We start from the raw sequence: 72089 nt of genomic DNA on the forward strand, positions 1-72089 counted from the left end.
TGTACGCTGGATCTTGTCGGGAAATGCCCAAACCTCGAGATCTTGAAGGTCAATGTCATCGGGCAGGAAGTGCTCCCGGAATGGAGTGGACTCTCCAACTCGGATCCACTTGAACAAGTTCCGCAGACTCTCGACACCGTCATCATCACGCTGAGCATGTCCGACTACATGTCCTTCCATCGGACTTTCCTACAGCGACTTTTCGCTGACAAGGTCGATGAATCAGGGGAAGGAGTGCTACATTTACGAGAAGGGTTGGCTAAACGGAGACCCCCCCCTTGACCCAACGAGTGCGCTCCAAGGAATCGCTCATATCTCTCTGAGCACCGAAGAAAACGTCGGAGAATCCCTGAGACGACAGTGGAACAACCCGCGGGAAGTTCGTCTCAATTTCTCGGGAAGCAGGTTGGAGGTGAAGCTTCTGCTCCAACAGATAACTCCGAAGCTGACGACCCTTATAGCGGTGGACCTGAACGACTTCCACCACGACGGTCTCCGGTACCCGGTGGAGCTCTTCACTTCCTGCAAGAGCATGAAGATTCTTGGGATCTCCGCCTGCCTGCTGCAGGTCGCGCGCTCTGACACGGAGTCAGGGCGCCTTCCGCAGATTCTCGGTGAGATGGGGCTCACCAAGCTCGTCGTCAGAGGGAACGTTCAAATCATCGGACCTCAGAGGCAGAGTTTCCGACCCTTCACCAACTGTCCGCAATGCGCGAAGAAGCTCTTCCGGGAAAATATCCCTGATCTCCGGCTTCATTCATTCATTCGCTTTATTATCAAGTCGTAATGATGATAACAAGGGTATCTACAGGGAAGGGTTACCAGAGACTCTCCAAGAAAATAGTTTGTTGATGGTCTCGGTCCTAGCAACACACTTCGGTTGAAGCTTCACCCCAGAGCGGAGGCGATTTGTGGAGAAGTTGAAAAAGCGACTGAGGGCACAACCAGAGATCAGGCGCCTGAGAGCGCGGGCGTCAGCCGCGGTGTGGAGTTCAGAGAGTGAGGGGACGCTGATGGCGGAACGATCAACGCCGCAGCGGTCGGCGACGCGTCTAACGAATCTCCGACGGATAGCCTCGAGTAGTTTCACATCACCGACGAGGCAGGGAGACCAGACGGGGGCGCAGTACAAGAGCAACGGAACGACAAGTGATCTGTAGAGGTTTTCGTAGTACTCGGGGCGCCGAATGGAGAAACAACATCCGAGCTCCGTACCGAGTACAGCGCAAGAAGAACTAGGTACTGCCTTGAGACGGTGATGGAGCAAGATGCGACCGACTCTTCCCGAAATTCTCCCGTAGAGGCTCCTTTTACCAACGCTCAACTCGGGAATGCCGCGCGCTGAGAATTCCTCCTGCGCAGGAGGCCCGCCTCGCTCGCAAGTGATCGGCAGGTTCGAGGATCGGTCGAAGTTTCGCAGGGAGCTTGCATGAACCAATACTAGCGTGTTGTGAAACCACCTATTTAGTTTCGCAAGCTCCCCTGAGTTGGAGTCCATTCAAACTCATTCTATTTCCTCGGGAGCTCTCCCACCACCGCACCGTGTGCTCGGCCCGAGTAAAACAGAGTTGAATTAATATTACGGAATCGCCGCGCCCCCAAGCTCAAATCAACACTTCGCTCGGGAAAGGAAGAGTCTGAGAGCGTTTGAGCATCACCTAACAGAATCGGATCGCGAATTTAGAGTATTTCGAGGTCAACAAAATATTCGGAATCCCGGTCGCGTCGGGGATTGTTGAGGTAGAAACGTCGACAAGCGAATGAGCGGAGCCCGAATATTTCAGGAAATCTGACGAGGGCGGGAGCAGGCTTACAAAAGTGGATTCGGGACTCCCCAGTACCTCCGAGCATGGTCTGTGGTCCCCATCCTACACGTAATTTGTTTCAAGGCGAAGTCCTGTCTCCGATTGTTCCTACGGCTCTCGAAGAGTTCCAGAACCTTCTTCTGCTAGGAACCCGTCATCCACATAAGGGATCGACGCTCACTATTCAAATGCAGGTGACCTGAGAGGCATATGAAGCTAGCGACGAGCGGGACGAACGCAGCCTCAACAGCTGAGACAGCACTTAGTCTGCTGCGATCGAATTGTACTACGCGTGGATAATAGTCTAGTAATGACGTCTAAGCAGGCGACTCCTAGGTATCCAGAGGAGCGAAAGCAAGCGCTAAGCATCCAGTACTGTTGAGCAGCACAATGACTTATTTCCCTGAGGAATCTTAATGACACGATCTGACTGCTGCCGCCGTTGCCGTCTCGGAATCCCTTCTTCCCACCCGGCACATGCTCTGGGACGGGGTGGACGAGCGGACTCTCGAGCTCCTCAGCAACCGGATCGCCGGACTTTCGGTCCCACAAAACGGGGCGAGACACAGATCGACAATGACGGGTGCAGGTCCGGATCGAATTTGTTCTCTCATTTTCTCATCGCGACTCAATTGCTCAATCATTCGGAGGCCGAGCATGGTAATGATGGTGATCACGTCTTCCTGGTTTCCTCGTTGCTAGGAGGCGGGCGTCAGCAGCAGGAGTCGGTGGATCCAGCCAACCGCGTGCTTCGAGTGGCACATCGCCATGCTGTGGAGTCGCGGCGGAGGGTATTCGTATTCGGGAGCGGGACAGGCGTAGTACAGTAGGTAGACAGCCGTCGAACGAACTCTCGATAGACTCGAGAAGAAAGCAGCATTGACAAACGAAAAGCTGGGAAGTGCGGAAGGAACGAAGAGGAGAAGTCAGTCGAGCGACCGACCGACCGGCGAACGAACCAGCCGGCCGGAGCTGAACTGGCGAGCATAACGAAGTCCTTAATGATGTCTCTCGGGGATGCAAACTCGTCTGCTCTCCCAAACGCTCTTGCACTCATCCACTCACTTTTCTCACGTAGACGCTTCTGGATAACAGGTGCACAATCGGAAAGCGAGACGAGAATAAATCCCGAAAAAAGTGAGACAGGAGAGATCAGAGCCGGGTTGAGAAATGAAAGTGTGAAAGCACGTCTCGGCTTGATCCCTCGGCTCAAGAGAAAGTCCCGATAGATTTTGAAGCTCCACTTTCCCGGTCGTCGTTCCTCTTCCTCCTCGAGTCTTGTTTGTCAGTCGTTCCAAGACGTCCCGAAAACTCGCGTCCGATTCCCGCCGAGAAACTCTCCATGAATTTGTCGCTTCCATTTCTGTGTGGAACAGCGGAAAATCAATCATTCAATCAGTCAATAGCTTCCTCCTGAATGAGGCGTGCGATAGTCTCTTGCATCATTTCCCATTGGATCGTGCGCGGCGAGGGCCCAGTGAGAGTATCGGCCGTGGCATGGCGTCCTGATGCGCGACCAGTGGGAGTCTGCTCGGGAACCCAAGTCTGGGGCCTCCGCATTCATCGGACATTGTACCTATATTTAAATCCGGAGAATAAGGTCCGGTTTCTCCATAGAGGATGACAAATACGGAGCTGCGAATGCAATGGCTGGATGGAAAAATCTCGACCCAAGAAAGTCGGTCTCCGCTTTCTAAGCGAATCGGCTCCCCACTTGCAATCGCGAAGTGCCCCCGAATCGGCATCCTGTTGCGTCCTATGTCGGCCTCGAAGATCATGATTTGCAGCGCCACGAATCCTCATCTGAGCTCCGTGAATTTTTCCAAAGCAAGGCTTTCTGCGACTTGATAGTAGAGTGTGCTAATGGAAACCTCCACCAGCTGGATGCGTGATTTGGAACTTCCGGGGAAATCTGGAGATTTTGTACTTCAGTTCCCATGTCATCGACGCTATGGATCGGAGGTGATTCACCTCTCGATGATGAGGATTCCTCATCGATCTCGGGGCCAGGACGAACAAAATGGACGAATTCCTCCTGAGTTGCAGGGACTATAGCTTGCTTATACGACCTTGCGGTATTGGAGAGTTTCCTCCGAGAATCGACGTCTGCGCAACCGGACAAAAGACAGCCGCAGCAGAAGATTCCGAGCGAGAGGCTCGGGGCGGAGTGTTCGCTTCGGGGAGAGGTCAAAAGGAGCAGTATAAATAAATCGAACTCAGAATACCGAGTCCCGCCTGCTCGGAGTAGATTCGACGAGAAGCCAACTTGAGGGAACGACTTGAGTATCAGCGGCATTGGCATTTGGAGCAGTGAAGGCAGGAATCGGGTAGCGGGCTTTAAAATCGGCTCGACACAATTCGACTGCGGAGAAATTGGATTGGAATCAATGCAGGAAAAAAACGCAATTCTGCAGCACGCTGACTTCTTCTGCCTTTCGCCTTCTCGCTCGCTTTCCCTCCCTCCTCTAAGCTCGCTTTCTTCCCCTTCGCCGTGCATTGTATGAGATCGATGACTCCGGCTTGAGTTCTCCTGTCTCCTTCACTCCTTGTTATCCTCATCCTCCTTATGCTTTCCGTCCTCATGTTCCTCCCTCGAATCCTGTTCCCTCCGGGGTCATGGCGAATTCAGGACGACCGGCTCAACCAACAAGCCTGTCGAGGGGCTAAGCGACGGCTCTCCGATCGTCCTCCCCTGTCTTTTCGGCGCACTGCGTCTTCCAAATCCCTCGGACAGATACAAGCGACGCGTGAGCTCTTCCGGTCTGTCCCTGCTCTCGTTTCCGACTGACTAAACTAATCACGAGGACAAGTGTTTTCTCAGACGGCCACGCGCAACCCAATGTTGCGCGGCTATGCCGGGCGGCCTCCTCATGATTTCATTCATGACGGGAATCAAATTATCGCAAGAGAGAGGCGCGTGAAAAATCCACAGCGAACGAGACAGAGGTCGGAATGGATCGTTGAAGTTCCCCTCTCGAGCTCGTGAAAACACGCTATAGCGAGCTGAACACCAGTCGCTGCCTTAATTATGCGCGCGGCCGCACCATCCAAATGGCTAGTCGCTACTCTACCGACCGGCCTGCCTGCGCGATCCGGCGAGAATCCTGCTCATTCCGTGGGCTAGCTACGAGGCTCAAACGCATCGCTGCGCAGCGGCTGAGGCACTAATTCCAGTTTTTTGGCGCCAGAGAATAGCATCGCTCCCGTGGAACGAACCTTCGAATATGCGAAACCGCTGACGGTAAGGAAGGCCTCGGACAACTATGGCGGAACTGTCTCTTCTGGACCGACGATTCTCGCCACCGAGGAAGCCTATCGATTGACCGAGACCCGAACTTGACAGGGACGCTGAGACTGTCCACCGGGCCCGGATGTTTTTGCTGCGTCCGCACACCAATTTCCGCTTCTACCCCACTACTGAGGCTCTAGTGGGAAGAATCGAAACCAAGATGAATTCTAGCAGATATCCATCGATTACCGACTCCGGCGCGTGGCCTGCGTATGCGCTGATATTGATGTTAATTCGTTCTCCAGGTACTTGTCATCAGTCATCAGTAATCAGTATGATTCCTGAATGACGAAATTTTTACGAATATCCTGATCTGTGAGCGGGATATTATATCTGTGACGGGATCACCCCCGTCGAGGCTCGAAACCTTCGCAAAACATCAGATTACGAACGAGTGATGTTCAAACCGGGTCAGAGATGAACCGGTACGCGGAACGCAGGCAGCCGGCGCCCCCTCGAACAATTCATTGAAGGAGGAATGCGATCCCCTTCTTGAATATCCGCGAGTGCCTAATGGAATGACGATTGAGACTTTTGCCTAGACCCTGGACTTTCCAATTTTCGAGTACTATCTGATCTCCTCCGTGCCGCATATTCTCTTGATTTACCTAGACAAATCAGCGGCGTCCCGACTTTGTATCTATCATTCCCTTGGAATGGATGCGGAGGAAGGATTCATGATGCTCATGATTCTAGATTTAGCGACAGGCTCTCTCAATTCCTTTAGCAACCGATCCGCGGAGATCCGAGCCATGTCTCGGGTATGAATGGTCGGTCAGACAGGAGACAGGACCCGAAGCAGCTATCCTTGAAGAGGCTACCTCGGAAGACCCGATTGGAAAAGTCAAAACAAACCGAGCGCTTTCTTATCGCGGAATTGCGTTTCCTCCATTGAATGGTTGATTGGTTCGTTCGTGGGTCTGTCCGTACGTCTAGGTACTAGTTGCTTCTTATCTCCGGCCATTAGGGGCATCGATTCGTCTTGTGAACTTAATTAGATTCCTCCGTCTGTCGTTGTTGATATAAGCGGTGAGCTCGAGTAGACAGACATTCTCTCTTTTCGCCGAGGTTATCCGCCTAATTCTTGGGGTGAGATCACTCTCGCCTCATATTCTACGTGGTCGGTACCGGAATTCCGACTAAGAATGACATGAGCAGACCAATTGGGCTCTTCTGTCTCACCTATATGCGCGTACAGGGCTACAAAACCATAGCGGAGACGTATACTGAGCAAATCGTCGGGCATATCCGTGAGGGGACAAGCGGATCTTGCAACTCTAGCGAGTGTTGCCAGCAAACCTCTGCAAAACACTTCCCCCCCCCAGGTTAGGTGCTGTTTTGACCTAGGGAGAGACTCCGTGAGTCAAGTCTGTGGGACGGCGCTGCGGGAAGGTCGTCGCGTAGGAGTCGCCTTTCCAGTCGGATTCCAGGCAGGGAAGTTCTAGAAACCCCGGAAGATCCTGGTATATAAGTCGGAGGGGCCTTGAGAATGCTCTCGTGCAAATCTCCTGCTTGGATCGGGCTCAACCCTGCTTCGTTTTCCGGAGCTCCGATCGGGTATCTCTCCAAGCCTTCTACCGTCGCGTTACATCATCGAGTCGAATGATTTCAACGGCCCCCGCACCTCCTCCTTGTGAGATGTGCTCTGGTGAAGCGAAGTTGTGATCGAGTCATCAGAATTTTCCGTGAAGGAAAAGGCATTCGCGGTACCCGCTCGAACGGGCAGACGGAAGCCCATACGATCAGGTGTATTCGAACCCTGAAGACGCAAGATGCCCCAACGCCAGCAACTCCCGATTTCGCTTTCGAGAGCGTGGATTGGGTTGCAGGCGGAGCACGAGACACCCGTTTCGCGGGATCATTTGAATAAACGGGAGCCACACGGCGGCGAATGGTGCAAGTAGGTAAATGAAGTATGGGAGGTATGAATGATAAAACGACGTCCGCATTTCATCATCGTTGGCATCATGTGCGCCGTTCTGTATATCGCCGCAGTAAGTGGTCTTGCCCAAAGAGGAGCGATTTCATATCGTGCCCGAGCAGTATGGGAGGCATAATGGGAAAAATATTCACCGGGAGATTCCTCCTCGTCGTCGTTCTCTTTCTCTCTCCCTCTCTCTCTCCTTCGCTTCCAGTTTGGTCCGAGTTATCCACGAGCTGCTCTCGAGGGATTTCGGCCGAAAACTGTCCCCGAAGTCGACGATGATGATAAGACCAATCTCTGGCCCGGGAGAGAAAGTCAACTCAAATCGAACGCTCTTCTCTGCCTCCGGCTCCTTTATCCTTCCTCCGGGCCGGATAAGCACCGATCTCCCTGAGTCTGTTTGTAAATAGCAGATCATCAATATCAACAACGAGCGACTTGCAAACAATTACTAATCCCGGAGGGGAGGAAGCGACGGGAGACACTCGATGAGGAGTAGACTACAGGAGAGGATATTCACTGGTTCGGAGGCTTGGCAGGAGCATACATAGTACCTACTACATACATATATGCTAGAGACTCGTAGACTAAGATTCACAAAGGCGCTTCTCGGGGAAGTGATTACGGTATGAGAAGCTTGTTGTCATCCACCGTAAAACCTGTGAGGCGAGCGGATCCGGGTTCGGTGTATGGTACAATGTTGCGACTCGGCATTCCGCTGAACCTAGCCCAGGGAAGAAAACTCTTCGATCAAACCAATACAGTTTCCTTTATTTCTCTCATCATCAGCAAGTATTCATGATATTTTCCTCATGATTACCTTCTCCTTGAATGATTCTTCCTTCTGTAGAAATCTAATGCACAATTCCGAATTCGTCTCGAGTCCCAATTAGCGTTTTTCGGATTGATTCCGTCACGGGAGGAAACTGTCGACAGCTCTGGGCGCCGAGATCCTCGGCTGACAACAGAGCGGGCTCTGAGACCACGAGTACCGGGTTCCGGCTCGCCGATAGAGATACTATATAAGTTAACGGAGCGTGATATAGATTCATATACATAATAATCGTCTGATGGCTCGGCGATGGCAGATGTGAACAGGTGAAGTTGGAGAGTTGGATGAGTTTACGGCAGGGTTGCTTTTGGTCGCTCCGATCAGCACTGGACATTGTACCACCAATCGCAGACACCTTTCTTCTGGCTGAAGATCGTTCCGGCAGCGCACAAGAAACTGTGGCGTGCCTTGGCGACCTTCGTCACACCCGTGCAAATGTGCCAGACCTATATTTGGGGAAAAAAAGTCCTTAGAGACAGTTTTTTGTTTGACAGCCTCAAAGACTTGGGGCAAATCATATCCTCGATAGGCATCCAATGACTCAGACTGGATGGACCTTCATAGAGGGACTCTTCTGAACCCGGACTCCACTATGGTTACTGCGAGAATATTTCCTGAGCAGACCAGAGGAAGAGGAAATTGGATACAAACAAAAATTGGGAGTACGAACCTGACATCCGGCTTCCTTATCAGCGTACGTTCCAGCGATATTTTTATTCTCGCAGGTGAAACTGGTTTCTGGTATCTGCACGTATACGGGGTAGTCGACGCCGGGGATGCCTGAACGTTCGCACAGTGTATGTAATGTTCGATATGCCGCAGGATTTTCAAATAATGATCCCAATATTCGATCCGGCTCCGAAATTTTTTTCGGGAGCCGAGCTATTTCTCCTGCCGAATCAATGATGGAGCGACCTCCCCCTTCTGTATCAAGTGAGCGCAGCTCTCGGTGGATGTTTGAGGGTTACCGTTTTCGGAATTTTAGAAAGCTCTATCATGTGCTGATAACGCATATACTGAAGCTTCGATTTTTCTCCGCGGCCTATTTTCAAATCGGGAATCGATAACTCGTGTGCGCCCTTCGATACTGAACCCCATTCTGCCACGAGAAGCCTCCGGATATATGTATAGTACCCAACTCCGTGGATAGTCTGTGGGGATCGAGCGGATCTGCTGGAGTATTGATGTCTTGATATAGTACGTCGCCAGCTAACGAGGCTTCGAACACAGACACGATCTGACGAATTATTATCCGCGAAAGCTACACGCGTGGTCCGAGTGCGATCTGCAGGTCTCGCAGGGATGTTAATGTATCGAGCTGCAGCTATCGATTCATCAAGAGAGCTTCAGCTTCTCATTGACCGCTTGAAACTCTGATCGCCGATCATTTCCAGCGAAGCTTGATGTAAGCGAGCCGATCGTCATTGCATTAATGCTTGTTTGGCGCTTGTATTTCTGGATCAATATAGGACGGCCTTCATAGGCCTATCGCTCCTTGAGAGATGACAAGAGTCTCATTTCTCATTGACGGCAGATATTTTCGTGAAGATTAGAGAATTCAGAGAGGAACGCGATGGAGTTCGGGACAGCGACTCACCTTTCTTAGATGATCTGCGGCGATTCGAGGCTGAGCCAGTTTTGAACTTCTTTTCCAGGAGTTCCTTCTTATACTTCTCTTTCTCCTTCTTGCCTTTAGGCTTCTTACCGCTTTTTTGCAGGAATGCTTCGCCCCAAACCGATTTCGGGTGGTATGAGAAACTCTGGAAAGAAGCAGGAGGTCACGAATACAGCATGGAGCCTGCCATATGGGGGTTTCGAGAACAAAACTCTAGGGAGCTCCCTGTCGCCAAGACGGAGAATCAGAGCAGAACGCTGGTGTTCCCCGAGGTAAGGGAAACTTAAGCTTTGAACTCCATTCATTCTCCCGAAACGATGACATGAGCACAATCTGTTATAGGAACAACTTCGAGGATACTGAACCTCATTTCATTCCCTCGTTCATCTCCCTCGGATGGGAGACCATCGAGAGGCGATCAAGCCGACTGCGGACGCGCAGCCGCCCGATTCTTGGCAGCGTCAAACGTCATTTTGACGGTGCAGCGAAAGCACTCTCTTGTCGCAGTTCTCCGCATTTCCGGGGACCGGCGAGAGAGTCGAAATGACCACATCGGAACGTCCGAGCCGTGGATGTTCGGTGGAACTCATGCCGCTTCTAATCTTTCCGTCTAATTGTAAATTGCAGCATCCGGTGTCATTGAATATTGGACCTTTCCGTGTTCTTTTTCGATTCGAAGATAGCCCGCATGGTGACGTGAGCTACAGGAATCGAATCGTGAGTCAGGTGTGCTGAAAAGGGCATTTATCGGCGGTTCATTGGGATTCGATCGATTCCGCCGAATTCATGAGTGGAAAGATATCTCAGGATCGCGGGAGAACAGCATAGCTTATAGACGTGTCTGTGGGAAGCCTTCGGAGTGCATCCCTTCGGACGATTGCGACGATGCCTACGCGTGGACATTCCTGCATCGGTCCTCCCTGCTGATTCCTCCGGCAGCAGCCGCGGGGTTGAAAAATCGAGTGCCATTGAGTGGAGTGGTAACCTTGCACACTTTAGGAAATCACATCGATCCCGCCGGAGATCGCAGTCTCCCATCGGCACAACCAAGAACTCAGTGCCGATGATTCTTTGAACAAGTTTCGAAGGTTTGGCGCTCTCTCGCCGAAATAGAACACATTTTGCGTGATTCCGCGCGTAACTGTGGAGAGGGACCGAGAGAGTCGTGAAGCTCCGCTGAAACTTCTACGCCGCTCTCCGTCCGGGAATGGTTTTGAAGAACATGACTTCTATGTATTTCAGTTAACTCCTTCTTTTCTCTCGGACTGATCAGAAGTGAAGGTACAGGACGTTGTAGATTTATCGTGGCCAAAGACCCGCACGAGTCGGAGACTCCCCCGGGACGTTCAGGACCTGAATTCGAAGAATCTACTCGCAGAGTCAAGACACGACCAGAGAAGAATTTTGATATTTAGTTATGAAGTGATTACGGAAATTCGGTAACCACAAGACCCATGAAGAGTCACGACGTCCCCATTAAGATTGTCTATGATTTGTTCCATGCCCTATCAGGGGGATCTATCTTGAATTTCCGTGATTGAGGATCAATCAGTCACCTCTTCGTGATTCCAATAGATTTGTGGATCCCTTGGAGCGGAGGAGACGATCGTGTGATGAGGTGTAATCAATATATTGCTTACTTCGATGCAAGACGACAAAGTACATGGCGTCGAATGCGCTCGGGAAGAGTTTCTTTGAAAAAAAGAGTTATAAACCGTGGTCCTCCTGCTTTTTGAGGAAGATATGGGCCACAATTTATTCTTCCGGAAGAACGATCCGACGCCTTTCCGGCCCACCTGGTCGAAAACTTGTCCCCTCCGCCTACGCGTTGGAGTTCGCATTCCCAAGCGCGAATCTACGGAGTCGCATGAGTTGTAACAGCCGATACCTAGCGGTGCTGACCACTCAGCCGCCAATCTATTGATTTTTCCTTTCCCTCGTGACTGAACCCAAGAATGCTCGTCATGGCGTCGGGAAGTGGATCATGCATCACGTCAGCCATGGACAACAAAATCGATCTGATAGCTCAAGTGGATTCATGAGTTTAAGAAATACAATAATCCCCATCCGTTCATTAAGTCGCCGCTCGACTTGCCCACGCATTTATCGAGGGTCGTCCTTCCCAATGCGCTATCGGTCCCTTGACCAATAATTCCGACCAACTAAAATCACAAGCTCCTTCACGTGTGCACAAAACTGTGACACAACTCAATAACGATCAAGCTTCCATGATTTATACGTTGTCATTAGGGCGCCGTCGACGAGGAACGTAGATATTTATTATCAGTATAAACATCCAATTCAACGACGTACGGTCAACGATGAGGTTTTTTCCTGTTCGAACTTTCGTGCCAAGCCTGATCAGAATCACTCCCGGCAAGCAACGTGATCTTTAGCACGAGTGGGGAATTGAGGAGCGCAGGATTAAATCCACGAAAGCTGAATCAAGTCACCACGTTTCATGCCGATTAGGGTATGTCGTAACCGTGTGAAAATGAGGATTTTTATGGCCCCTGATAATCACGAGAAGGCTAGGCATGCGTCCCGATTCTCGCTTTCACAGCCTTTCACACTTTTTTCAACCGCTCCGTCTCCGTAGCGCTCCCGAAACGAGCACTCCGATCCTGGGACTGATCTCGAAGCAAGTCGAGCTCCAAGACCTGTGTTTTCGAATTTCGCGGGATTGATCCCGCGATATTCCCCCCGGTATTCATATAAACGAAACGATATCTCACGACGGATACTCGCCATAACATGGAAGTCGCACCTTCACGTTAATTATGACGATCATTATCAGAGTCGCTCGACATGTAAGTTGAGCCTCTCGGCGACGGAAACTGTGTATGTTTGGATCAATTAAAGGGGAACACCGTGTGTGCAAGTTTAGAAAGTGACATCCAGAATATTCAAGCATATAGCTTTGCTGCGGCTGTATGCAGCAGCACTTTCGCCGCGCCGACCCAAGCATCAATGGGCGCGGAGGTCATCGAGCAGCGATACTTCCGACAGTCCCAACATTGGGACCTTGACAAGCCGATGGCAGCCAACCCTACGAGCTATGGACGGGTGAACCACTGTGAACGCTGCTCTTGAACGTCGTATGTCTGAGAGTCGATGAGGAAAAGACGGGGATCAGCCGCTCTCAACGTTGAAGTAACCAGAACACTTTCCAGCATTGCAGGAGTTAGTTCATAAGATCAATACCCGTTTTCTCGAATTTTGAGAGGCAGGGACCCTGGCTTGACCCACCTCGAGGAACATCTCTATCGAACTCGTCCGAGGCTGTTTCTGTGTTGATAAATCGCTCCCTCTCAAACTGACATTTAGGGAAAGGTGCCGGTTTCGGACCGCTTAACGAAACTTCATCGTCATTTCCTCGAATATCTGCACCGAAAGGCTCCGCTCTTCAGATCTTCTTTCCGGAGTTCATCGCTCGAGGATTATGTCATTCTCGGCCATGCGATTGAGCGAAAGCGGCGGAGATGCTTCACTGGAAGACGCTTCCACGAGTTTTTGTCTTGGATCGCCGGGAACACGATGAGAGGGCCTAAGTGGTTTTTATCGACCACGTAAATATTCAAGGATCCGTCCACATTCATCCCCTGCGCCACCGCCTTCCGGCGATGATCGCTTGATTTTGACGACTCAAGCTGGGAATACGGGACGATATCATTCACAAAACTCGATTGAATTTTGAGTTGAAAAATTTTCGGTTCAATCCAGAGTTGTAATATCATCGGCGAGAGTTCACCGAGGAAAAGTAGGAGCCGGGCTCACCGATACGATTAAAATATCGGAGACTGGTCTTTCGGATTCGCGCGAGATTTTTGGTCGTCGTGTGTCGAAGTCGTCGGAGGCAGCGCCGGCGGCGCTGGTGCTGGGAGTAAGGAGTCTTCTATCTTTGGAGAAGTTCGCTCATGTGGAAAACGATGTTTTTATCTATACTTTGCACTAGGGACGACACAGGCCCGAGAGATTAGCGCCGTCCAGTTTGGGTGCATCCGCGCGCGCCTGCCGCCCGCTCCCTTGGCGAGATATTGAGTGCGCAAGTGTCTGCATACCCATTCCAGCGCCACGGAGGCATTGGAGGATGTTTTGCGAATCTCTGGGCAGAGCAGAACAATTTGAATTTCAATGGAGCTCTGCGCACTACGAATTCGAGTTTGAGCTCTGACGGCACCGTCGTCGCGCTAGCAGTTGATCAAAGACTTCCGAGGACTCGAGACGCATCCAATTATCAGAAGTTCTATCGCGTTCGATCTCGTTTTCGACTTCAGCTCTCACGCCTCCTGGTTTTTATTCCCGCTTCCCTCATCTCATCCTTGTCCCCGTCATCACCGCGGTCGTGGTGTCTTTGAGATTGAAATGCTCGTCAAGTCATCCATCGGAGATTTCCGTTTGATGACCGCGAATTCAAATGATCAAGAGAAGTTCTACCACGGCTACTTGAGATTCTGGCGCGCGGCTTTCCGACGCTCCCGAGCGTGAAATGAATTAGAATCCATTCAGCGATCGGGCACGTATAGGTAGGCATTCTCGCGACTTCAGTAAGGCATATGTTCCTATTCCGGAATCCCAAGGTGTAAAACCTTTGTGGAAGAACGGGCTTTCTCGCCGAGCACGTCACGAGAAACTCCAATGATTTCTGGTCTCTGGGGAAACCTAGGGAGATTTGGACTCGAGCGAAATGGATCGTCGTCGATGCTTCAGGTTTCGGAGACGAACGTACGAATACTTTTGAGTAGTACTTTTGAGTCGAGCCCTCACCAGGTATCCATATATAATCATCATAATCGAGCCTTTCCGCAAGCTCTCCAGACGCTTCACAAAAGGATGCTTGATGGAGGAAATAATTTTCTGGGAAGCCATCGGCAACTTCGTTCGGGCGATGGCTGGCATAAATGAGCATGTTTCATAAACATCCGTGAACATCTTCGCCGACTTGATGACATCCGAGTAAAAAGTTTATTTGCCGCCGCAGCGTATGCTTTCGGTACTTCACCAGACGAGTCCATCCATCGCCCGCGACCGTTCCCGAGACGAATTCTTCCTCGAGCTTTCTGTAAGCAGCTTTTCAGCACAAGCGCTGTCGCAAATTTTCACAGAGATCGCTTCAATTGCTCGAAGGTCTTGAGCGACGCACAGGCTCCTCTGCCGCCCTACAAGGGTCTAACTGATCACGTTTCGGATCGCGTCTCCACGATCCTATCTTCGCCTCGCTGCCGCTACTTTCGCTTGTCCCAGCATCAAAAGAGCGTCAAGGAATCGTCGGCCGATTGTATCGAAGTGAGAAAAGGGACTTGGCTCCCGAAAATGACCGCCCCTTCAACAATCTCTCAAAGCGACAGCCATAAGCGAGCCAAGTGATTTGGAATACAAAGTCTCGCCTTGTCAATCAGCGAACAGTAGTTCAGGAGGGAGCTGACTGCTAGCGGATCTGGTGCCGCTGTCACCCCTTGTTCGCGATCATGGGCCTGACTCGCTGTAGATCGATCTTGAATCCCCGCTGACTGTTGTGAGATTGTCTGTCTCTTCAGGTGTGACATTAATTTTCACCGTCTCCGCGTCATCGAGCTAGATCGGCTTCCAGATCCCTCTCCATGGGAACTCCTTTTCAGAATGCCAGCTCTTCAGGCGCAGAGAATAATTTGATCGCGAAAATTCACCCTAGCTTTGAACGCTAATTTGCTCCGACGTAACACGTCCAGCCTTTGCACTTGGAGGGTGATTCAGAGCCTCGTCTCTATCCATTCGTCATCATTGAACCGCTCACTGGGGATTCGCCTAAGATACGGAAAAAAATCGAGCTTACGGGAAGCCCGTTCAGGGACCGAGATGCAGCGGTCGAATGTCATGTATACATTCTCGTATACACACGAAACAAAACGAGATTTTTTCGCTGCCGGGTTCGTTTTCGGCGACTGACAGCGTAACTGTCGACTCGCGCGTGGGTGGTGAGCTATCAATTAATTAATTTTTATTCAGTTGCAATCACGATACTAATTGCCACGCGCCAAAAAGAGCGGCAACGCTGCAGATGTTCGCTAACGTGCCAAGCTCGCTTTCGAGCCTCGCATCTTTGATAGTGGGCGTACTACTGCGACCGGGCAACATGTATCTTGATTTGAACATTCCGAGTTACGGCGTCCGACTCATCCACAACCAATCATAGATGGAGAGGAGGGGACCAACTCCGGCAGAACATCGTGGGAAAATTCGAAAAACAAGCAATCGGGGAAGCGGATCCGTCGTTCCACCACGACTGGGACCGTCAGCGTTTCGAGTGACGGGTGGGCAGCCTTTCCGCTCGCTTGACGGCTCGTTAGCCAGCGATCGTATCTCTCTGTTCTTAAGTCAGCTCCGCTTAAGTGCATTCCGGTCTGATCAACCGAGTTTTAATTTGCTCAAGTAGATACACTGACCTACGGAGCTTCGCCGACTCTCGGAGAAGACAGAGACCGCCAGTCTTCCCCGAAAAGAAGTAGAGCAAGCAATATATCTGGGACTCCCCGCCTTGCGCCGGCTGAGTTCCGAGCTCACCGATTCCCTCTCGATTTACAACATCGGCTCATCTGATACTGCTGCTTCGGATATCGATAGGGGGGGGCATCGTCGGAAAAGCCGTACTCTTCAAGAGAATCATATACCTATGTTTTCGGATCTGACTCTCTCGCGACTCCGAAGCCCAGAGTTGGCTCCTTTGGTCCCCCGACGCGCGTGGCTCCCGTGTCGCCGTGCATTTTCATCTGAGCGGACGGATGGCCATACTCTCATCGAAAATGTCCCACTCACCTTCTTCGGAGTCGTGACCAATCCAAGAGGCGGCTGGATGCTGATCTCTATGTTCGAGGGTTTGGGGACAAATCCATCCAGCGAGTAAGCTTGGGGTCGTGTGGGTCGGGGGCGCATGAGTTTCTCAGGGGGAGCCACAGTCGTTCCCGAGTCATGAATTCTGGAAATAAAACTTCGAATGAGCCAATGACGCTGCTGAACGATTCTCATGAAACAATGTTCTCGGAGCTTCCACGGCAGAGCGAAGGGCTTCGGTCCCAAACGAGTTTTCGGCAAGTTTGTCTTGCAAATCGCCTTAATACGATCTTGACTTTCACAGACAAGACCCGATCGATGGATTAATTCAGTGAGTGAGAGAGATGAGACTGCAGCGAGCTTGATTCAGAAACAACTTCACGCCGCGCCGCCGGGAAACCGGAGGATGCATGCCGATAGGAGACAATGAAAGGGAAACGAATCATCAGAGCATCGGAACAAGACCGCTAGCTGCAGAAAGTATCGGCATTGACGGCTCGATAAGAAGATTATGACGTGAGCAAGGTTCCATTTTTTCCAAGTGCCCTGATTGTCCTCCTTATTCCTTCATGGGTCGTTGTTTCTGTGTTCATTCGACGGCGACGACGCGACGTCGGCGAACGTCCCGCTTTGATCGAAGATTATTCCCGGGATAATAATACGAGTCCTAAAGGTCAGAACTAAGCTCTCTCGCAGGATATGCAACGAATGTTCCAAGTTGTTTCCCTCATATCCTGGACCCTGTTCTTTGTCCCTCCTGTCGCACTTGCTCCATCATTCGCTCTGCAGAAAACCCTTGGGCGATGCGATGCTTATCCACGAACTTTGAGCTCGATAAATGACTCTCTGTCCAGTACGAAGCAGTCGTAGACCACGTCGTGTTCATTTGCTCTGGCCTGGAAAAGGAGTGTTCTCGCATATCTACCGATTTGCGTCGTCGATAACGAGCTCTTGAAGTAGTCTGACAGAAGTTGCTCTGTACCAGAACTATAGCCGCCGTCCGCGCTTGGGCTATATTTGGAGCAGTCTCAAAGATCTGAAGAATGGGACACGAAACAGGATCTTTCCTGCATTCAAGATTTTCACTTTCCTCTTGCTTCGTTTTCTTCTTTCTTTTTTTTACTTTCCGTTCCAAGATGCCGCCCCGGGGCTCGGGGCTCATACGAGACTCGACGTTGTGAGCCATATTTGCCCCCAGGGTAGAAGTCTTTTTGGCGGTGTTTGATTTGTGGCACGATTTTCATTTCGTAAGCTATTTCATATTTACAGTTCTCGAGAGTAATTTCATCGCAACGAACGTCATCAACGACAACGGACCATTCTCTGACTGCGATGCTTGGATTTTTGTTGCCTCTCATTCGACGGGACACATCAGAGAAAAAAACGACACTCATTTCCAACAGACGCACTGTCGCGGAAAAGTTGTCAAGAGCCCAATCGTATTCATCCGACAATGATTCCGAATGTAAGTTGCTGTGAAGCGCGTCGACTGAGGCCGACGTCGGCAGACGGAGCGACTCCGCTGGAACCCTCGGGATTCATCCCGCGATCCAGAGCCATCGATCGTCTCCCTATGACCACCCTCTCTTATTCGACTGCTTATTCGGCTGGCTTATCAGGCGACCCGATCCAATTTCAATTATTGAAAAGCGCGGCATCGCATTGTTTCGGACGACTATCCAGCGACGATCTTCACGCGGCAACTGACGGCTGCCTCTGCTGTCGGTAGCGCACCAGCCTAGCGATAGACGGGTGAACAGACAAATAAACAAATAATTTAAGAAATTCAAAGATAGTCGCGGGACACGTTCCACCATCATGACGTGAATGTTTCCGAAACTGTTTTCCAGGACAGTCACATCAGACTGAATTCGGCTGCAATGTCTTTTTATTCTACTATGGCGCGCTTCACGAATACGGAGGCAACCAATTGAGATTGGTTACGGGCTAGAATCGATCCGTACGCTCCGGCAGGAAACCCCGCTCACTCTGCGGTTGAGTGCGCTCTACCACATGGATTCAAAATGGAGCTGCGTTGGAGTCGGAAGCGAAACGCCGAATCCTTCTTAGGGTTGCGGGGACGAAAACTCGTGAATTCGGCGATTGAATCAAACATCAGGAGAAGCTTAGTGAATGAAGGATGAAGCCGTGACGTATCAGGGCCCTTGCTCCGACCGCTGGCCAAAATTCAAAATGACAGTGTGCCATATTGGATGCGCGCAAGTCATTCTCGAGACGGCGATGACGAAAGGCCGCAAATGGTCCTGTCGTCGACGTCGTCGCAGTGAAGAACAGAAAACAAGAAGCGAGCGAGCCCTAGTAGTGAGTCAAGGTCCCGCGTACCCTAAACGCGTCGACGGGCGTCCGGGCGAGCTAACCCAGCAGGCGGGGAGAGCGAAGCGCGCGATAAAAATCGATATTTTTCAATCTTCCGACGATGCCGACACTTGTGATTCACATACGCACCGGTTCACAGCCCAATAAATGATCAGACACGCTAGCGGACAAGCACTCACGAAAAGCTACACCAGGAACACATACAGGGTCCGCGCATTATCTCCGGCGACGATTTGTATTTAGAGCTAATACCACCGCCGCTGCCGACGCAAACGCCGCGACTGAACACCGCGAAGCTCTATGGTATCGAGGCCTTCTGCGTTCTTTTCATCCGCATTATCTTCTGACTGTTGCGCATAATCGAGCACGGGTCAAAGATTCGGAGAAAAGAAAATAACATTGTTCGTTTCTCTGCTCAAATTCATCGTCGAAACAAGATGGTACGCGAAGGATCTTATGTTCAAATTAGAGCTGCCAGCTCGAATCAGATCAGATCGAATTCTGAGGCATTCGGAAACTTCGGTGCATTATCTCATGGTGTATTCGATCCGAATATTCACTGGGGCATGCGAACCGAGAAGCGCTCATGGATGGGATGGAGCTCAGTTAGAATCGAGCCTCTGTTGTACGGCGTGTATCTGGAAGAGAATGACATGGCGCTGGCCTGGATACTCCGATTCGTCGCGGCTCATACGATGGAGATGAATTTCGCCGTGTACCTAATCGAGAGCCTATTGAGAGAAATTAGGCATGGTCGCCTGAGGATCGAGGAAGAACGCGTGAGAGACCGAGGGAAACGCCACTCCACCACGCGATTCTGCGCGAGCTCTGGTCAATCACCGATTCCACCTGTCGGCGCAGAGTTCCTTCGTGAGCGCTCCGGAGCCTCGCACCAGGAAGGAGGAGAACTTCCCGTTTCTAGCGGATGACCGACGTGATTCCGGTGCGACTGAACCCAGGACTTCTCGTTGTCTCCACTTTTCAAAAATAATTACTTTTTTGATGCACGATTATTGATTACCGCCTGCTCGAAGGGCCATGAACTGGAGCTTCGCGACCACAGCCGATTGCTCAATTTCGCTAATGCGAAAATCACCGGACTGGTCATTGAGGTAATTGAAAACCATAGTTTCATAAAACGAAGCGCCTTCGAGACAACTCTGAATAGCTTCTCTCCGAATTGATGAATCCCAACCACAGATCATTAGGTCAAACTCCGAAAGATTTGAAACGTCTCGATTTGCACGACCGCATGGCTACGAGCTTTGATTGTTCCTGATTCTGGCTGTGGAGGTAGTACTACGGAAATCGGTTTGCGCGAGGAAAGGACCACCAGTCGAGTTGCCTTTGGAGTCAGACTGTACCAAACAAATGACCCACGGGTAATTCATGAGATATGACTCCAATCGGGCTGGATGAGTAAATATACGGCAATTATCCTCATTACACGAATCATTCCGCTTGAAAGGTGAATTCAAAAGCGCCTCCGGTCAGATTCGCGCGAGAGAGTCATCGGAAGGAACCGCGATCTCGAATGACAGACTTTCATAGTGTGTGCTATCACTGATAAGCATGCAATAGAAGAAACACTGCTAGATCGATCCATTCATGAACCATCCTCATTGAGCATCCCTCTCGATGGCAGTCAGGTTGCTGTTTTTCGCGGTATATCTGGGACGGATCCTCGCGTCGTAAACTTCGATGAACATCACCTCATCATGAGTCGAAATTCGGTCACAAATCGCTCTGACTTCTAATTCTGGCGGTTGAGTTTACTGATTGACAGAAGTGATGCTCTATGAATGTGAAATGGACAGATGACTCGAATTTTTCAATCAGATTTTAACTCGATGGATTCATCGAAACAACGATTCCATCGTTCTCTCCATCATGCCGGGTGCGAATCCTAAGGAAATAAGCGAATCGCTGATGATGACCATTGATGTATTTGTCCATTTCGCATCGAATATCTACTCGGAATAAAAGATTGACAGACGATCAAGTCGGATCCCCTGAGCAATTTACCGATAAACTCGATGCGGAAACCTCATTTCGAGCGCAAGCGCGTGAACTGAGCGAAGAAGAGCATCGGGAATCATTCGCGGATTGAAGCCGCTCCGGGTTGCTTTGCAGCAGTGAGCCGCCTCATTAAATCATATTGGTGAGATCAGAAGCCTAATGATTGACCTCTTCATTGACCGCGTACCCCGATTGTATTTCGTATGCTTTTCTTTCTCGCCCGTCTCAGCTTCGGGACGGCCCGAATCGGCGACCCCTTGTTTCTTCGGCTGTGAATCGCAATCGGATTTTCCAATTAGAGTAGTCAGAATCCCATTAGGACTTATCACGTCCCGGAGAAGGTTGCGCAGAAATTAAACTTTAGTCTGGCACTTGACAGTCGTCTACGGGAAAGAAAAGCCTGATCGAACGAATCTAGCATTGGATTCAATGTCTAATTGCGATCGCAGCCGCATCCAGCAGCAAGTCTATTGCTGTTTCACGGAGTCATAGAAATCGGCATGAAAGCCGGACCCATCGAGAGACTCAGGCTCCCTGCCAGTATGTCAGCATTGGATGACTTTATTCTTCGAACGCTGTTCCGAGCAGATATTTTACCGACTTGCTTTCAGAAGCAATCATGGGAATCGATCAGAGCTAATCTGACGGTGAGGAGAAAGTTATACGGGGGGACTCGTCAGACGAGACGATCAAGGCAGAGTCCTTAATTTCATGTCGAAATTCACTTTTTCATGTTGATCAAGGCCTGCTCTACGACCGTTTGATCCGGACGTCGATCTCATGATCGCGAAAAGTATCGACATACGTGCGTCATTATGTCGCGGTCTCGCCCCGTTTTTCGCCGGAAACGAAACCCCTGGGAAGCCTCCTGTCTAGGCGTGGTACACGGCCTCAGGCAGAACGGAACTGTTTGTCGCTGCCGAGATGTTGTTGTTCAATTTCTCGACTATCAATCTTCGCACTGGTATCGCGCTTTCTTCTGTGTTCACTATATATTAATCGTATATTGTTTGTTGCGCTATTATTTTTCTACGTGTGCTCTTCTGCCTTTCAGTTTCAGGGTCTCTATCTTTGCATTTTGTTCATCAGGGGCCTTATCTGGTTCGAGGTCACTTTTTCTTCGTTCCCTTCTGCACACAAGCGACGAGCTCGAGTGAAAAGAAAAGGGACCAGATCGAGGTAGATTCATCAGAAAATGAGATGTTTTCGGAGGGGTTCCCTGATGCTTGACACATTCATGATACCTAACGGTCAACATGCATACCTGAACACGAGGCTGTGAAGCGGTGAGGACCTTCCTCCGCACAGGTCGAAGTTCGGATATGTCGGATTACCAATCGCAGATTGAACCACGAATCGAATGTTTGCATACCAGTGCACGACTAAGCGTTGCATCTATCGCCGAGAGAGCGAGTGCTTCCGTAGAAAAGACTACCGAGCTCCAAGTGGGTTTTTCGACGAGTCTACCTTGAAACGCCAGTCAAGGGTCAATCAACCATTCCGAGTTGACAATCGTTCTAACCACAAACGGAATCAGCGTTTCGTTTTCCTTTATTTCACTTTCCTTCATTTCGGCCCCTTTGTCACCGCAAACTTTTGTCACTTTTCTGTTCAGAACTTCTACCTCGCTCCAAGTGTCGTTTACTACGTCGTTCAGAGAGTCGTCCAATCGGGCGTCCGATTCGGAGAGTGTCAACATCTTATTGTCGTACTTGACTCAACGATTCCCTTTGCTTTCATCGTAAACTTATTAGGGATCACTACCGTCGGCTTTCACCAGCTTTCGGTAGACTGGGGTAATTCTGGGCAGAAAAGCCGAAACGAGCAGAACAAGGGCGAACAAACGATAAGTTGACCGCGGAGGGGGAGGGCACTGGATAAAGATCAGGACACAGGAAATCTGGAAAATACCAGCGGACTAAGGCGAGCTCCACGAGATTCAGGCAGCCGGGTCCATTCCGTCTCAGAGCCTGTGCTTGCAACGATGGATTCGCTTATCGCCGTGCCGGTGCAGAGCCGAGATATCTTTGTTCACACCGAGAATCATCCGAGAGGTCACGATTTTCCGTGTCTCTGACGTCCCCTTCTATCCATATTGTATTCGGGCGTTGTTTTCGCTTCTCGGATTTAAGTGATTCTCCCTCCCCTGACGAAAACAGCTACGGATGATACCTCGATCGTATAGGATGTTTTCTGGCGAAATCCAATCAACGAATGTTCACCTCAGAAAATATCAATACAACATGCAAAACGCTAAGCCTGGCGGCTGCCGGATCCGGCGTTTCGGCTGATTGGCGCGGTGAGAAAAATGTGAATTTGCCATCGTAAGCAGCCCCTCACGCGCTCACTTGGGGATCGGGAAGCTTCGGTTTGGCAGAAGCCAATGTTTCCGGTGACCGTTCCCCGACCAGAATTCTCTAATTGTAGGAAGCAGCAGCTCCTAACTCAATCGTCCGAATAGATTATTCCACCACAATGCCTATTTCGCGCACTGTCGTCGGAACGAAACACGAATTGGGCCAAAAATCGCGGACACGATTTTCACCACCCAGAACTACGGCGTCAGTGAGTCAGGGGTGTTTTTTCTTGTCGAAACGATTCGCCATTGTTCCCAGTCGGATGCTCGATTGTTTCACTCTTCTGTAATTTTGGTGATCATCCTATCATGTAGTGGAAATTACCGCCGAATATGCCCATTCAATGAATCATTGTGGTAGATGATCGAAGCATGCTCGATTAATGAATTCTCTGCGGATGACCGTCCGATGAGAATTTCGGGAGAACAGAATAATTCTTGAAGGACGGATTTGACTCTGAAGGTTCGAGGTACAAGAATCACGGGATGCTCAGCACGAGACTCGTGAAAAGCGAGATAACTCCTTATATCCATTCGGAGTCATGAATTCGGGCAAGGCAGTCTCGAACGGTACCGGAGGATTCGGGAGAGCATCGTCAGCTCTTATCCCGTCGTTAAGATCGGGTTAATTTCCAGGTGGAAACTCAGAGCTCACCTGCTGAAGTGCTTGCGGGGAAGCTCCCAGAGGACGGAGGCTGGGCTGAGGTTTGTTGATGATGGATCGATGTCGTCTTTCTCAGCTCTTTTATCGTCATGATGTTTGTCTACCAGTCGAAGTCTTGGGGGGATTATCGGGAACTTCGAAGTGTAGGCCGTCCCCAATCGTCTCTGGAAGGCGGTTTGCGAAAACTTCTGCATCTCTTCTTCAGCCATGCGACGTTTGTAGAGACGCTGGAAAGAACAACAAGGGTAACGAATTACATCAATCGTCAAACAGCTAGTGTTATTTTGTAAGAGTCCGTAACATATTCTTTTGTTCCCGGCCCTTATCTGCAACTCCGGTACGATGTCGAGCCGACAAGTCAGCTGCTAAGTAAGGATTTCGTGGGAAGAATGCAATCCCGCTTCGGAAACAGAAGAGAAGGAATCGTTGGTAGATTTTCCCCGCCGGCTTCCCTCGACAAGACCTTTTCCAAATGGAAGAGTAAGCAACTCATCTTTCGGGAGAGGTGTTCTCATAATAATTTATCTTAGTGGATGCGAGTTACGAGTCGATTTCACTCCGGAGCCGGCAGGGAATCTCATCCTGCCGCCAGAGATCAAGGTGCAGTAGAAGCTTCTCAGGGGCGAGAAATCTTGCGAACCGTCCAACAGGTATTCGCGTCCGAATGTTCTCCTCGCGAGAATTGCTCCGTAATAACCGATCTGATTAGCATTGGAGTAGATAGGACGGGGGCAAGGAAATCAGTCTCTTCTATTCGGAAGTTCATTATTGGGCCGGCTATAGCCGAGCCACCTCAGATTGATGATTCCGAAGGCTGGTCCGGGACCGAGCAATCGGTCCCTTGTAAACGACTGTGCGTAGTATACGGGTCCGTCATATAGGGGTTCTACTGAAGATAGATCCTCGCTGGAGGACAGTGGATCGAGAAGCTCGATCAAGAGCGGGGGTAAGCCGGAGTCTTGGGGTATCGAGGGCTCTAGAGGGATTGCGGGCTGTGGGCATCGGTCCCGCGGTACTCATCGCCGTCACCGCCGTCGAGCGCAGCGATTCGAACATGTTATGTATGAGATGCCCTACATGCGATGTCTCTCGTCGCAGCGACTCGCGTACGCACTCTTCCTACGTACGCGCGGCGTAAGACCGCATAATCAATCTTTCGCATGGAATACAGGGAGAAATAGCGATCGATCAAGGAGGGCATATCACCGCACGCGTCGAACAAGGAAGGCATACAGGAAAGTACGGCGCATCAGGCTGTCGGAGCGAGCGGCGTGCACTGTTTTATTTTTCCAGACTCCTGATCCGACTGAGAGCTCACACTCCGTGGTCTTGCCCGTACTTCCTCAGGATCATCGATCAAGGTATATTTTAGAAATTCCTTTGGCGCTCCACCGATCGTCGGGCAAGCACCATCACAACGAGCCCGAGCAAACAAATTGCGGCCGACCCGCTAGCGGATGGAGAACATCTTGTGTCGGGAAAAGGATACGGGGTAGTGGATATGATGGGCGAGAGTCTTCGGTTCGGCCCCCGGTTCCTCTGGGACGAAACGCGAACCGAGTCGGCGATCGGTCGGAGAGCCGTCAGTCGGTCAGTTCCGTCAGCCGGCCTGTTCTGTGTGAAAGGTGCAAGAACAACACGCGAAGTGACAGCAACATATTGTATTGACACCCTGCTCCGATCCATCATCTACGGCTTTATCTACTTCCCCTCGCCGGATGCCGCCCGGCAGTTTCCATTCAACCATTTGTTCTTCCATTGATTCATAGCCGTCCGATTCTCTTGTTCTTTTCTCCTTCGCGCAGTCATCGTTAAGCTGCTGCCTCCGGTCAAGCAGTCACTACCAGCCAATATTGTCAATCGGACAGAGGCGGGCCAGGCGCCGTAGCTGCCGCCGTGACCGCGGGAACTTTCACCGCTCTGATCATTGCGGCCACTTATTTCCACCACTCATAGTGGGTAGTAATACCTCCCGCACTCCCACTAAAGCGCAATTACCCCGCTCGGTGAATTGTTCAATAAGCGCTAACAATGACCAGCCGCCAGATAATACCATCAGGAACCCGTATCGAGTCACTATAGACATGACAGACGTTGTTACATCATCGGAGCTTATTGTGTTCCTCGCCGGCTTCACTTCAATGTTTCCTCTGACCGGAAAGTCTCCCCCATAACTCGGATGACGCCGACTCATTCAAGGAATCTCGAAGAACCGGAGTAGAGGTCTCCGGATTTGTGGTCGTCCACTGATTTCCTCGAGCGCGCTACGCTGCCTTCTTCACCTCCTGAGGGGGAAGTATGCACGGATATGATTTTCTCGTAGGTCTTCTCCGCATCTGGGTGTCCATCGAACCCCAAATCAGAATTGGAGCTCAACTCCTTGATCTGGCGAAAGAAAATCAAGAACCCCAATCGATTCAACCTGCCATTGCCGAAAATGGCCCGGTACCTTGAAACCCGGTCTCTAGGGGACCCCATTACGACCCCTTCACGCCGATCCAATGATCGTAAGCTCTGACTGATGTGTGGTGACTTTCAAGTTCAGAGGGTTCTCAGCAGTCTTCGGACCATTCTAGCAGTGAACCTGTCATTGCCAGAATTCCGGAATCGGGCCGTAGCGCCGTGCTGCGGATGCATGGGCTGGGCTTTCCACTAAACCAGACTCAGAACCCCCGACATCCACAAGTGTCGGTCGATGGACCTCCGGCCGCGGTCGAATTCCCCAATCAGGGAATATCACGCACTAACGGTGTGGAAGAGAGGTGTCTCTCCACCGTCAGTTATCTGACCTTGAACGAGTGACCTTGTTTGCGTTTTTCTGATAACGATCCCCTCGTTTTCGATATTCTCTGAGTAGAGTTGTCGAAATCAATAAATGCCTTTCGAAGCGCGACCGACGGTAATTCTGCCGGCACGCGCATTCCCGATGACATCATTCGGTAATCCTGAATGAAACTCCGTCAATATCACGGATGGGATGTCGGTCGCGAACTGCTCGTTTCTAACTTGCAACTCAATCGTCGTGGAATCAACGCGGGAACGACGAGCACGACAAAAGCGGCGTGAGAACAAGCGGCGTCAAATTTGGATTGACGGCCCGAAACTATTCGCTGGTCGCTTGAATCGTTACGAAACGGCTTGGAATCGAGACGTGACCCGTACGTTGGTGGCGATGGTCAGACTTACAGAATGGTCGAACAACAGACTTTCCATACATGGTTCCCCGGGTCCTGGGTCCGTCCAACGTCGGCAAGAGTATATTAGGGAGGATCTTCCTTTAATATTCTCGATGAGGTCGACCTTAGGTCTTGCTCTTCGATTAACCGAGAGAGATTTGAGGAGAACCGAGAAGCCCAGAGATTCTGGACCCGGAAAGTTCAGAGTCGCGGATCTGTTCGGAGGACTTCATGAGTCGAGCCCGAGTCCGTGCTCAGGTGAGTCAGAAGTGAATTGCATGCATCCACAGCTCGATTTCGCATGTTCATTACAAGTGGTGAGCTGGCTCGGCACGTAGCCCATCACGACGAGTCACGTTCCCCATCCTTCCTCTTTCTGATGGCCGTGGGTTTTTCCGTTAGCTTTTTCTAAGGACTCTTCTGCCCGCTGTTACGTGTCATTCAGTTTTTATGAATCGGGGAGTTATTTTTGCCAGCAACCGCTGGAACAATGATCCCGACTGCGGCACCTGCGAAGCTCAGTTGGGGAAGCATCGTCAATGATGTAACAGAATTTCGGATGGGTTCTACCGAGTTTTTTCAAAGACGGAAGGAATAAACAGTGATAACCACAAATAGAAAAATCCCACGCGGTCATTTCAGACTCCGGGAGAAGACCATCCATCTTCGCTGGTCGCTTCGGCTTCACGCTGTCCGCGATCGGGCAGAGTTTTTTCCTCTAACGGGACATTCTTTTTTTCAAAAAATAGAACCACTGAACGTTTCCCGGAGATCTCCACCTCCGTGGGAAACCGGACGCGCATCCCATCGTGGTGAGTTTCGACGCTGGTATCTCCCAATACAGGGGACAGCTGGCCGGGTCATGGATTACCACAACAACGTCGACAGCATGTTTCTATAATGTCATACCGGCTAGTGGAATGCGAGACACCCGTGTCATCATATTCACGGCCAAGTTCTTGGAGCGTCTACAAGCCGTAATCCAATTTCGATCAGAGTTCGCAGCTAGCGCGAAGAAGTGTAGAGACACACAGTTCAAGACGAAGAACTTTTGTGACACTCCCATTATTCGAGAACAGAACCCACTATGGGAGGCATGTCCCTAAATTCCATTTTCGTTCCTTGAGCCGCAGAATCCGAGCTGCACTCATTATTGTGCCTATGAGCCGGATCGGTTCTACATCGTCTCCTCGTCCGTCAAAAACGAGCCAAATGAAGAGTCCATGGCGATGAACATGCCCAAAACTCGTACGCCTGATCCTTCCTCGGAGCATTTCAGAATCTGTTCGCGATTGAAACGCATCAAAAGCGATTGCAAGTCGTCGTCATTCAGAACTCCTCAAAGGTCTTTTGAATATTATGTATTCCCTTCCGTTGAATTGACGTGAGGGCCGACTTTGGAATTTCTCGCTGCATAGTTTGACTCTCGATAACGATTATAATATACACAGTAGCTGACAGCCGTCAAAATCCAGAGATATCTGTGTGATTTCTGTCGGTATCGAATGCCCCACGTAATGAATGAGGCGTGGCTGCTGAGTCGGACTGAATGACACGACCCTTAACACCCACGTGAAAGGACCCCGGTAGCGAGCCTCGGGCAAATGACTCGCCTCCTGTGTGCGAGTTCGATTCAAACAAAAAAAATTGATCCGCGAATGATCTGTCAATCGCTGGAATCGCCTTGGACTTTCGGCACTCAGAGACGAGAGAACGCGGGCGCTTTGATCCGGTCGCTTTTGAAGCGCTCAAATCGAATGAAGCAAAGAGCTCATACGTGATCCGAGTTACTATTATACTCCGGACGGTATCCTCTAGCCGAGAATTAAAATAAAGATGGATGGCTCGTCGTGAGGGTGGACGATGATCAATTATAGCGGTTGTCCGAAAGAGCAGCACGTGCCGTCGTCGCGTAATGATGTGAGGTCGTTCCCGAGGATTTCCGCCTCAGAACAGAAGCTGCTCAGAATAAGTGGTTGTTTGTGTTTGTTTGTGACTGAATGGGAATCCGCACGGATCATTCATCTACAGAAATTTTCGTTATCAAGGCCCTTCCCTCCCAAAGTTCGCTCCATCGCTGCACCTTCCTTGTTGTCTCATTCGCTGCCGTTTGCTCTAAATCACCGGGAAACAGTCCAGCAGCTCGGTGGGTACTTTGTCAATAGGTGTACCCAAAGGCTATCGAGATGGAATCCGGCGACCCCCAGCACCAATGGCTCACGGGTCATTCGAGACAAAGAATCTACCAGAACCCTTGGAAAGCTCCTAGATTCCAGAGAGAATATATGCCAAAATCGACGATTGTTTCGAGTAAGTTTTCCGAAGCTTTCGTCCGAGCCGGCACATGCCTGGGTACTCGCCGATGTGCGACGGCACAGAAATAACTCGCTCAAACGAATTGTTCCTTTTTTCTCTTGTTCATCTTATCACAACCGTTACTCTGAGCAGAGATAGTTATTGTGGTCGTTTTCTGCACGATCGACGCGACGATCCGACGAAGACTGGCCGCACGCCAAATCGATCGGTGACTGTTTCTGAATTGAAAAACCGAAGGAAACCGGAATAAACACATGACCGTAAAACGGAATTGAATTTGGAAAAAATAAACAGTCATCGAACCCCCATCAAGCACCGCTTTCTGAAGTAGCCGAGTGAATATTCATTGAGTGAGCGGAAAGCTTCGGATCGGAACCATTCGAAAACGTTCCGTCAAAATTCATCCGAAAACTGGAGAACGAGAAGCGAATTAGCCAAAACTTCGGGAATGCACAGAAGAAAAATCCTTGCCTCGGAATGGATCACTTCGAATGCGCATCATCGAAGACGGAATGGGCGAGGAAGTATCAAAAATTATTGTGGCTCCCTATCCGGAATAATAAATTTGATTTCAATTTCCCAAGGATTTCTCTGCCATTGAGTCCGGTCTCGTATCAGTCGTAAAACGCATCGGTGCAAACGATTGGAAACAGCAGAGCCGGGTCCTGAACGACGATTTCAGTTCCAGGTCTCGAAGACTTGCCGAATCTGAATCAGACGTGCGTTTTGCAGCTACGTGAGGACGCACGTCTGAGCGATCAGCGAAGAATGAGCAAATACTATAAGGGCTCACAGACGCACACAAAGCCTGCGAAATGTAACCACTTCCGCCTCTTATTCTCTCAGGCAGCCAGGGTTGACGCGCATTCCATCCAGCGTGATTCAATGTTGTTATTTGTTGTTGGGTCTTCACTCGATTTCATTATGAAGCTGATTGAGGATCCGATAAGCGCTGAGCGCTGAGATACTGCCTCCACCGCTCAGACACCCCTGGTACGACGAGCGATTCAGGGGTGTCTGAGCGGAAGAAGAAGCGGAAGAAGACCTCGCGAAAAATTCAGCGAAGACGCAAAAGTTGAGCCAGTCGACTCATAGAAAACCATTCGGATCTATCGGACGTCGAGGATCTCTCGAACTCGTTTCTTGCGCCCCCTCCCTCCTCTCGCGGATTTCGGGAGCAGATCCCGCGTTTTTCGTCGATAGATGAAAAAAACATTTGACGGCCATCGACTCCGCATCGGCTGCGTCCATATTCCATACATTCATACATTAGCATTGAATGAAAAGAGCATTATGTCGGGGAATTCGGAATCAAATGGGGTCCACACCGCAATCCTGTCGGCTGGAGGCTCAACCGCCCCCCTCCCATGGAACTCCAAGACAGGTCAGTGAGCAACTATTCCGTCTCTCCGACACATTCGAGTAGCGGCACTGCAAGGAAGCAATAAGTTCCCTCTCGATCAGCAAGTAGCCGAAGGCAGCTCCGGAAGACGGCAAACCCCACTAGCTCAACCTCCGCTCGAGTGGAGTGAGCGAGCAGCAGTACATAGACGCCGCTGCCAAGTGAACGCCGTCGAATCATCGAGGCGTCCAAGCAGCTGACTGCCTCCGTTAGGCAAACACCAAGGGACATGGATTGCACGGAGACGTCGACCATGAGCGAGTTTGTCACAGACACAAGGACGACGTCGGCGACGAGACAACGAGATAGTATTGCTCTCCACGACTCACTGAGGTAGCGGAGGCTTTGTGTGTTCGCGACAAGGGACGAAGACGTCGGCCTTCAGCCGTCGCTTCTGTTGTCGTCGTCGTCGCTGGCCTGAGGCGACAGGAATCAGATGTGAAACCATTGCGCCTGCCAACTAGCCATTTAGAAAGCCACCCATCAAGAACCGCTCAGCCTGGAAACGGGAGACTCGGTTTCGTAAAAAACAGACGAACACCTTGGCATCACAGTCCGTCATTCAGAGCGTCAAGTTTCGGAAGGTGACGGGCTTGGCTCCGAGCACCCGCCACGTCCCCGGAAGAGGCGTCGCCCGACTTGTTTGCGGCTGAGAGCGCGAATGAGCTGAACTCGGAGATCGAAGGCGACGATGATTGATTTTGAACGGATGTCAAAAATCAAGGTGGCGCCGAATTCCAAGGATCCCCCTCGAGCTTCTGATCAAGTCCTGCTCATTACCCTACTTCACACTCCTCTTTTCAATCGCTGGCCCCGCCAGACCGTCATGTCAGTGAGGCTATATGTACAGTCTACGGCGAGGGCAGTCTCGATGGGAGTCGAGGAGCCCAGACACCTAAGGATGAGGTCTTTCCGATCGGTCACTTCAGCGGTAATTTCGGAGTTCAGGGACGGTTCAGTTCCGGTATCGGGAGCCTCTGTCTTCTCAAAACCCAGAAGATAAGATCTAAACTGGACACCTTGGGTAGCAGGTGCCGATGGCATTGTGAGGTGCAGAACAGGAACAGATAAATTTTGACGCCGCGGTGGAAGGTGTGGATGCTTGTCAATGCAAGATCTCGGGACTGATTACGTCCTGAATGTGCGACTACCAGCTCCGCTTATTCGTACGCACCTCATTCGTAGCTCGCTCTCATGTCCGCTTGTTTTCCTTCCTTTGGGCAGGACGCATCGTCGATTCGAGAAGCCGGACAAGGATTCGGATTGGCACTGGCGATAATTTTGACTTTCCTCTACGATACTGGTGTCTTTTCAGCGACATCCTAACAGCCTCAGCTCCTGGCGAACCCAGTCCGGCGAAATGATCGTTGTTTCTGAGACTGTCCGATCGAGAAACTCTCTTTCGTCATCACATGACGCAGCATGCGTGAAGGAGCAAACGCGAAATCACAACAAGGCGATATTGGAGAAACTTTTCGTATCGATCATCGTCTCGACGGCTCAGTGTGTGCGCAGTGAGAGAACTTCGGAGCGCGATGAGAGTGGCGGTGGCTTGAATTAGTCCCGTGCACGAGTTTTTTTTTCGCATTCGGCGAAGCCTTCGGGGAAGATGACCTTGGTGCCGCGCAGTCTACGCGTCTCAACAGATTGTCGTCTGCGTCCTCAACCTGAATCACTACAGCGGACTCATTCTAGATTCAATACGAGGCAATGGACGGTGGTCATTCTGTCGAATCGGTATACGCGCGCCGTGCGGATGGAACATTATTAAGCGTTCCTTAGGAATAATGGAGCATACGTGGACGATCTACAGGGCTTCTCGCTGCCGCGCGGTATAGGAACTCCAGCGGAATCGAGACGAGCACGGGGAAGAGCTTTCCCGAATCTCTGATTGATCATCCCCAGTCTGGGCCTCCCCAGCAGACCACGCCTTCCTTGCTCCCCCCTCATCGGACCTAAGGAGTCCGTTTCATAGTCGCACATCCGGGAAGTGTAAACGTCGGCGTCGGAGATGAAGAACAGCCTGGAAACGGCTAATCCTTAATCCTGACTGATATAGTAAACATCGTTAAAAGTCCAGTCGTATTTCGTAGCTGACAAAATGTTTCAGCGTGGGAGAGCGACGGAAGCTTGATGTTCAGCATGAGAGTAGGAAATTTCAGATGACAGCGAGAGCCCTCATGAGCCGAACCGATGAAAACAGCCACGAGTGGAAATCGATGGAAGCAAGAAACCGGTGTCTGGAACGGTAGGTCGAGAACGGAGCGCTCAGTCATTCGGGATTAGAAAATCACGACGAAGAATTATCCAAATTCGGATTGTTCCGTAGCCACACGCGGAGCTCTTTGTGGAGCTGAATAGGAAGCTGTCTCGGATGTGTCAATGCAACAGCAGATGATTCGGCAGCTTATCGAGTTGTCGGTGATAGATATTCGATACTATCTGACTGCCGTCTCGGCAGCCGACTGGGAAGCGGCAAACGCGCTGTTTGTCCAATGCTTGGTCGTGGATGTCGTTGTCATCTACATAACCGAACGTTCCTTCGCTTGCGTACACTGCATGGACCTGTGGACAAGAATGGATACGAACGCGTCCGTACAATACAAACAGACGATAAGACAAAGTGGGGCGCTCGGTGAGATAAGTTCCATTAGTATTTTGACATTCAAAGTCGGACTTATCTTACAATCGTATGCTTTTTCACAATTTCCTTGAACAGAAGAAAACTTCTGAGCTCATTCGCTACCCCGCCGCGCTACGTACGTCTCAGCTTCTATCAAGCCTTGGGTTCTTTCTTCGGGTCAACAGATCTTTTCTTTGAAGACCCGAGCTGCGAAAAAGATCATCCCAAGTATGAGGTTGATCCCGCGGAGAGAAAAGAGCATTGAGATAAGAAGAGATCTTCGACATATCGATCATTTCATGGAGAATCAAATCTTTATTTAGGTTCTCAGATTTTCCCGCATCGATGCCAGAGGGAATTCCCTTGAGCCGAGAGATGAATTCCCCATCCGGAGGATCGAGGGACAGTGCAGGCGCGATTCGCGCCGCTCCCACCCGTGACGGATGAACTCATCTAGGCATTCGTCGATGTCGAGTTACAATGTACAGTTTATCAAGTCTACGGTCAGGCTATCCATCACCACCGGGGCAAATGATCGAGACCTTCATCAATCCAAAAGTCGATCGGTCGATGACTTCTCAAGGCGCATAATGGCAAAAACAATTGCTCGATCCTTCAGAAAAAGCTTGCGACACGGAGTCCGTTGTCCATTGTCACCGGTCGCAGTGGCATGTTAAGGGCCTGAAGCCCGTCTTAGCAGTCGTTCATCGACGACGGAGCATTTAGCCGCCGCGCCATCGACGCCGCCGACGCGACATCGCCGACGTTTCAAGTTGACGTCCCCGCAGTGAGTCGCCTTTTCCCGCTATTCGATCCTTCGGTCCCGTCCACCTAGGGCAATGTTCACTTTGACACGACGAAGGTCCCGCTTCGCTTCACTTTCATCAGAAGAGCTGCTTCTTCAACCATTATTGCGGTCGATTGGCTTTCTGTAAGCGGAGTCTCTCTTGTCTCCCCGTTAAATTCAGTTGATGAGTCTAGAGGAGGAGTGCGATCAGTGTTCGTGAGCCTGGAATCGATTAGTGGCGAGCCCACATGGGATATTATTCAAAACCAGTAATGAATGGATGGACGGATCGATGTATGAAGACTGTGTGGTGGATCTTGCGCATCCCCCGATGGAAGAAGTCACGCGTGATCTTCTCGAGGGTCATCAGCCGTCAAATATTTGATCGAATAATCAATGGCCGGGTCGTGGAAATGATGTACATCCATCAGCTGATGTGCTCGCCTAATTCATTCATTTGGTGTAAGTTTATCCACGGACCGAAGACCGCAGTCGAGTCGGTCAAAATTTGACGCATTGCTCGATTCCAATGATAGGAAATTTCGTTGAGCGTTCTTAGCAATCATGGGCCACCGGGCGACCATGCGCGAACCATCCGAATCGAATGATTTGCCTTTCGATCTGGTCAAACGAATCCCCGCATGTTTCGCGGCTAATTCGCGTTCAACGGCTGATACACATATTTGTGCGCAGCCGATTTCTGTCGGGCACTCGGTTTTCCGATCGGCGGGCCTTTGGTTTCCTTCTGTGATTTTCTGCGGTGCCCGATACTTTTTCGGATCTCTCTCTTTCTATCTCATCTGCCGACTCATGTATCACTGTTAGCTTATCGCTCATTTTGATCCCCGCATCAGTGAGCTCAATACAGAACATTTTCCGAGCAATCGTTTGATCACTACCGATTATTTGACGTATCGTACCATGCGAGGCGTACAGCTTACGTAAGTCGGATTCACAAGCGAGCTACGAGCTACCACAGAAGAAATAACGAGCCTTGAGGACAGCGCGCACCGCTGAAGGCTGGATATAATCGTTCCTATTCAACGTTGCGTTCTGCAGAACTTTCCTCCTCCCCACCCCATGTGAGACAATTTCTAATTGGGGATATCACTCTAGGCAGGTGCCAGAATAGAACCTGGAGTTTGACAGCGAGTCGAGAGATGAACTGAGGAATAGGGCGGAAGACATCAGAGAGTACGAATCGAAGAGGTTCTGTGACAGACCAAGGATAATGGAGACTTTCGAGATTACGGCGCGAAGCGGTGTCGACATATCCCCCGGTGGAGTGACGTGCTCTTTACTGCGCAGCGTGAAGCTCTCATCTGCATTCACATCGACATCCACGAATATTTTCTTCCATTCTCTGCTTCCTCTCTACGTATCTACTTTCTTTGTTCATATCCTCTTCGCTGAAGGTCAGACCTCCAGCAGACGTCAGAGAGAGGTTCCATCCGGCTTTCCTTGATTTCCGCGGGTAGACGGAATCTTCGGTTGGCCACCAAGATACAGAAACCAGAAGTTCTGGATCAGAGTCTCAACATAAGAGCCCCGAACGGTTCTCGATTCCTTGTCCTGAGTGCGGAGGTTCGACAGAACCTGGGTACACCGCGCTGATTTCGATCTTCCAGACGACAATCAGTCAAATCCGAATGCCTCATTATGTAGAGATAAATTCTCTCGGATATGAATGCAGAATCAATCACCAGGAGCCTGGAAAGCGCTCGGGGGCACACTTCATTGAGGCCATTCCCTTCGATCGGGCAGCATAGAAATGATCGGATTCGATCAACTCGATCGATTCGACGTGGAGAACAATAATTACATTAATGAAAACAGCCGTAATGATGACAGTAGCGGAAAAAATGTTCGCCATTATCATTGCTATCCGGGTCGATTGGCGGTCAACACTTTAGATTTTGCGTGAGTCAACTTGTAACGAGCCCGGCGAGAGAACTTTGAGCGCTGTTCCGGCAGGACCTGAGCAGAGCAGAGCCGAGTCTTTTGGTCATCCTGGTATATTGTTAGCTCATGATCTTTTCTTTTCTTCACATGGGTTGTGCTCGGGGATGTCGTATGAGAATATTAGCCTGGACGCATTCTGCCGGCCTATGTTGTCGAGCCTCCCGGGTTCAACTTTTTCGCTCTATTAATCGGTCTATTTGATCTTTTATTCATTGTTGACCGACCCGTGGTGTGAATTTATGCAGGCTAGGTCATCACTCGTTAACGGATCGCAATCATCACTGAGGAGTGAAAATCATGCCTTCGGAAATAAGTGTGCGTATGCATCGAACCCACCGCAGTGTTTAATCAGTGAAGGCCCGGCCATGCAAAATTACTTTTTGATTGCCACCCTCCCGCGGTCGAAATTGTGATCAAGCGCTCGGAGCACTTCAGGAATGATTTTCTTGAACCCAAAGCCGCATCTTCGTCCAGATGCAAGGCGCAACATCGCCGGCATGGAATCGGTCATATGACGTCTTATCGGGTCCGATATGATGTATGTTGAGTTTGCGCATGAATAAGCGCTTTTCCGCTTTCCCGTGAGTTTCAGATCGACCGACCGACCGACAAAGGCTGAGAGTACCTCGATGAGGAAATGCGACTGAGCTTTCGCTTCTCGAGTCCGGTGCTTCTCGGGAGTATCAAATCATTTTTCTCCTGCATTCATTCATCCAACCTCCCTCGGCGCGCGGGTGGTCGATCGCCATGGGATTGGTGTACGTTGAACGGTCTTTCGGGTGGATATTTAGCTGCTCCAATCATTTCTGGCGGGTTGCTGTTGCTTCGCTGCTCGACGGCATAGCCGCACACCTCTTCCAAATTGAATATGAAACAGCGCTCGGCTGCCATAGGGTGCAGTTTCCCCCGGGCGGAATCAGTGTTCGACGAGCACAACAGGGAGAAAAGACAACACTGACCGATCGTTCAACCTTTCCGTCCCTTACCTAGCAGTTATCCAGTGATCAGATTTCGTCAGGTCGAACTTCATGCAATTCACGCGAAATCCCGAGCTGGTATGATACATACTGTGATCGCTGATCACTGATCAGTGATCAGCGATCGATCGGGATGTTGGAAGATTAGCATGAATTCAGTCGAACGAAGGGATGTTGATCCGAGAGGTTCAGAAAGTGAGCATGATCGCTCATCAATTGATTCGTTTAAGATCGTTGTATTGATGATGAATCGGAAAACCATAATCGTGAGTACCACAGCAAGGATGCGGGTGAGAACCCCATCAGACCTTGAGTAATTGATTGGATTCTTTGTCACCCGTCGAGCATCTCTGTCGTGCGCAGCTTTCCCATTGAAAGCTTTCGAATTGTTCCGAAGAGTACATTCAGTCTTTGGGCGTCACTAGGGAACAAACGGAACGCATCGAGCGAATCACGAGTCAAGAGTTCCCACTTCCACGGTGACGATCGAGGGGAAATCAGTGGAACGGCGTGAAGGAGTCGAACAGAGATGGTAAATTCAATTGTATTTGACTCTTCCGTTGCTTCCGACCACGAAGTGGTCGTAATCGTAGGTGATCGTGTGAGCACGCGGTCTGAAGTTTCATTGCCAGGATGAGAAGAGCTTAATTACTCGACTTGACAGTCGCGGATGCTCTTCTTTCACTTTTGCCTTCCAGAAATCCACGTTCCTCCGGGACGACGATGATGACTTTGCTTTCTCCACACAGAAAAAGTTGCGCCCGCTATTCAGGTGTGCTCGACAATGCGCTCGCGCGAGCTTGGAATTCAGCAAATACTTGAAGTGTTTCTTACGAATATGAAAGTTTATGTGTTCCGTTGACATTGCTCGAAGTTTTCTTGGGAGCGTCCTCGGTCGAGCGAGCGCTCGCGTGACGATTCACCGTTTCAAAGAGAGCCCCCGATCGAGTGGGTTTATGAAAGGAGTGGATTCATATCGAAACACGCAATGCGTTCGAAACGAGCCATGATCCCTCGTTGACACCCTGGGCATTCGCTGCCTGGATTTATCCCCGTATCGGCATTTATTCCCGTATAGGTACTGTGAGAGGAATATACTCGAGAGTTGCCTCGGATGATCAATCTCTATAGAAAGCTTAACAATGGCGGGGAGGTGGGCAACGTGTCAATGCTCAAGGCGATGATGTGAATAAAAGCTTTCGGCGCATCGCATGGAAGCATCAATTGTTTGCGGCGGCGTGAAGCGAGAAATTCGATTCGATTCGATGATGTTTGCGGTTGTCAGTCGCCCGTAGCTTCGCTCTGTGGTTTGTTTTAGTGCGATTCGTCGACTAACTGTCCAAGAATTTGTCGTTGGTCTATCAATGATTTTATCTCTCAGCGCGGGTGAGAGCACTCCCATGACTGGCTAACATCCCGAATTTCCGTCTCTGTCTTTGCATTTCTCGTGACGAAACGTTGTCGCCCGGTCGGATCGTCGGAACGAAGACGACCATCCATTACGTTCGTTCGTGGCCGTCGCTCAAAGTGTGCGACTTGTGCAGTTGAATACAAAATCATGATTCCTGGTAGCAGTACAACAGCAGCGATTGTCAGCGGAGGACTAAATTTCACAATGAAAAAGCTGTCGCATAGATTCGCGGCTCCGAATAACGGTGGGGGGGGGGTCGTGAATCGTGAGTGAGATTCCTCGAGGAGCGTGAATGGACATCCCCGTTAGACAAACTGGGAGAAACTCAGTCGAAGACCCGATACACTTCCTGATCAAAGCGGTATCAACTTGCGGCACCGATGACATTCGAGGAAGGGGGTTGTCCCTGGCACTATCGCAGCGGAACGGGATGGATTCCGCACTGGGATCGCGCAGGAATGTGTGTCATTTCAACAAACGCCGGGAGTGGAGGGTCATCGCCCGTCATAATCTATCTGATTGAATCCTCGATTGCTAAAAGTGTTCGGCATTCGCAAATATGTGGCTTACGATCTCGAATCTCCCTGCACGTCTGCGTGTTGCAGTCAACCGACTCGCGTGCGGTCTGCATCGTCCGGGCGTAGGCTACCGTGTGCCTCGATTCCCGCTCGAGCGGATGTTGGTCTCTTTCCTCCATGGGGTTTCATCGGTGTCGCCTCGCGTGCGCTTGCTCGTTCGCTGTCTGTAGCCCTAGAACGGTCTAGTCCCCTGTAAGATACTCTTCGCTTGATAGCGCGTAGGACAGTCAGATCACCTTTCAGGTCTCGGCCTGTTGGAATGTATCGAGTTCAACCCCATCGACAGCGAGAACCCTCCGAGCCAGTTGTTTCTGACCGATATATTTCTCCGGCGAAGGGACAGCTTGAAAAACTGCGTCGGAGACTCCAATAATATCTGGAGAGTCGATCCTCGCTGAGATCCGTCCTCCTTTTGTGCTCGCCACACATGTCATTCATTGAACTTTTCAACTTTCTGCAGTCATTCGGAGGTCTATTGTCTCTCTGATATTTGATCAATCCGAATCAGCGATCTCATGAGTCCTATGCATGCCGATGGATGCGTGACATACTCTAAAATGTTCCATCGAAGGCGTGACCTTAGGACGACATCATTTCGGCGTCGCGACTAGCGAAGCATCAACGGACACCGAACGACTTTTTAGTGCAGAGTCGAGTCAAAGAAGTTCCCCTAACGTCTGGGCCAGTCACGCTCCGTCAGCCTTCAACGTGAAGTTAAGGGCGGAGTTGACTAGTCTTTTGGCCTTCCTTCCGGCGGATCTGGCGCGGCGGTGGCAGTACATTCGACTGGGCTAGGTGGTAGCTAAGCGAGGAATTCTGTCTTTGAGGATGTAAATTCTGAGTATAATTCTTACTGCACGCCCTCTGTTGATTCCGCCACGCTGCCGGAATTACCACCATTACGAGCACTTCTTTTTGATGACTTTCAAAAACGCACAATCACGCACTTCGGAACAGACACACAGGCAAGCGCACGTATAAACAAACGAAACAAAGCAAATCCCTATAAACAACACGACCGACAACCGGACGTGCTTACGGATGAGAAGTCTTCCGAAAAGAGGAAGACAGCTGCGCGCCGACAATTGATTCCATGTTTTTGTTTTCGAATCAATTATTCAATTCGTCGGCGCTTCAATCGATTCATTGTCCTGCTCATCATTCGATGCTTCCCTTCGCACTCCCACCGTCGCGTCGCTTCCGTACTTGCCTCCGAACTCATGCCGGAGCCTGATTCTGGAAGTACATACCTAGGCTGTAATATCTGTGGTCCGGGAGCGTCTGATTCCTATACAATGATTTTGGTGACATCAAGATGATGGAACCGAACTTTCCGCGTCCAGGGTTGGATATGTGATGACGATTCATCCTTTGGACTATGATTTCTTCCGCTCCGGATCGCTCGCTGTGAGGTCTCCCCCGATTTCCTCAATATTGTTATCGATGGAATTTCTAAACAAATATGCTTTTTTTCCCACGGATAGCCATGATTTTGTCGAACAGAGCGAAATTCTATCGGATAGCACAATATCTTCGAGAACAGATAATGCGTGAACAGCGGAAACGGCAGCCGATTTTTCGTCATGGGCATTCTCCGGAAAACACCGAAACAGAGGGATCGATGATAAGCATCTAAGTAGGAATCGCGCGATTCATGAATGAACGAGTCGGGGATAATGATGTTGACGGAAATCGGATAACAGATCGTATCTCGTCAAAAAACAATTAGCTATGAATATTATCGAAGCGAAATATTTGCTCAAAGGTCTCCGAGGTAATTCATTCGTTCATGTGAAGTGTACGGTGGCGTCGAATCATTAGGTACTGACACAAATGGTTCTTCAAGCATGGAAGAGGCTGTCTCGGATAGATGAATCGATCGTAGATTCGCAAAATCAATGACGGACATTGACAGCCTTGATGGAATTCACGAAAAGATCCAGCTGAGGTTTCGGGTGTCCTCGTGAGCGAACGGTTCAAAGTTCGGATATTAAACCACGGATTCGTCGAACGAGAAGTCGGGGAAGTCAAAAGGGTCGTCATAGTCATCGTGAGGCGTCTTATGGCGAAAGTTGAGTTTGAGAACAGCTTGCCTCACGAAGTCGTTCAGCAAAGACGAGAATTAGGTTAAGTGTCACGCGTCTATCTCTTCGATCTGCCTTGTTCACTCGTCTCACGTTTCTCCATCGCTCAGTGAGTTATTTCATCGATTCCTGAAGCGACCGGTCAATCCATTGGTCAAGCGCGCTACATAGGATGCCGTCGAGTCGGACTCCGTCAAGAATTTATTGTTTTCGAAGAGGGCTTTCTGCCCGACGGCAATCCTTCAATTCGGCGGACCAGCCAAATGTTCCAACGTATTGCTTTCGTTTATTTGTTTGTTTACCCAACGCAGCACACACGCAAGATGAAGAAGAATCGGCAGTCGGAACTCCAGTTGCCTCAATGCGGATTCGGATCTACTCCAAAACACGAATCCGGGACCGTTCGATTCACGAGACGGGCGTTCGAGTCCGCTCACGTTTCATTGTGCGGCTGGCTTTTGGTCGGGTTTGCTTCATTGACAGCGACTCTTCGGGGGGTCGTCGTCATCGTTGACGGCTCCGAGCGCTCATTCGTCCGACTTCAATTGCATTGTGAGGTGTGAGAAAACAAAGATTTGACGCCCCGATAAACGTCAACCATCGTTGACCGTAATGGATCGACATCGTTAGATGAACGTGTTTATCTGATGATGACACCGGATGATCGCCCACCGGACTCGTCGACATTCCGCTCAATTCAACAATACATAGATGGGACTCCGTCGAGACTTCTTCGCGTGATCCGACGATTTGTCTTCGCCTGCGCTGACGGAAGAGGTCGACCCCATCGGATTCGAAAACGAATCCGAAAGGATGTGTGTGTGTGACATTCACACTATTCTGAGATGAGCACTGTCCTTTTAGAAGGTGTCGTCGCGAGTGCATGTTGCAATTATGTCTGGCCGAGCTGTCGCACGTCAGTCGCCGACGACGACCCCGTCGCCGTATTGCACCGGAGCTCGAAACCAATCGTATAAGTGAATCAGCGACGCGGCAATCGGCTGATGATTTAATTCTTCTACCAACCTCGGCCCGCGGCTCGAAGCTCGCTTATCGATATCACACCTCACACGACAAGGGGATGAATTATGAACGAATTTCACGGACCGAGCTGCATCCAAACAGCGGATCAAGTCAGCCAGACAGCCGCCTGTCCGCCCATCGCGGTCCCCGAAAGCTTCAGCCGACCACCAAACAACAGCGATGGGAGAAGCGAACGGAAGCTCTTCGGTTTCAGTGTATTTGATAACCTTTCGACGCACAGTGATCGTAAAGTTCCCATCGCTTCCGATTGTGTACGTCCACTGGCTCGACGAAAGGACAGAGCCGTGACGGCGAAGGCGGCAGCAGCGTCATCGGTAGCACCCAGCACGAAAAATCAAGAGCAACCACCGCGTACGAACTGCTGCCTGGAGAGCAATCGATCGCAACGTTCTAGTGATAGCACCAGGGAGATTATCGTACGCGAGATGTCCCGTCGTACTGCCGCCCGAAACGCGTAGCTTGACCTCCGGTGAGTATCATATGTATAATGGTTCCAGGGCTGAAAGATTGTCATTGTCACCGTCGAATCCGTAACCCGCACCATATGACCAGGTGTGGGTTAGTAGCTCGGCGAGTGGAAATGACAAAATCCTTCGCGAACGAGCCGACGACAAGAACAGCAATCATAGGTATAGCTGGCGCAAAATCAATTACAGAAATTCAAGATGATTAGCGCTCGGAGACGGTGCGCGTGGCGGCGCCGTAACCAGCGGGAATCTTTCATGAACGGACGCGACGCGCGACACTACGACGACTGTCGGTCGACAGCACATCCTCTCCAGCGCCAGAAACTAGAGCAAAAATCGAAAGCGTTTCCTCGAGCGAAAAAAGGTTTTAGATTAATGACCAAATCGGTTGAAAGGTCCGCCGCCCCTCTGATCGAAGTAGCCAGAGTCCTGATCTAATAAATAAAAACCGTCGGTTTCATCGACCAGTCAAGGTTATCCGCAACGCACCGGAGAGTGAGTCGCGATGAGAAGCGTGGAGAGAAAACTTTTTCAGACCGTTTTAATTGTGCCCAATATATACAATGTTTAATGAACAAGATTCCGTAATTTTCTTTCGCAGCTCCATCGTTAGTCGACGAAAATTTTTCTCAGACGCCGCTACCGTGCGCCGCGACTGATTGAGCCCGAACGTCAGCCGTTGACATCGCCATCACCTTGCGCGGCATTGATTGTATCCCCTGAATTTCTTCCGATAATTCTCCAGTTCTCGCTACGTCACTGGATCGGGCGAAAGGTGCAAAATTGCTCGGAATCGAAAGTTCGTAAGCAACTGATCGATGGACGGGAGCGAGGTACTGCTTCGAATCGAGTGGGGAATACGAGGAGTCAGGCAATCGTTGCTTTGACCGATCAGATTTCATCCGAGTCGCTGATCGATCCGGTGGGATGTACTACTGACGAATCATGGAAGCCACTGATGATTGCGAAGATCTTCTTCGATTGGGAAGGCCGGCGCGGCGGCGAAATGCACGGCTCCCGTTCGGTGGTGGGTCGGTGAGATTTGAGTTGAGACAATCGATCGTTTCGTCGGCCGAGCGATGATCGATCGAATCGGTGATCTGAAGATACCTTTGCCCCGGTAGATGGCATCGTGTTCATCCGGCGGAGAGACTTGAATATCCTTCGCATGGTCTCGGGCTGCCCAGGTGAGCGATAGAGAACCTACCCGCGCTGTTTTCCCGCCGCCCTACCGCCGAATATGATTCCGCGGTACTTCTTACATTCCTCTAGGTGCCGTCATCCTGAATCGTGGATCGTGACTCATGACTTATTCATCGAGGATGGAACTTCAGATTGAGTGTGAGTCCCTATTCGAAAAACTGATTGCCAAGTTTGCGGCTGCTCTCACTCAGCGAGGAGGCTTCCAGAAATGAGCTTCTTGGGAATGCTCAAATCCAATAAAGATGCTGATGAGGCGTAGATTGGAAAATGAAGACAGAAGCGAATCATTAGGTGGGTATATGTTTCCCGATGATCGGAGTGAATCTGATAATCGAGCCGATAAAGCATAGGCTTCTCACGCTCTTTCCTCAAGTGTTTTCCGGGGAATTTTTTTTCCCATTCTAGCCCAGGTCAGGGTCGTCGCGCTCGTGCTTGAACTAGTCTCAACTACCAGTCCTGTGGAACCACGTCGAATCGAGCGCTGTTGCACGCACCGTATGGATAGCTCGGAGAAATGAAAATTATCCGAGTCGAATGATTATGATTCGCCCTGTCGCGGTCATAGACGCGGAGACGCTTGTACACTCATGAATTGAGGACGTTTGAAAGTTTGAGACTAATTTGAAGGGATTTCCTATTACCCCGCCAGAAAGACATCCATGCTAGTCATCCAATCGGTGAACAGAAATTGTGCGGCCTCAGAGGGTTATCATTCTAGTCGGACGTTCTCTCTCGAATATATTTTTGATCCTTTGCATTTTTTAACCTCACGGGTTCTTAGCTCGCCAACCCCTTCACCACCATGCTATTTAATAAGAACACAAGTCGCCGCATATCTTCGCCGAAGCCGACCATTACGTAAGGAACCTCTCAAATCGGACGTCAAGGACTCGGAACGGACCAATTAGCTCCGTCGATTCTGAACAAACACAAAAAAAACCTCGAGTGCTCGTTGTTTCGACGATTCTGCCTTCCCTGAATTCAGAAGCGACATGACGGTGAACCAGTCGGAAGTCCAATTTGGAGGAGACTAAATGTTCGTCGGATTATACATTTTCCGAATTTTTTGGTCAACCTATAGCGTGAAACACTCGCGCGTTCTGCAATCAACGGACACAAGACATAGGAGGTCAAGAATCGTTTCCTCCGTGTGTTCAGTGTTCAGCACCGCTCGGGAAATCATGAAGCGATTGCGCACCGGATTGTTCATTTCCGTGGAGGCCCAGCTATGAGCAGGATTCGATTCCTCGGAAATAGATGGCTATCCACTGAGATATCGGAATAGTACTCAAACAACTATCACACTGATGATTGACATAATCTCCGATGTCCATTCCAGCCCTGAGAGATGGTGTGTCCACCTGGGCAACAGGAAAAATGATTACTCACCTCATAGTAGTTATCCTCGCGGTATTTGATGCGACGATACTGACCATCTGTAGAAAAAAAATCCGTTAGGAATGTACTCCTGGTCGACCTTTTGTTCAACGTCTGTCATCAATCCTTCATCTATCAATGAGGCGGCATGGGAATCGTCCCGGAGTTGTTCATTTTGCTCCGTGATCGGGCTCGCGCTGTTGATCGATGAAGATGTCTCGGTGCAACACGCTCACTTCCCAACCGATCGATGAGGAAACCCCTACGGCAGCTCAACTAGATCATCAACCGGGAGCTGACCAATTAGATACAGAAAATTGCGCCAAATCAAGCATCATCCGCAGAAGCTCCAGGTCAGGGCCACGAAGTACTCGTCCGTCTTGCTTCGTCTTCGAAACACAGAGAACGGTGAAGAGCCGGAACGGGAGGCAAATCCGGTTTTCTTCCATCCGCCGACCCAAACTCCAGAATTCATTGTGGTAGACACTATGTAGCAGTAAACTCGACCTTGCCTCTGATTCCCAGCAGCTAGTCGCTCTCTTCTAAGAGAGACCTGGAGGAGTAGAAGCCTCGGCATGGATCAGCTCTCGAGCGGACATGATCACCTCCGCTACAACAGCGGCAAAAGTCTGCTGCGGGGTGTCCTCGAGAGATCTCGTCGAGTTCCACATTACATGCCCTCGGAAATCTCACGGTACAATTTCCCTCTATTCAGTATTCTTTCCGGGGTAGGAAGTATTCGGGTGCGCGCGACTCGCGTGTTGACGAGCAGGTACCCAACAGAGGATTCGGCGACGATTCCCTGAAGAGTCTGACCGCGCATCCTTCAGTTGGCAGCTCGTTATTGCGATGATTTGTCCCACGCTTACGTATATGCTTATTTTGCCTGATAGAGTATTCTCCGAGCCAGTCCCGAAAACAAAACAGCCAAAAAATAAGGGGAAGACAAAAAAAGTCTCAGCAATACGTTCTCAAGGAAGTTTTCTCGTGACGACAACACTCAGTCAAGAACCAGGATTGGATGGCGGTCCGACGCGGGCATAACAGCTTACGTCAAGCGATTCGACGGGGGTTACTCCTTACACTTTTTGTTCCTCAATTCCCCGTTAATCCTCTCGCATTCCTCATTGGTCACCAAGTGGAGTGCCGGCTGTATCTCCTTGGATACAGTCGGCAAAGCGGGACAGATGATTGCTTGATCATCATCGAGGGGGAGTGGGATATCTGCTCAATGATTCGACAAGTCTTCAAAAGTCGACCCACAGTCAAATATGCAGGAGTTGCAGAGACGGATTCGGGGCACGACATAAGCTCGAATTCTCGGGGAAGTCTGGCATATTATACGTGGGTAAATATTGTGTCCCAACTGCTTAGTCACCATCGACTGAGCTCATTAGAATAATGTCTAATTCAGCTCCGATGATCATTTTCGCGAGTTTGCAACCTCGCGCGTATGACGGAATGTTATTCGAACAAGAGCCGCCAACAATCAACACGGAGTAAACAAACGAAGTAACTTTCGCTAACTCCCCTCGGGAAGCGATTTCGGCAACGATATTTGACCCAACAATTCAATGAGAGAAAGTAGGACCTCCTTGCTGGCTGATACATGGGGATCTTCTGTTGACAATCACTCGACCTTGGCAATGTCGAGCGGAAGTTTTCATAGACGGTGATGGGAGTGACCAACCTACCCTCTGGCCAAATCCAGTTGCCACCTCACGCCACCATTATGTCTAATCGCTCCGTCGGCACTCAGAGCTCGAAGAGTTGAGGGAGCGAAGACAGCTCCGCTGTGGATCCATCCCTTCCGCGGGCATCGAATTACAGAATTCAATTCCCTGGGAAGAAGTTCAATTCTGTACGTTTCTTCCGCTCAAAACTAAGCGCCTTAGGTCCCATTGCTCCGACGACCATCGTTGGCGTCGCAAGCGACAGGGCGCGATCCGGCGCGCGTGAACGTTTGCCAAGACAAGGAATGAAAACAAAAAGGAGAGAATGAAGAAGCAACGGAAGAGGCGGTCGGTCAGCTGACCAGCAACATCCCAAAGGACATGACGAAAAAAACAACGAAGACGGACGAACGACGGCATCCGTCGTTTATGAATGTTACGTGTGGTGCTTCGAATGGAGCCAAGCCGCCTCGACGACGACATCCGAAGCGTTTCTCGTCAGAAAGGCACAGTAGCTTTCCACCCGGTGACTTTATGTGCACTGGAAAGATCGATGTCTTCTGTCTGCTTTCATGGACATATCGGAGGTTCAGGTTCCGAGAAAACATGCAACTGTTCCCATGTCGATGAAGCAAACTTCCGTGAAAATGAATCAGAACTCTGATTCCGATGCTAGGGCCAGCTCGGCAAATATTTCTCACGATCAGGTCAAACGTCATCTTTGCTGAATACTCGATGTCGTATTGAGCCGACAAGGCTGTTTTCAGCGTCGCTTCCGGCGTTTAACTTGAAATAATTTGGGTAGGTTGATTACAGGTCTGTATATCAGTCAATCCATTCATTATTTGGGAGTTGATCATGATCGTATGATTGATCGATTGATTGCTAGACTAAGGGCACGTATCGATGAAAAGACAGACCGGCATCTGACTAGTTCAATGTTTCACTGTTTAGGGTCGATTGAATGATTAGTTTTATCAGAATGGTGGTGTCGTTCACGGATAGTGGCACATTTTCCCAGCTCGATGGCAACTAGCTGAGCATATTGAGCCATGCTCCACAGATGGATACTTGAACGATGATTGATAATCCCGACAAATCCCTATAATAGCGCGGATTCATGCTTGTTTGAGGTAACACGATCCCGTTGATGTTGAATAAGGCTCTCCGCATCGGGGTCTTGTGCAATCTTCTGACCGTGATCGATCCAGAACTCAGGAAATCAGCCGTTGCACCGTCCAATCAATTGGATGAAGTCGTATGACAGATGATGTGGAGAAATTTCTCGCATCTCATTCGATCAGAACAATTTCTATTTCGCAATGATCTGTGTCTGTTGCGATCTTTGCGAGGAGGGTGAGTATTCTATAGGTTGGAGGAATATCGAAGCGTCTCCTATCAGTAGAGCGTATCGTTTTCGTCTTTTGGCACCCATTCGTTCTCCTCTATGACGCGCCTGATTAGTGAGCGTGAGTGAGAAGCCTCAGAAGGGATCGGATCGATCTCCCTGATCGATCAGATGATCCGCGACTAGCTAAGGTGAGCCGCGAATACGTTCCAATCGATCCGCGAAATCGCTTGAGTATGTATGGATCGCTGGTCGGAGTTCCGATTCCGATATACCGGTTGAGTACAACAAATAATGAGACACAGCACAAAGCAATGAGCGACAGTGCCTCTGCCGATGCAAATTTTGACGCAACAAATATTGTCTGATTCCGTCTGCTCCCGCTCTTCTCGCGACCAGATCAGCAGAATGGAATGACTGGAACGTTCTACCTAAACGTTTGTGGATAAGTAGTGTCTGATTGGAGCCGGAGTCCCAACCTCCCCATCTCGAGAATGGAATTCCAGTCGTTTATCCCACCAGTTTGGTCTCCGTGATGCTCTGACTCTATGAAATGAATCGAGAAGCGGAAAAAATTATTATGGAGCATCGAAAGAAATACATGCCATCGAAGATCGACTGATGCGTCGGAAGCGTTCGACTGGAATCCCAGAGCTTCTTGGTGCTACCAATGAAGTCTCAACGAGTCTCATTATCTCAATTCTTCAGCTCAAGATTCTGTCGGCCGGATTCTGTCGTTGTCCTTTGATCGAGACCTCTGATCATGAGAAATTAGTCATGAAAAGCTCTAGAATGAAATAGCACTCCGATTCGTTTATTCATGAGGGGGATAATAAATGAACATGGAAGATCAATCCGAATCTACCGGATTTCAGGGATTTCCGGGAGAGATAAATCCCGTTTCAGGAACTTTTTGATAGATATCGGCAGCAATGCCTTCTGCTTCCGATAAAGAAGATGCTGCCTGCCATGTCGAAAATTTCGGAGTGGGCTCCGGAGGAAATCAGATTCGGGCATCCGAATGTCGAAGACAAGGTGATTAACAAATTCTCTACTGCTGCTGACGTTGATAAAAATTTGTGGTACACAAATCGGTCGGCCTTCTCATTCACATTGACAGTCGTACGTAAGTACGACTGCGCTAATGCTTTTCTGTAATGATCGAGAAGCCTGTTTGCTCGGTGGTCGATCGACAGTCGAAATCTCTCATAAACAACAGCTGCCGTGGCAGGACGTACAATTCGGTACCGATCGGATCAATGAGCAGCCGAAGATCAAAGATTCACCCGGGCTGATAATCGGCGGAGGAGATCTACTCCGCAGAAATTCGGCATTCTACGACTGAAGTACGATACGTCCATTTTTCTCAAACAGTAAGAGCCGCTGGATTCACCGTCAGCAGACTACGGTGATTGAGAGACTTTCCTAGAGCAGCGGTCGAATTAGCAACTACGGGAAACTATCAAGCGGTCAACTCGGTCGGCTGGTCGTCATTCGAACAAGCCACTCGCGTCGGACCGGATACAACAATGAGGACTCGACCGGGAAGGAGGTCCGGGAGAAGGAGAACGACCTCGGCGAGGAAGCTGAAACCGAGTGCGCGAGCTCCGATTGTCCGCTCCGAGTGAAGGGCTGATCTTTGACCTGCTTGTGGTCGACTTGATCGCGTCAATGCGGATGGGAGGTCTATTCAGACGTCCACTAAAATGAAGAAGCGAATCGATCTCGGAAGCAGATTTCCGTCTCGAAATACTTTCTGAGACCCCGAGAAGAATGTACAAGACCCAGATCGAGTAGACTTCTATTCTATACCGGTAGGCTCTATATATAGAATATTTTGAATTTCCTGTTGGTCCGCGCCCATGATCGCTCTTTTTCATGGGCAATTATTGGCGAAATGCAAACTATACAGCGATGATTAGGCTCTGCTGGAGTCTGCGTTGACGTCTTTTTCGGTGGCGCCCCTGTAGCGGTGACGATTTCCTCAGCTTCTGTCATTCTAGTCGTACACGAGTGAATACGCGCAGGAATTTGCACAACACTTGGTGCAATATGATCACTACGATTATATGAGTCTAGTGAAATGTGCAACGAAAAAGCAGAGCAGATTTCTTACAGCGGCTACTCCAGTCCTCGCTGGACAAACCGTTTGACCGGCATAGGATCGCATTAGCGAATCTTTCATCCGTTTGCTTGTAACTCGTGTCGTTCCTTTACTACATTCACGAAAGTTTGTGTCCAATAGACATAAAAGTCAGAAGAGTTGCCATGATTCCTCACATGATATTCCAAGGATGTTCCGGACCATATACTAACAATGAATTCGGAGTTATGTAAAAATTACGCCTCCCCTGCCTCACAAGTCCCGCTCACGAGTCTCCGACAGCTGGGACAACGAATCTGAGTTAGGCCGGGGACGAATGCTCGAAATTTGGTCAAGGCTCATGATTTGCAATTTTCGCGAGTAATAATCCGATATGCTTGATACTGAATGGGCTGACTTAGGAGAAAAACACGAGCGAAAATTTCAAGATTACAGCCTGGAGAGCTTTGTCCGTTCATGGCGAGTGTTCCCGCCCTCCCATCTTTGGCGCTGATCCGTTCGCCCGCCCGCTCGGTCAGTCAATCGCCAGATAAGCCGTAGGGTCTGTCCGTGCGGCGATTGATTCCATATGATTTGGACAATCGAGCCCTCAACGATTCCACAAAGGCTTCAGCTCGAATCCTAGCTCCTTTTTCCCTCCTCTATATATATTTTTCTCGTCACGAATCCTACTCCAAACGCCTCCACCACAAGACCGATGCGCTATCGACAATGAACCGTCTTGTGCCGCCGATGATAAACGCGCACTTTCGAGTTTCATCACGAGTTTTATTCCGGGGCAGCATCGCATATAGTTCAAATATTTTTGGGAATTCCTCGAAATCCACGGCAGTCACCCATCACTCGGCTCATACTATTCTTCGCACCGCTACCGTTAAAGCCCACGGTTTCCGGAGAGTCCGAACGCTTTAGACAAAGAGCGACGATTCTCTCGAAACCGACAGGTTTCCTCAGATTATCGTATTGTTGTCCCTCACACGCTAGGACCATGATACTGGGTTTTTAAGTGTCTCTCCCGTCAGTCAGCTTCTTCTCATCGTTTCAGTGGAATCACCCATCACCGCGGTCGAGAATGACAAATGGCAATTGAAAGCGACAACATTTCTAGACGTCGCCTCGTTGGTGACGATTTCGGATCGATGAGCTCAACGGAGCTTCGGAGGGGGAATCTCGGATCCGACTTCTCCGGTCCGCCGATGATAGGTGGCTTCATCCGGAGATCCGCAGAATTGACTCAGACTTGATTGGGATCGTCGCAAAAGAAACACGGAGTCCCGTCGAGTTATCATCCAGTGAGGAACGAAGTCCACCTTCACAGTGGGCGTGGCGATCTCTTTCCGTCAGTGGGAGTTCTCTCGAACAGATCGGACAAGCGGAATCGATCTCAAACTGCTCCAGATGAACTTGAAACGAATATTCGACCGTGGTTGGAACTAGTTACAACATGTTGTTTTAGAACTCCATGAATATTCAAGAGGATCCAAGGTCTGATCACGCAGCCGCTTCTCTTTTGGCCGATCACGAGAACTTCGTTGGAACTAGCGGGTCTGTTTACAAAGGAGTCCTACGGAAAGTTGAAAATTTAAATGCAAACAAGTCGTCGAAAGACGCCATTGATAGAAGAACGCCGCGCCGCTACACCAGGCGTGCTCGCTGATTCTCCTCTCTCTCATCGAGGAACAGACTTCCGTCGTGAGTTAGTTCGGTGATGAGAGAGATTGGCATTACTCAAGCAAATGTTCCCGTGGCGTGAGTATGCTGAACTCCCGACCAAGAGAAGAGCGACAAGCGAAGAAGAATATGGGCTAGCGTCTGCCTTCGAAGAATTAAATCAATTGCAGCAACCATAGGTAGCCGGGGCGGACCATTCTGAATCGATTCCGTCGTGAAGATTGGTGACACAGAATAAGGTCTGACCGAGAGAGGCTTGAATCTCGCGCACTACCGTGGGTCCTCGATGGTTTCTGGGGAAAGATGCGGGACTGCGAAGTCGAATCTCTTCTTATCCGCGCTGTGAATAGGGGCCAGACTCGGTGGACCGGTCGGAGTTCGAGCGAATGCCATCGATCGCTCGCCGGTCCATAAATCCGGGGGTTTCCCTGAGCCGGATCGGAAGGATCACAGAGACAGGGTGGGAATGGAATCTCAACTTACCGGCGATAGCAACAACGGCCGAGACGGCCACGATCACAAACAGCCTCATCTTCACCTCAGGCTAGGGACTCACGGCACACAATCCGAAAGCTAAAGCGGGTTCAAGCTACGACGGTGGATAGCTTTTCGATGGAGGCACAACACAAAACCGTATTCCGAGCGTACGCGGTAGTCAGTTATCTCGAGCGAAAAAATCCGCGGCGAGAACTCTTTCTCGCGCACCCAGAGCTCGCGCACTTTTGTGCGGGAAAACTCTTCCGGAGTTTGCTCAAAGCGGATCGATCCTTGCGCGAATCACAAAATAAGAGTGGTCCGCGTGCAAACTCGAGCGAGAACACACAGAAGTCGCTTCTTAATAGTAAGAGCACTAACAGAAGTCTGGATCGAGTTGTTTCTCGACGTGAGCGCTTGACGGGAGCAAACGCGAGAACCCTCGCCGCTGACCGAAGACCTTCTCGCCTTTCGCGCGACAAAACGTTGATCGCCAACCAATCGAGTGCTGCGGTGGCCGCGGAACGAATGCTGGCGTCGCTGTGGAGCCAAATCTTGACGCGAGTTCTAAAGATACTGAAGCGACAGCTGATGCAAATCATGGACCGAATTCGGAAATGCGGGATTGGCATCAGGTCCAGATGCGCTGTTCCGCGGCGAGTACTGGAACAGGTTTCGCAGGGTTCCTGCCGTTTTTTCAAGTCACAGGACCCGTGAGGCATTTCCAGTTCAAATCGATAACTGCCATTACGCGGCTCTCACGATTGACTCATACGTATGCTTCCGATGCATTTCGCTCAATAAGAAGAAAGAATCCGTGAAAACGGGTTCCGAAGCGGATACGCCACCGCAGGCAATTCGGAGCGAGTCACGGCTCATCTTGCTATTATACTTTTCCCTGCACGAATAACTGTACTATGTGTGGTATCCGATATAAGACTTCGGCATGATTCGAAAAAAAAATCCTGCGCTCGTAACGACGTGAAAACGAAAACATCAATTACATAATTCACGGTCGGGCATGCGGAGCCCGCGATTTCTAGCGTCCTGGAGACTGTTTAGGAAACGCCGTCAAAAAACACGTATGGTCGCTCGCTCGGCCCTGAAATCACCACATCAATTAGTGGGACAAAATTCAGAGACTTTCTCGTCGGGAGAGAAATCGAACTGGTGCAAAAACTCCGTGGGAAGAAAGCGTCGGCCCTTTAGAGAAAACAATGCGACGACTGTCGCAGGCGGAAGGTGCCAAAGAGGAAACATCTTTCACCAATGTTTATTGCATACAACAATGGAAGCTGATCGACTCTGAACGTAACGTTGAACGGTGCGTGTGTGTGAGACAACATCAGCCTCATCCTTGTTGCCGATGATTTATGATCATTCTCCCGAATCAGTGAGACTTGACTTTTTGTTGGGCGCGGGGAGAAATGTCGCCGAAAACTCCGTCATGGGAAAATACGATTCGCGAAAGCCTCGGAACCTGGACCCTCTTGTTTCCTTTCGAGGGCTAATCCTTTTGCGAGCGTCGACTCACTTCTCGATATTGGTGATTTGCATAAGCTCATTAAAGGGAGATCGATGTCTAATTCTCTCTTCCGATTGGGCTCATCTGGTCTCGTGGAAGAACTCAGGAGCGCGGAATCTCGCGACTCAGGCTCGGAGAGCAACAGGAGCTAGACAGCATATACATGGAGTCTGAGCTGCTCTCCCCAACCACTTGGAATCGGTATGTCCGCGGTTAAGCATCGAAGTCGTCGCAATTCTCCAACGGTCGAAGAGCCATGATCCTGCTCTGAAAGGAAGGTGCCCTGGCTGAGCTCAAGGCATGGGGCCCACAGTTCTCTCGAGACACACACATTTCTCAGCATCGAAATCGAGTTTTTGTTTCCGAAGGCCGAGGCCCGACTCACCGTCGACAGCTAATTCGGAGTCATCGATCAAGAATCACAACATTCGTTCGAGAACTCGGTGACATATTCAGTAGAACGTTCTTGTGCTCTCTATCCGCCGACCCTCGATGATGATCGGCCCGCGTCCGCTTGTTCTCGATAAACCGGAGCGATCCGAGTGCGAAGTCCGGCGTGTCTTGTGATATCTGCCATCCCCGGCTATAGTCACCCATTGGGTACGTATGCGAAGGTGATCTTGATTTTCACGGGTCTTTCAGACGCGTCAGATCGGTGCATAGCACCATTGTTTCTATGGGGGAGAAAACGGTCAACAATCATTTCTGTCCAAGCTTTTTTTCTGTTGCGTCTATTTCTGACGCTATGCTCGAGCTCGCGAATCAGATAAGAGTCCACGAGAACCTTGACTGAATCAGTTTCATTAAAGTCAATTTTCCTTTACGCCTCGAAGAATCTGAACGCCTGAAACCGACACGGCCATTGCAATGCATTTCACTATCTCGCTCAAACTAGGCTTCAAAATTCATGTAGATTTTCGTCCGACCATTTTCGACAAATTTATCGCGAGCTACGGGCTCTAGAGTCAAGTCTGAAGGATTCTCACCGTATCACTTGGTGGAATTCGCTATGAACGGAGGAAACCGAAATCGAGAGGGAAAATTCCGCGGGAGCCTATCAGGTAGATTGAACCCCTCGAGTTTCTCTGCCTTGAAGGAGTCTCCCGACCGGTGTCCCAGCGCGTCGCTGCTCTAGACCGTCCCAACCTTGAGGAAACTGTGTAAGATCTCATTTTTGATGAGAATCTATTTTGGTCCCAAGTAGACACTTCTCAACTGAATCAATGCTTGGGGGGTTTAGTGTAGTTTCCGGATGATGAACTTCTTGTGTTTTCTTTCTGACCGATAACCCCGTTCGTGAAGGGATACGCTCGAGTCGGGAAAGGGCTGAGTGGTCATAATCGGAACGTCGGATATTCCGAGATAACTCAACTTGGCGGCAGAACTTACGACGGCATAACAATTTAGAGGGTCGGATTGTTCACGCAAACAAATGGAATCAAATATTTGTCACGCTGTCTCGACCACAACACTATGTTGACTCGCAGCGAAACTTCTCACTCAGCTGAGACGGTGACACGTAACATTTCACAGGTCCTTCGCACGAGTAAACGACGATTCCCACAGAATTCACGCGCTTTCATCGCCCACGAGCCGAAGTCCTCAGTTCGAATACCTCCTCAAGAAAGAAAGTTCAAATCGGTGATGGCCAAAGTTGTCTTCATCCTAGCAGACATCATCATCATGTAAAGTGAAAAACCCTCGACATTGCAAAGATCATCTGTCTCCCGTGACTTTCGATTAGTGGCTAAATTATCATTACTAGAACCAGCGCTTGTTACGCATACATTCGTTGCTAATCATGTGAAAAATTGTTCATCGCTGCGAAATTAGCCAGTCCGCGAAGCTGAGCTCGTTTTTCACGAGCTGGTTGCTCTCGACGGGATCTATCGAGCCCGATTCCCGTCGCGGGCATTGAGATACCTCGCTTTCGGTTGGAGAACTTCGTTGATACTGGCGCAAACTTCAAATTTTTCATGAATCCGAGAACTATAAGGCCATCCTAGACGATCATGATCAGTCAGATTGCGGTCAGCCGAGCCAAATCGTCCCCAGACTTCTTCCCGGGATATGGCGGAGCTTGGCGGGGATTCTGCTCCATGTATGTAGCCGAGGACCTGGACTCCCAGGATACGCCCTCTTTTCAGAGCGAAGAAGGCAGCAGAAAACCATGAAATTAAGTTTTCGGATGGGGGTTGAAATTCATATTCCCGATCGACTGGCCAAGCTCTTCTCGCTCGAGGATGCCTGGGGTTGATTTTTCTCATCAGAGCGGCTGGAAGACTACGAGCGAAGAACGATCAGGGGAATCGGATGTGGTTTCCAACAATAGATCGCCGTTCCGTTCCGTTCGATATATTCCACGAATTACCTTGCATCGTGACTCGTGACCCTTGATAGAGCGATATCGCCTCTCATAAGATTGTTTGCATAGGATGCACAGAGCAGCGAGGCAGGTAGCAAAGTCGGAGTCCCCGCTTGACCAGTTTGTTGTTCTGTCAGAAACAATATATTAGAGGAATTCGATAAACAATTAATTCTGTATTATCGAGAATCGATGATAAGCGGCCGACAATTGCGGAGGATGTGGATAAATTGCGGCTTTCTATTTATTAATCTCGGTGTTGCGAAATTTCTGTATCGATTTTGTCGGACAGATGTCTGACATTCGGTTGCTAATTTACTGGAAAGTAATCAATATTCTAATCCTTCTGCAGAAGGGTTCGACCCAATGAACCGAGACCCTGTCGTACATGCTTGTTCTTGAGAAATCGTCGCCGAAAATAATTCATCATGGAGTTCGATCGAATACAGTTCAATAATCATGCGAGATTTGAGCGTCAATGAGGAACTCGGAGACAGTTTCCCATCTGTTCATCCCCCGTTCGGGCATTCACAACGTGAGCCGCCAACAGGAAAATATCAGATGTTCGAAATGCTTGCGGAAACTCATCTGAAGCAGGCCAGATGGATTCCCGATACACGCACGATATTCGAAAAACAAACCAATGAAAAGAGCACGTGAGAGATGGATTAAATGAGTCCTGCCTGAATGATACGTGCTGACGGGTTTTGCAACGATTCTGAAGCATCTAGTTCGCCTTGTGATTCTCGCGAGCTAAACGAGCGACCATCAGATCGCTCAAACTAGATTCCTATCGTCGCCAGTTATGACTTATGACCACGGAGCGTCGATAGTAAACCAAGACAAAATCTGAGCAGGGTCAAATGCGCGTGATCACCGATCTAAACGAGGTTTTCATGATTTCATTGAAAGACTGAACTCCATGACGTTCCTGAAAGTTTTCAGTGCAAACCAACGCCGGCCGGGGCCGCCAACGCTCCGCCGTCTGAGGAGAGTCGATTTAGAATTCATCCGTGCGTCTTCAGATGGATCGATCATGAGGTAACACTGACCACCTGTTAGTTGATCCCTAGAGACTGAGCTCGTCCTCAATCCTCTGAATCGTTATCGGTATGATCCGTCAACTTGAATTGATCCATCCATCAAGTCAGGGAGAGCAACAGCGGGTTCGGTGTTTTCAAGGCGTCCAATGAGCAGTTAGGTGTAGTTGATTTTCATTTTAATTGCGGATCAGACAAACAATGATCAGCCACGTCGTGGAGGCTTGTCCTTTCTGAAAGACAGGGGGTCAAGTTTTCCAGACGCAGCTCCAAGTGTGCCATGGGCTCCGGGAAGAGTATTGAAGCATCAACGTCTCGTTTCACAAACGATTCTCTTCAAACGATTCCCATCGTATTGTGTTACGCCAGACGATTAGCTGTGTTATGCTAAATCGTCGTCGTTCAACGAGTCACTCGCCGCAACGGCGATCCACTGATCCATCCATCCGATTCTGTGCCCTGACATTCTGCATCCCTTCAATGACCCATTTTCATTTCATTTATTAACATGATGATTGCGCGCGTGTTGAACAGCATGATGTAATCCAGTAGAAAATAACAATGACAAGATATCACGTACTAGAGAGGAGATATTCTTCGAGGCGTTTCTTGAAGCTACCGAAGCGCCCAGCCGATCGGAGGTCCGCCGGGAGGGAGTTCCAGGCGGGGGGGATTTAGAGCAGAGGGGAGGCAAGCCCGAAGAAAGGGTGAGGGAGGGGGAGATGGAGATCAAGAAGGTTTTGCCTTCTGGCGGAGGTGACGTGAGATTATTACGTCCTAGGAAAGCAAGACAGGCGAGGCGATAGATGTGGAGTTGATCAACGTTGAGAGTACTGGATAGACGGCGGAAACGGGAGACAGAAGAACGCGGGGGAGACCCAGAACCGCTCGAAGGGCATTATTGTCATGGGCAGATCTTGAGAGATTTGAGGGAGGAGTGTGGGGCACAGCCCCAGGCAGCGATTCCATAGGGAGCCGCAGAAAATCGATTTGAAAACTCTGACTCGAAAATATGGAAGAAACCAAGCCGTCTCATGCGGTAGAGGCAGAAGATGACAGGATGAAGAGACCTACCAAGATTTCCACTGAGGGCAAGCCAAGGCATTTGACTTCAACAGAAAGCTCGAATTCTACATTGTCCCACATTATGAGGGGAGGGGGCGGGGGGGCGAGCACGGTGGCGAGCGAAACTGGGGTTGAAACATAACGCATAACCCTTTATATGCATCATGCTATCATGTCCGCCCGTGTCAGAGAACAAGTGCTTCATGTCATCCACCGTAGCGGGCATTCGGAGCCTTCTAGAAATCGAGGATTCTCATCGCCCCGATCGTCGTCATCAACGTCACATCATCTTTCACGTCGGACTCGGGCGCCGCACCGGCAGCCCCAGCAGCGACCCGCGATCGATTTGTAGTTCTCCGATACAGATCATTTCAGAGCCGGAGTGCCTCACAGGAGCGCAGTAATGGCGCCGTTACCCTTTCGACCCCAATTTCGGACTTGACAAACACTGGCATGACGTCCCGAGCGACAGGCTATACTGTTTGGAAAGTTCTATTCTCTATTTTATTTGCTCATCAACCTATATAGCATGCCGATTGGGGAGACCGTGGCATTCCTCCTGAGGATTCATCCTTGATGGCTTCAAGTCTGGGAATCACAATTGAATATTTCCCGTGGATACCGAATGCTCATCTTAGACCCGACGAGTGCTCAGGTTACCGAAGGGCGGTCAGTTCGAGGCTCTGCAAATACTTCAACGCAGACTTCGATGACCATCCGGCGTTCATTTGACGTCGATCGAGAAAGAGGGAACTCGATCGGATGTTCGAAGTAGCGAGTTAACTCCTGCGCACTTCAAGAACTCAATCGTCCCTCAGTTACCGATTTTCTCGAGCAAAGAGAGCAATAGACTGAGGGTTTTCTTGGACATTTTGTAGAATCAACGCCATCCATACCGAGTGGAGACGGTTCCTGTACAAATCGGGAGGCAATCACGACTCCGGACCTGGGGCTCTATTGAAATCCAGAGTGGCTCTCATTTCGTGTCATCAATCAAAGCGATGTTGAGCGGCTAGTGTTTATTTGAATTAATGTCAGCGTCTCCGGGCGATTGTCTGCCAATCGTGATGAGGTCAATGAGCTGAACGCAGAACGGCCGCAAGCACATGAAGTCGCTGACGGAGGATCCAATTAGAACCGAAATAACCAATAGGTCGAGCACAGTCGCTTGCTCTCGAGATATTGCCCTCAATAAAATCTTCGACGCGGACCATCGCCGTCGGGGATCGGGGAAGGTGAATTGAATCGGACTCGATAAATTCAATCGCGGACCCGATTGTTTCGTTTTTCCTCGATAGAAAGTGATCCCGAGTATCAGAGAGTCGCTCGTAGAGCCTTCTTCACAGTCAGACTTCAACGGGATGAAATTGAGTTGTCCCCCTATACCAGACTGCTTGGGATAAAGTTCCAGGTTGACGATTCCGGGCAACAGAAGGAGAAGCTGCCGCCTTGCCTCACTTTCAATTCGAGTAACTTGAAGAACTTCTGCTCGAATCATTCGGGAGCGTCGCTCTGAATTCTCAGGTCCGAATCATCCGCCCTCGGACACGCTTCACTCGCGGTGACCCAGACGGGTAGTTTCACGCGAATAACCTCGAGAAAACTGATCTGGCCAGATGAGTCGGATGGTGAGACCAAAACAAGACGGACGGTATCGATTCGACGACCAGCTAAATCGACACTGCAGTAGGCGAATCGTATTTATCATGTGTTCAGAGTTCAGAGCGTGTCCACTCGTGTAAAGAGTTTCGTCAGTATGTACTAGCTGAGCCTAGCTCAAGCGTTTAGATTTCACTTGAAGTCGTGGAAAGTATTCGACCGAATGAGTCTTACGTCTCGTGCAAAATATTCACGAGTCTCACTATGTTTATTGCCTCCTGCAAGGTCGATCTGATTGTGAGACACTTCCAAGATGCATAAGCAAATGCGCATTTCGAGCATCATGGAGCGCAGGACGACTCTCTGATAATTTTTTTCGCTTCAGATTAGCCTCTGGAATGAGAAAATAATCTAGATTGTTCCAGTCATTGAGATTCTGCGTGGATTCCCTGCCTGTCACTTCAGAATGACACTCACATTCACAAGGCTCCAAATCGAACTTGTTGATGATGGGGAATGGAGATGGGGTTGAACTTGGCGACGACCCTCCATCTCAGGAACGCGAATATCCACTAATCGACTCTTTCCCCGCTCGATTATGCAGTTTGCGTCCAAATTCTGCTGGATATTGCGACAAGTTGCGTGACAATGAGCCACATCGTTACTGCCATCAGAATTCTGAGTTGTTAGAAAATAATTTGTGCGCAGCGAGTCTTATGACATCTCCGTTTTTCGCGGGCCGAGAGCTCATCATCCGAATGCGACTGAAAACGACGTTTGTTTGAGAAAACAGTGCTTACCCAACACTCGAGCTAGCGACGAACACATCACCCCGAAAGTTCCTCATGTCCTTGGCTCCCAATTCAGGAAGAATTGTTTTTTGTGAAAATTGGGATCCTTCCTTCCTGGATGAATCAAAAGGAGTCCGTATGCTGAACCTGACCACCGCGTATCGGTTACGCGAACTTTCCGGATAAATGCATGAGCGCGACAGCTTCGATTCTGAATGGATCCATACCCGGCCTCTGGAACTAAATTCACTGCAGCATCGAAGCGAGTCATTCGATAGAGTCCGACGGTTCAGCTGAATGGATGAGAACTTATCATGCTCGGTGTCTCCCGAGACCTTGGACGAAGTATACTGGCACTTGTCCGAGTGTATCACGAGGAACGTGCCGAGATTTCATCGAGCTTCGGGACGGCTTCTAGCGGTAAATGCAGGAGCGAGCTCGCATCTGTGAGTCAAGGCTGAAGGCGAGACCATCGCAATAAGGGCACTAGGTCTTTGTGCTACGAGGAGCTGATGGCGCTTCCGATAAATTCTGACACGTCTGATCCAGGAGATGGCTTTTTTATGTAAATGCTACCCCTTTCTACTGGTTACGCACACGCAGAGCGAATTTGCCAGCTGCGGAGATATGTCGACGTCGAAAAGAAGAACGGGAAGAAATAACCAGGGCGACCCGATGCGCGACAGAACTTCGAAATCCCAACTAAATGCTTTCGGATCAAATGATAAAACATGGGTTTCGGAGAATTCCTTGGCAACAGACTGAGGGGCAGTGGAGACATCTTCGCAGGTGGCGTGGAGAGCCACCTGTTAACGATCCGATGCTCGAATGGGCGAGACGACATTCCGCTCCATCTCATCCTGGAACTCCAGCAAAAATTACGGCGGGACTTTAGGCGGACGTTTGTTCTTATCGTCTTAACCATAATCGGACTGTCATTTGATCAGATTCGGAGACGCCGGTCGGTCCACTTTTCCGATTCATCATTGGCCAAAGGGCGAGACGATATCGACGAGAATTACGCAGCATATGACGAAAGAAAATTTATCTCATTTCGAAGGAACAAAGCCTGGCACCTCTTATCTCTCCATCTCGTCCGAGCCGCCTATGAAAAACTTCAGCAGTGCATTTATCAAGTCATAATGGTGTACCGTTATCGAATCGCAGCGATAGAAGCGGCGCCAGCAGCTACGAATAAACGTATTGTCAAGTGACACCCGTTCGCCCTGGGCTAACGAACCGATAAATCAGTCAGTCGATGATTCGCTCGAAAAATATATCCGGGAAGAAGATAGATAAAGCAAGCGTTTGGGTCCCACACGGCACCCGATTGTTGAGTTAAAGGGTTGGGAACCGTGGGAGCGTGAATGTGATTGTTTGCTGAAGTCGTCTCACAACTGACTTTTTTTTGCTCGCTCGCATTCAGGACTGAATCGTACGCATATGTATGTGCCAGAGCCTCTGTGCAACGCGAGTCGTACCCTTCCTCCCTTCTAGGCGTTGTGTCCCTATCGGTCTGTGGATATAACTTGGACACTGGCGATATTGAATCGGAAACCCGTGCTCCTTAGCAATGATTTATAATACCTGATGATGTCATCACCTCAGTGTCTCAGTAGCCAGGCTCGTGCCGCACAGGCCGGTTGCACGCTGTTGCTGAAGAGTATACGGGGCCGACATATACGAACAGATCGTTCCCATCCGGGCGATGGCCCGTGACTGCGACCGCGAAGGTTCGTCGACGAAAAATATCTTGAGATAAGGGTCGTCATTTCGGCGCTCGAATGAAATCATAAGTTCGCTCCCCCCCAATCGGGAGGTTGGCTCATTCCGCGAGATGGACCCTACAGCTCGGGCTACATGTTACCTCTAACAAAAATGCACTTCTTTTTCTCAAAGCAGAGAGCGGGGCAGCTCACCCAGGAGGAAAAGTTATCGCAGGCATGGAAAATCGACGGGATCACATGAACGACACTCGGTGAAGAAACCAAGATTTTCTGTTCGGCTAATGGCTTGACATCATTAATATTTCATCAAGCATGGGAGGCGGACCGAAAATGGTGAACATGATTTGACGACAAAGCTTCTTTTTGTCGTTGCCAAATACAAAGGCCAATTGAATGCTCCTGATGGTCACGAGTCCCCCGGTCGTCGGCCGGTGGGTCAGTCAGCGAGCTGGACGAACGAACAGACGGAAGGTTGCTCATATTGCAAATGGAAGAGTCCAAGGATCCATGCAGTAAGTGAACGTTCGGAAGGCTCACTGATGGAAGCGTGATCGATTCCGGGCTTGACTCTGAAAATTCATCGGAGGCAAGTATTCGCGAAAAACCCCAATGACAAGGACCGGAATCGGCAACGAGGAGGACCTCCCTCTGTAGAGGAGAGAATATATGTCATGAGGGGTTTCCGGCGGTCCGTCCAGGAATCCAATGCTCGAGGATCATACCTCATGAAAAAATCGAAAATTATCCGCACACTTGTCAGAAGGAGTCATCGACAGTAATTTTGGTGCTTCATAAATAGAGGCGGGAAAATCTTAAGCATGGGGAATCTGTCGAAGATCTTCAGCAGCTTTCAGAATGTCAGAGCTCTTAGCATCAAGTCCTCTTGAGCAGAAGACGTTTTCGATGAGGAATCGTTTTGGAGATTTAAGCGCATGGAGCTGCCGGTTCGCGTCACTCAGCACTTTCCAGTGGTCATTTTCAAATTAATGGATCACTGGCGGTGGCGCTCCCGCTGATATCAATGAAGCGTCCCTCTATCGATGTGAGACTCCTACGTCAGCCGTCCATATTTCAAGCCTGTGGAAATATTTGCTGCGGTAATCTGCTCCTGTCATTGATCAAGCTCTGTTGGCACTCTTTTTTCAGTTTTTTCTTTTAATCCAAAGTTAATCCGTCTACAGTACCGCACTAATTCCCGAGACGCCGATGTAGATGAAACTTTATCGCGGAAGCGCTGTGTTGGGTTGCACGCAAAAAGTACATCACTGTGGATACAATTATTACTTTCCCATGTACGGATATCGGCTCCATCGAGCTGTATCTCGGTCGAGAATTTATTTTTCGCGGAAAAAATTCAACGATTTCTTTCTCTAGACCGGTTAACACGATTATTGAATCGTCTCAATGAAACGGAATATACAACTGGTCCCGGAAAGCGGGAAAAACATGGACCGATCTTGTTCGTATCGCGATTGCGTTTATTGTGACTAGTGAGCATCGTTCATGCTATTCAAGAAACCGTTGGAACCGTGATGCCTGATCCTTGGTTGGTAGTTCCTGTTGGGTAGCATTCTGATGTTCGTTGATATTGTATGGTGTAATGTGGGTGACGAAAATAGAGGATGCGTTTGAACTCTCTAAGCTGACTGAACGCTCCCAAATGCCGATACAATAGATTACTTGAAAGGAGAACAATTTTACGGAAATACAGCCTGGGTTTTGTGATGGTGTGGACGAAGATTGGGATTTCTGTGCGCTTTGCGGGGCGGAATATTTTCGAAAAACATGCAGATTTCTCAATGCTCTGTTGCGATGAAAAGCTTTTTGAACATCAAGTTCGGGTCTCCGATCGTTTATTTAGGAATGAAAAATCCCAGATGCCCGCAGAATTGAGAATGAAATTTTCTAGTACAATATGGGAGCGAAAACCAGATATTGCCGCAGAAATATGTCTCTTGCGCTGTTGAATGGATTGAAATGTTGAGATGAAACTCGGCTCCGGTGGTCCAGCGATGAGTGAGCATGATGCAGACTTCGCTGCCGGGCTCCGTTCGTTGTTCGTTTCCCGATATCCTGAAAGGTACGAGATCGCGTTCAATTTTCTCCGGAAAGTCGAAGAGCCTAGGGGCGATGTCATGAGCGTCGAGGAGACTTCGGATGGACGAAACCTACCGATGACCGGAGCGGTCGTATCCGATCCTGGGTCCGCAAAACACTGCTTTCCGATTCATCGGGGCTTAACGAAGCTTCGTTATAGGCGGGCGCAAAGGCAGAACGACGTGAATGGTAGTCAATTGAACTGACACTGAATCGTTGCGTATTTCACTACGTACAACCCACAGACCGCCTGAAGCGGATCCGTGAACCCGTTCGACGATAACGGTCGCAAGCGCGCCGGACTGGTCTATTTGATCGTCGTCCGAATGAATCGCTGATTCCATTTTTTTGTGGATTTTAAAATAATTGCACATCTTGCGACAGGTTTGATTCCGAACATCGATTAAGAGCAACCTCTGGGACATTTTTTCGTAAATATAAACGGACGACAGACACAACCGACGTGATCTTGTCTCAATCTGACGGTGCCTTCGGCGAAGTTGCGTTAAATACTGTTTGTGAAATGAACGAAATTGAGGCAGTGCTGATCAGTCTATTCGCAATCCATGCGGAGCGAAGGAGCCGGGACACCTACGCCTTGAGTTTGAAAACCATCGGAAGGTGTCCGATCTTGGGATGACGGCTCATCCTGGGCCATTAACCCCCGGACTATGACTCGCCGCCCGGAAAGGTGGAAACAGCTCATGAAAAGAAATGAGGGGAGAATTCTGATCGTGGCTTCGATGATAGCCGAACCTGCAATCCATCAGAAACCCACGACAATGCATCGTTACGTCGAGACTTAGTCGCTTTTCAATACGGGTATCGGAAGGGCGCCCGCTCCAAACAAGCCGACCGATACACCCGCTGCGAACGACGGACCTCACATCGGACGGGGTATTTCCTGTGAGAGATATTCATGGCGGATTAAGTTGTGACATGATATGGACACGTGAAAAAACGTACGATCTCCCCCAGAAGAAGATAGATAAAGTGATTGCTTCCAGCTAGAAAGCTCGCGATTTTCCGATAAATCGAAGCCGAGAAGTACGACCTCGTGAAGCCTTTGCTCAAATCCCTAGGATCGACGCCGAGGGGATCGAGGTCAATTTCATTCCCTTTCTTGTGCTCATCAACTCTTTTTCCATCGGGGTCCTCTCTTCTTTGATCGTCTGCGTTCTCTCATTCAGAGGGCGCTAGACGACGACTCCGGCTGCTGCCGGCCGGCGTCGGCCGCTCCTCACTCGTCCTGAATGGTGAATGAGTCCTGACTCGGCGAAGGAGTGAGCCTACGATAAAAGAAGATTCGGAAAGAGGAAGAGGAGAACCGCCAGAGCAAACGAAGGAGAGTCGACCGAGGAGCGAGCAGCAGATAGATCTGCCAGCTCCAGGACATTCTATTGTATTCGCTCGTCGTCGGGTGACCGCCGGCAGCTGCTGTAGGATCAGCAGTGAACAATACGAGAAGGAAAAGCGTCGTCCTTCCCTCCCGACGTCATTCTCGAGCGATGGCCAAGGCGGGCGAGTGCGAAACCACCGCGGCCGCTGCCACCGCAAGCCTCGAACAAACGACGACTGGTCCTTCTCCCCTTGCTCGGTGTCGGTCATCTATAGCTTTCCTCGCTTGTCGATTCCCGAGCGCCCGACAGACCCACGGTTCCACCGACCGATTCTCCTCCGATTCGGGGAGTTGACAGGCCGCCTTTCAAAGGAGGTGACAGCGAACGGGTCCTACAGAAATCAAATCAATAACTTTTTCTGTGTCTTACGGAGGAACGTAGGTGTTTTGGTTTGACCCATCCCTCGAGCATGATATCGACAGCAATCAAACCGGAGGTGCTAAAAATTAGAGACTCTCCCATATTATTCATAAACATTGCTCAACTCCGATAGAAGTCACCTTCTGCCGCAGTAAATTACCGGGGATTGCGAATCTATCTCCGGTATGCTCAAATGCTCCGAGGCTCATGGGAACGATCAGAGGAGGCGGAACCCGGCTGGGCTGGGAAAACTCGGAGGCGGTCCCCTCGAGCCCATGATGAATTCAACAACATTCAACCTTCCTATCTCCTGCATGAATGTTTGCACCGGCCTGACGTCGCTAGTGGTTGTGCTCCAAGATCTGTTTTCTCTTGCTTCGGATTTTTTTCCCTCAGTTTGCTAGCGATTTTTTGGAATACACTTCGGTTATGGTGGCGAATTTACCGCCAGATCTGCGCCATCTGCCGATACCTGGCCACAGGTTGACGGCACACCCGGCTGCCGGCGGACGTCCCGTATCATGTCAACTATCCGCAGCGATGATGGAAGGGGGCGTTCTGACGGTGATATAAAACTGATAAGGACCTCAGAGAGGAAATCACTCACATGATTCGGATTGAGTTCACGAAAATGTTGCTTGCTACACGACAGCGACTGAACGGTCAGAGAGGTTCGGACCGTAGCGTATAATCCTTGACGCCGCGGACGATTCGCTATCAAACAAACATCAAATTTCCTATTGATAGGGATGACTCGCATCTTTTTCGCGTCGAAGTCGGACGACGATTTCACCGAAGCTGAAGGATGTCGGCCGCTGCCTGCGGTCGCACTTAACTGATTCACTGACCACGGATGGTTCTGTGGTGGCTGCCGTGGTTGAAAATATTTTCTCTCATCATTTTTTTCCGCGCCGTGTGTCCAACCTTCCGAAGCTAGGGTGTGGTGAGCCGAGGGCCTGGCTTCGCTCGAGCGCTTTATTAGCGTCATTGTCTCCGTATTCTCTATCGTGGCTCCTTCGGTGGTTCGCTCGTAGGGTACAGAACTCTGAAGCGCTATCGAAGAGACGGACAAACAGACAGACTTGTACATAAGTACAATATTGACTTACAGACGGACGCGGAGGAAACCTTGCCAACTTCATGGCTATTGTACATAGCCCATTGACGAGGCATTTTTGATGAAACCGCGTTCTTCCGCCTTTACGGTCACACCTACACTCCACAATCTTTTCACTACATCGTCGGGTTGTATACCTGTGAACTTTGAAGGAAAGCCGTCGGCACGTATGTGGGTACGCAAGTAAAGCTGCTCTGAAGATTTTTCCGAGCAGGCATGACCTATCCCGGGCGTTTCTATAGTCTGGTCAGGAACACGGAGAGCTCTGATTCCCTCCCGAGGAAAGTCAACGGAATAGTTAATCGCTCGCAGATCTTCTCCCACAATAGATCGATCCACATTCAAAAAAAAAGAATTTTCCTAAGGCAGTCAGCCGAAGGGTAGTCCACGATCTCTCGTTGGATTGGGGTACATTATTTCTCGAGGGAGACTCGCGACGGAGGGGGGTCGGAGTGGCCGAGTGAGCAGAAGATATAAATAATTCTAAGAATCGACCCTTAACGTCTCTAGGGCTTCTTTCGCGTCGTTCTCGCTGAGCACGCCGAATCGAGTCACTTGATCCGACGACACACGCAATTACGTCAGGATGATGCTTTAAACTGGTAGCTTCAATCGCAGATCCATGCTCGACGCGATCCGTGGTAGCAGGATGAGAAACGTTGAAGGTGGCCTACGAGCCGCTCGCCGATTTCCCCCCAAAACGGCGCGAATGCTCGGGTGGGGCGATCCGGAAATTCGAAGATCTGACGTGTCTTTTCCCGAGGTATCCCCTCTTGCGACGCTCGCAGTTTCACTTGTTCGAGACGAGATATTGTCCTCTCGGTTTTGCTCACACGTTCCGTTATGTGACACGCTCTGCCACTCTTGAGGTGTTTCTGCGAGGTGATCAAGCATTTTCCTCTCCCTGGTCCAGTGTCCTGATGTTCTGGCGCATATTATATGAAATCACAAGTGCTTTCAAAATTTTGAAATTAATAGTATCGATGGTTGAAGCGTCGAATCTGGTGACGAATCTGAAGAGAGGAGCGAACGGCACAAGGAAATACAAGGGGGACGCGGGCAGCAGGCCGATGAGGGATAACAGAGTATGATGCAGAGGAGGAAGGAAAAGAGGTCAGCGAGGATTGAGGCCGGAAGAAGAGCCCTGAAGTGGTTTCGAGGGGGGAAACACCTTGCTGAATCGGGGGTAATCGATACGGAGCCAGACATCGGAATAAGGTGCGAGGGATGACGGGGAACACCGCGGATGATCCGGGAGGGGGCCCTCCCGGAGGCCCCTACGAGCTCAGGAGACTTGGAAGGGGAAACAAATAATCTCGTTCCCCCTTCCGGGGAATTTTTACCGAATATTGACACAATGCGGCCCGGTCCTTACAGCGGAGGAACAGATCTCCGATCTGGGCAGCGTTGTTGAGTACGTAGAGCGTTCGAAAATCGACCGGGCACAAGAATGCGCAGAGCCGCGCGGCGACTCGCGCAGGCCTGCTCTTGCCGGTGGATTCTGAACGTTCCATACGAGCAGAGCGCGTTCACAATCAAGCGACATGCGCAAGCCTTCGGAATGCGTAGGGTACAGAGGGAGACACATGGGTTTCGCTGATACAATTATCACAATCAGTGAGAAACATTCTTCCTTTTCGATTCATGGAAATTCGAAGCCGGGATCCAAGAAAGTAGCGGGGCTCGAGCTCGAATGCCAGGGGTTTGTCCGCAAGGTTGATCGGAGATACATTTGGGTGCTCGAAATTGGTAAGAGGAAACGTGCCGTATGAGCTGAACTCAGATGCGACATAATTGTCCGAGGTAAAACTCGAGACACTCCGAGGAGCTCCCCTTTCCGAGGAATCTTTATGACCATCCTTTTCCCTGAAAGTTTCCTTAGTCTTTCATGAGCCTCGAATTCTCGCTCGGCTTTGTCTCTCAGTGTGCGCCTATTCAAAACACAAAAGAATTCTCATTGTCCAATACAGTCATACAGAGGGCCTCGGCTTCGTATTCCTCCCTCGCTCTCCCTCACTACAGGCAGTTTCAACCAATCGCATCGACGATGGTTTGTGGACGATGGGTCGCTGGAAATGAACGTCTCGTATTCAATATCGGCTCCCGGTCTTTTCAGGAATGCCGGAGAGCGAGGGGAATGTCTGCGCAGTAGTATATCAGATCCCTAACCGTATTCCATTGCTTTCGACATATCCAGTACTCCTCCGAGCCCCGGAAAAACATGCAAGTAGTCTGGTTTCCGTCAGCGTCCTTCGATGCTCTGATCCAGAATACGTCAAACTCATCTCCATCTGCAATTCCAAGCCGTGAAGGCTACTCAGAGTCAGGAATAAGGGATTCCTTGCTCGAACATCCTCTCCTGAGAGCTCGAAATACATTTTCTGTCAGCAGCCGTGATCACCGACTTTTTTCACCTCGCAATGAGCCTCGCGCAAATCCATGTTTCTCTTCGCAGGAGCGAGCCGAAACCTTCCTGAAAGTCCGCGGGAAAATACCGGTCCCGAGCGGCGTTCCATGTGATGGGACGTCGTTTCCGCGCACGAGGTTCTGTACGCTGGGACCTCCTGACAACCTTTTCTTCCCGTACCCTTATTGGAACGCGTTCCAGCAATTCATCTTCTTGGCCTTTCTTTGGCTAGTCTCTTGAGTTGCAAAATCCTGCGGTGGTCGACGCGACAAAGGCCGTGCAGACTTTCGTTGTTTTAGGCTCCCATAGTGGGATATTGTCTCATTAGACTGAACCAGGTTTCATTCGCAATGAACAAACAGTAGGCGATGAAAGTCTGTGTTCCAAACCGTTCCGTCCACGGTTCCTATCAGTGTCTTGTATCCAAGGCTCATACAATCCTGGATATGATGCCTGCCCATGTCCAAGAGTATTTGGAACTTGAATGCACACCCTTCACTCCCTTCACTCAGCTTGCGCCCCCCATCGATACTCTGATCCTCATCATATTCCCCGACTGTATTTTTCGGACCTGTCGAGAAACCTCTCTCACGGATGATGTCGTAGAATACCGTTTCAGTGAATGGAAAGAGTCAGGAAAACCAGATGGCACTCGGTGTCGCCAGTCGGATTGTAGGACTCAGCTTCAGAGCGAGCAGCGGCTCTGGAAAATCAATCGGGTAATCAACGCCACAGCTATTCGGATGAGCCGAATATTCGACTCGCGTGAGGAAGGTAGGTCATCAGTTCATTAGTAGACTTGTGATGTAAAAGAAGACGTCCTTCTTTTACCGCTTCGTCCGTTTCCCAGAGTTTTCCGGAGAATTTCCGATTTTGACGTGAAACGTCTTTAATTTCGACTTGGGGGGCGCGTTCAATGTACTTCGTCCTTCATGTGACGATTTAACGCCGCTTTTGAGAGGCTAGAACTTTCTTAATTGTGCACAGAATTTTTTTTGGATTGTATCGATAGCCAGGCAATTTACGGGACAATCTTCTATTCGAGTTTGAAATGAATCTGAGAATGTTAAGAGCCCTTACGACTCCATTTCCAATCATACTGATAATCTCCGCGGTTACTTGATGAATATGTCTCCAGAGCCTATGAACATTGGATTTCAACGCTGATTCGACTTACAAGCCAAAGCTAGTGTCTTTGGTCCCCCTGCGCAACTCGAGGATCAGGCTCTCAAGTTCCGAAGAATGTTTTATTTAGAAAGAAATAGCGTGTTATCCATCCTGATCATATACATGTATGCACGCCGTTTTTATGGAACGATTTCTGGTCAGCTGTGCGGTAGATGTTCCTTGATTGTGCGTCGCGCACGGGATCCTAGTCTAGTATATCAATCGATGAGTATTAAGGAGCTGCATATGGTTCGGGCCCGATTTTCCGAATGATGATATTTCCGTTCTGATAAGCATGAGAGAATTCCCGATTGCTATACTGGAAACTCTGGGAAGAGTTTCATCTGTATGGCACCTTCAGGCTCACCAACGTATTCTCAAAAAAACTATATATGTATTGTGATCTTTGACGTACGGCCCTCGCAATCGTTCAATTGTCGCGATGGAACCAATCGACAAAAACAGACGATAACGGTGTTGGATGACACCATGAAGATGAGTTTCACGTCCTATCACGGTAGTGTCATGAGTCACGACAAAAAAAATTCTCGCAGGTAGTGTCATGAGTCATGAGTCATGACACTACCTGCGAGAATTTTTTCGGTCTTGGCAGCGAGATCTGAACAGCACGAGCACGAGCCGAGGGCTGGCTGAGGCCTGCTCCGCGTCCGGATTTCCCCGCGGACATCGTCTCCTTCGGAACAAGAATGTCCTTCCGTCAAAATATCATCGACTCCGAGATACCCATTGAGCGTCTTCCCACAGCTTGCGAGCCAGCTCCCTGATCGATCCCCTTAAAGAAACGGAGCTTCGACCTCTCGCGGTGGCTATCAAGCGTCATCGGGGAAGGGATAGACACTTATCTGAACCCTGTCATGGGATTCCATCCAATCGAAGTATGTACTTTCGTGCCGTGCAAGGTCATGGTGAGCCTCGATCGGTGAACATTCTGTAAGTCGGCCTCTCACATGAGGCGCGGAATTCCGGCGGAGCCGGTCAGTCATGTTTCCCGAGCCCCACATCACGGCCGGACACGAGCAGAGCTTTAGTGCTCGTTGACAGGGGAAGTTGTCTCGTTTTCATGTCGAACATGTGAACCTGTGT

At 49.9% G+C, this 72089-nt stretch overlaps 1 protein-coding gene across 1 annotated transcript; it reads right to left on the minus strand.

Moving 5' to 3' along the window:
- Window positions 1-7851: 7851 nt before the first annotated feature.
- Window positions 7852-52527, minus strand: LOC100909301 (uncharacterized). The gene is made up of 7 exons (XM_003741283.2): window positions 52335-52527; window positions 45068-45114; window positions 23640-23875; window positions 16258-16417; window positions 9448-9610; window positions 8521-8630; window positions 7852-8296 (listed from the first exon to the last, which is right to left on the minus strand). Exons 1-7 carry the CDS (start codon window positions 52381-52383, stop codon window positions 8171-8173), a joined length of 891 nt encoding a protein of 296 aa, XP_003741331.1. The 5' UTR covers window positions 52384-52527; the 3' UTR covers window positions 7852-8170.
- Between the last annotated feature and the right edge of the window lie 19562 nt (window positions 52528-72089).

The sequence above is a fragment of the Galendromus occidentalis genome, unplaced genomic scaffold (assembly GCF_000255335.2).
Source record: "Galendromus occidentalis unplaced genomic scaffold, Mocc_1.1 scf7180000077141, whole genome shotgun sequence".
In the NCBI taxonomy this organism is placed as follows: domain Eukaryota; kingdom Metazoa; phylum Arthropoda; class Arachnida; order Mesostigmata; family Phytoseiidae; genus Galendromus; species Galendromus occidentalis.

Coding starts and splice junctions, on each gene's coding strand:
- LOC100909301 (XM_003741283.2), bottom strand. CDS start 52,383: ATGAGGCTGTTTGTGATCGTGGCCGTCTCGGCCGTTGTTGCTATCGCC. Junction 45,115..52,334: donor GGCCGTTGTTGCTATCGCCG/GTAAGTTGAGAT, acceptor TTTTTTCTACAG/ATGGTCAGTATCGTCGCATC. Junction 9,611..16,257: donor TGGTCACGACTCCGAAGAAG/GTGAGTGGGACA, acceptor GCTTCTTTCCAG/AGTTTCTCATACCACCCGAA.